The 69,952-nt window shown below is 42.8% G+C and overlaps 6 protein-coding genes and 1 long non-coding RNA gene across 11 annotated transcripts in view; 3 read left to right on the top strand and 4 right to left on the bottom strand.

The window, feature by feature from the left end:
* mcl1b (MCL1 apoptosis regulator, BCL2 family member b) overlaps nt 1-1,478 on the bottom strand; it is a 2,985-nt gene extending 1,507 nt beyond the window's left edge. The window contains exons 1-2 of the mRNA XM_076988470.1: nt 1,025-1,478; nt 473-723 (exon numbers count right to left, since the gene is read on the bottom strand). Coding sequence (XP_076844585.1) covers nt 473-723; nt 1,025-1,355 — 582 coding nt within the window. The 5' untranslated portion in view covers nt 1,356-1,478. The remainder of the gene's footprint in view (nt 1-472; nt 724-1,024) is intronic.
* Nucleotides 1,479-2,090: 612 nt separating this feature from the next.
* On the bottom strand, nt 2,091-7,795 carry ensab (endosulfine alpha b). Of its 2 annotated transcripts, none has more exons than XM_076988465.1 (3): nt 7,602-7,795; nt 4,625-4,747; nt 2,091-4,505 (listed from the first exon to the last, which is right to left on the bottom strand). In XM_076988465.1, the coding sequence occupies exons 1-3, from the start codon at nt 7,656-7,658 to the stop codon at nt 4,335-4,337; spliced, it is 351 nt and encodes a 116-aa protein (XP_076844580.1). In that variant the 5' UTR covers nt 7,659-7,795; the 3' UTR covers nt 2,091-4,334. The 2 variants fall into 2 exon arrangements, with proteins under 2 accessions (XP_076844580.1, XP_076844579.1); XM_076988464.1 differs by having other exon boundaries at nt 2,091-4,508; nt 7,602-7,794.
* Nucleotides 7,796-8,841: 1,046 nt separating this feature from the next.
* Nucleotides 8,842-14,591, top strand: hormad1 (HORMA domain containing 1). The gene is made up of 15 exons (XM_076988579.1): nt 8,842-10,163; nt 10,567-10,714; nt 10,812-10,875; nt 11,113-11,149; nt 11,265-11,285; nt 11,471-11,497; nt 11,687-11,754; nt 11,883-12,034; nt 12,226-12,383; nt 12,557-12,640; nt 12,737-12,785; nt 13,159-13,199; nt 13,846-13,926; nt 14,119-14,157; nt 14,480-14,591. The coding sequence occupies exons 1-15, from the start codon at nt 10,131-10,133 to the stop codon at nt 14,567-14,569; spliced, it is 1,092 nt and encodes a 363-aa protein (XP_076844694.1). The 5' UTR covers nt 8,842-10,130; the 3' UTR covers nt 14,570-14,591.
* Nucleotides 14,592-31,774: 17,183 nt separating this feature from the next.
* Nucleotides 31,775-37,038, top strand: onecutl (one cut domain, family member, like). The gene is made up of 2 exons (XM_076988580.1): nt 31,775-32,834; nt 36,480-37,038. Exons 1-2 carry the CDS (start codon nt 31,775-31,777, stop codon nt 36,788-36,790), a joined length of 1,371 nt encoding a protein of 456 aa, XP_076844695.1. The 3' UTR covers nt 36,791-37,038.
* A 3,175-nt stretch (nt 37,039-40,213) lies between these two features.
* On the bottom strand, nt 40,214-45,454 carry ctss2.1 (cathepsin S, ortholog2, tandem duplicate 1). Of its 2 annotated transcripts, none has more exons than XM_076988456.1 (8): nt 45,228-45,454; nt 44,413-44,535; nt 43,675-43,797; nt 43,367-43,516; nt 42,266-42,490; nt 41,925-42,090; nt 41,521-41,623; nt 40,214-40,473 (listed from the first exon to the last, which is right to left on the bottom strand). In XM_076988456.1, the coding sequence occupies exons 2-8, from the start codon at nt 44,527-44,529 to the stop codon at nt 40,374-40,376; spliced, it is 984 nt and encodes a 327-aa protein (XP_076844571.1). In that variant the 5' UTR covers nt 44,530-44,535; nt 45,228-45,454; the 3' UTR covers nt 40,214-40,373. The 2 variants fall into 2 exon arrangements, with proteins under 2 accessions (XP_076844571.1, XP_076844570.1); XM_076988455.1 differs by having other exon boundaries at nt 44,413-44,538; nt 45,228-45,448.
* LOC143489424 (uncharacterized) lies at nt 44,900-46,568 on the top strand. 2 transcript variants are annotated; one of them, XR_013124674.1, is made up of 3 exons: nt 44,900-45,347; nt 45,507-45,647; nt 46,002-46,568. It is a non-coding gene; the product is annotated as an uncharacterized LOC143489424 (long non-coding RNA). The 2 variants fall into 2 exon arrangements; XR_013124673.1 differs by having other exon boundaries at nt 44,907-45,347; nt 45,575-45,647.
* A 5,228-nt stretch (nt 46,569-51,796) lies between these two features.
* On the bottom strand, nt 51,797-55,588 carry LOC143489404 (cathepsin K-like). Of its 2 annotated transcripts, none has more exons than XM_076988407.1 (8): nt 55,430-55,588; nt 54,914-55,040; nt 53,956-54,078; nt 53,398-53,547; nt 53,056-53,274; nt 52,589-52,754; nt 52,365-52,473; nt 51,797-52,243 (listed from the first exon to the last, which is right to left on the bottom strand). In XM_076988407.1, exons 2-8 carry the CDS (start codon nt 55,037-55,039, stop codon nt 52,144-52,146), a joined length of 993 nt encoding a protein of 330 aa, XP_076844522.1. In that variant the 5' UTR covers nt 55,040; nt 55,430-55,588; the 3' UTR covers nt 51,797-52,143. The 2 variants fall into 2 exon arrangements, with proteins under 2 accessions (XP_076844522.1, XP_076844523.1); XM_076988408.1 differs by having other exon boundaries at nt 55,522-55,545.
* Between the last annotated feature and the right edge of the window lie 14,364 nt (nt 55,589-69,952).

The following is a 69,952-nucleotide window of genomic DNA, read 5'->3' as shown; positions in this document are numbered from 1 at the left end:
AAAGCAGGCGTGCCATATCCTCAAAAGTGTGTTTAACCCTTTAAAGTGTACACAGACATGCCACCGAGCTAAACTATCATATGGTTATATCTTATATATAGTTTGATTATATATATATATATATATATATATATATATATATATATATATATATATATATATATATATATATATATATATATATATATAGAGAGAGAGAGAGAGAGAGAGAGAGAGAGAGAGAGAGAAAGAAAGAGAGAGAGAAAGAGAGAGAAAATTACAGTTTCCAGACAAACAGGACATTTTGGACGTTTCGTTTCTGTCCAAAACCTCACGTTTTTCTGAAAACTTTATGTACATTACTACAATTTTTATATCTCTACTTATCTTACCCAAGTACACTACAGTTATTTACCTCGAATCTTCTTCAGATTTATATTACATATGTGATATATTATATATATATGTGATAATGCTAGAAATGTCCGCTCACCCATGCTTTATTTGTCAGTAGCCAATCCCTTTTGTCAGAAAGGAGATACGAGGAGATTTCTTCTGCCACCAGACGCACACGGTGATCTTGGCCCCTGTCGCTGTGATATTTGCACACCATGGCCCCAAAGGACAGCAAACTGGCAATGCGGCCCCAGTTGGTGACGCCGTCACTAAACATCTCCTTTGCTACTGTCGTAATTACGTGCATGTCATCGCCTCTTTCGTCCAAATTCAGTTTGCTAATCAAACCTAAGGAACAGTAAAATTTTCACGTCATTCACACACACAGCAAATATATTTAAATTATGTCCTAGGGGACACGAAATTATCATTAATATGGTTGGCCCACAGCAGACAAGGATATAATGGCTTCGATGGAAATACGCTGGCCCTGTTTGTACATCATGTTAAAACATAAATAACAAAGTATAACTAACAATTAACAATAATTAATTAATAATAATTAATAATTTAAATAAAGCCGCATCTTTCGTGCCGGAACACCTTAAGCACAAAACAATGACAAAATCATTATAGTTATCGAAATTACCTTTATAAGCAACTTCATGTTTCTCCGCCAGGCCGCCCACAACGCGCACCATCGTCACTACGACCTTACTCTGTCGGCTGTAGTCATGTGAGCGTCCCGTAAAGTGGACAAACAACCTGTAAATGTGTGTCTGCGTGTCCTTGTCCAGAGTGGAGCACTCGGGTCCGGGACCCGCGGCCAGCCCCTCGCAGTCGGACTCCGGTGAGCTCGGTACCGAGCCGCCCACGCACTTTTGATCAGACGTGATTCCTAACGACAGTTTGGGTTTCATTGCACAGCCTGGGCTAGTACTAACTAAACAGATCTCCGGTAGTTTAATCATGTCCCCCATTTTCCGTAATCTAAGTTCTAACCGTAAACACTGAAACACTAAGACAATATTGACGTTACATTTTCCCGGAGTAAAACATAACAAGATAGTCCCTGCAGTCCTTCAAATGCGAAGCGGAAGTGTTGCTCGGTACTTTTATTATATAACCTATCGAAGGGGCGGAAACACTCGGTCCGCCTTCTACAGGACTGCACGTAGGCGGCATAGCTCACCATTATCGGACTGAACCATTTGTACCGGAATGTTCCAGACAAATCTCGTTAAGATTGTTTGTCAACAAAAGCACTGACGTCAGTAACGAAACAAAGCAAGCGACACAAAAGACCAAATAACAGGCTGTGAGGCTGCAGACTACATTTTTAAATGTAAGTTACATTAGGTTTATTTCTCAGCGGTCCAATGTCCAATTTTCTTTTACCTTCAGACGTCCTGACACCATTGTCATGCATAGGGTAAAATTTATTTATATACCTTCTTTTTTTACATCAGCACACAAACTAATAATACCTCCATTTCAGGAGTATGCTTCATTTTTTTTTCCGTCTTTGTTCCGTCCTAACCCATGTAGGATTTACGTCAAACGTTGCAGCCTTTACAATCGCGCCCTCTGGTGTTCGGGCTCCATCACAGCCGTTCTCCCATACCAAACACACGCCCAAAATACAGTAAAACAGAAGCTCAAAACAAGTTAGAAATGCTATAGCAAGAAAAAGACAAATAAGACTTCTGTCCACATCATGTCAATGTAAAACTTTATTCGAGAGTCAGACAGAAATCTTCAGCTTCTTACACCAGCCAATCTTTCATGACCTTTCTAACATCATTGTAGTCCAGGTCTGTTCACCACTGCCCAGTAGTCTTTTCTGCTACTTGGACTGTCATTTCTCTGGGATCATGAGTAGTCTTCACAAGTCATAAATACAGACGGTGGTGGTGCATGCATAATTGTCTTCTTCATAAAAGCACTGAATCCATAAAGTTACACTGATCCATGAAGTTGATGACAATACAGGTATTCCATCCTTTCCAAGCAGTTCACATTAAAATTACAGTGGGGTTGGATTGCTTCAAACAGTATTAAAAGGTTTCAATAAACCACCTGAATGCAAACCATTGACTAAACTTGTTTAGGCTTCTTGTTTCTAAAGAAGTTTTTCAAAGAACCTTTTCTGGGTCAGTGAAAAATACAGACATTCACTGTAATGTATATATTTATGAAATGTATGTATACCTATGTTTTAAACTGGTTAACCTATGTGTTATCTGGGTTAATGACAAATGTATGTGGTTCCTACACAGTGTTAATGAAAATGACAGTTTGCAGAAGAAATATATTAGAAAATGCCGGGGAACAGCCGGGGAAAAAAAAGGAAATTACAGTCTTAATTGTAAAAGAGATGAAGTTCTGAAAGAAAAATACAAATTTTAAAAATGCAATCTATTTACAATTTGGGAGCAGCTAAAATGTGTTATGTTTACACAACACATTCAAAATAAAACATATCATTCAAAATTGAACAAATGACATTAATGAATGCATACCTTTCATCCTGCAAGTTTCCAGTACACATTAACTTCCTGCAAGTTTACAAGAAACAATTAAAACATTAATCGTCTTTCTTGTGGATGTGAGATGCAGAACACTTTAACAAAGACTCTCTCATTCTATAGACTGTGAATATGATAACCCAGTTCCTTTCTTGAAATTAATTTTCCTTAAAAATTTATTCTTTTGAAGGTAATTTGATAATTCTCATTCATGTCCATAGTTTATACTTGGGACAATGTTCAAAAGGGACTTGATGTTATAGCCTCTAGTTTTGATTTTATAACAAAATATTTTTGAAGGCTTTGTCTGATTGTGTGTGCAATGGCTCGGTTCCACCTAAAAACACAGCCTCCTTTACTTGAGTGACTTCCCACTGGGAACCTGGACATGTAAACAGGACAATAAGTTTTCTGCCAAGTTTTTAAAGATAAACACACTCATTCACTAAGATTATTCAAAAGGTACATGAAAAACACAAAATGGTTTTCTCAGTCTGCCTGTGCATATGCCCTTGGTTTCCACCCAACATTAGCACTGTCAGTATAACTGCTTGATGATCAAAGAGTGAATGGTTTTTAATCCCTGACATGTAGCTTAACACAGAAAAAATATATAGTTATTAATTTACAATGTCATTTATATGATTAAGTATAGCAGTGCTCAAACTTAATGAACCTGAGCTATTCTGCATAATCACTCAGTACAAGGCTGCATGGTTTTACTAAACCATGTGAAATAAATTGCCCTGAAGTTTCAGGAACATATAGTTTGTGCTTAGTCAGTTCCTTAGCATAAGCACTTTTGATTATCATGGCACATAAATATATATTTTGGCCTATTCTCATACCAATATTAGCAGACTCATCTTAGTAACTTCCAAACGCATATTATTTCATCAGATGACCAATGACAAAGGTGGCCAACATGCATCTACTGTCAAATGTATTTAACTAAAATGTCTAAATGTCTAAGCTTTATATAACCAATCTTGAATTCATAGGCAAAAATACCAAAGAAAAGAATCTCTATGAACCTGGTAATGACACTGGTGTATCAATGCAGACATCTCTTCCCATATCTGTAGCCTCCACAGAGTTAAACCAAGAGCCCGAGCTCATTCATCTAGAGAGTGTATAGATCATAAAGTGCATCAGAGTCCAGAGAGGCCTCTGACCTTGACAGCCCTTCTCTGAACTCCTTGCTTGCTTCCTAACCAGATGTATGGAGGGAGAGCAGGGTAGGGTGGGGGGGGGGGGGGGGGGCGGGATTGCTGAGAAGAGTGGATGAGACTAGAGCTGTTGAGATGAAACGTTTAAAATGAGCCTTACAGCTCCCAACATGAAGCAAATAGTATGCACCTAACCCTGGTGGAGCGTGGAGCTGAGGAGTGAGACGATGTGAGCTGGGTCACCCAGGACCCAAGGCAGGGATTACCCAACCAGTTTGCTTGTGACTAAGGAGGACTTTCTTTGGGGCAGGTCTTGCGGAGTTGGAATGTGATCTCCGGTGACGATGTTCTTGTCTGGACCAGACGCTGCTGGTAACTGCTTGTTCTTCATCTTTGCCTTGGCCATGTTGTAATCACCTGAATCAAAGTACTTCTGCTGAAAAGGGGGCAAACAGAATGCTGATGAATTCGGCTTTATACGTGAAACCTCATTTAAGGAACAAAGTCCCGCGAGGTACACGGGACAGGGTCCCGCTTCGTACAGGTACCTACCCCTTTCTGAAGCCTCTTCATTAGAAACTCTGATCCTCCTGGCTTTTGGCTCAAGTTAGGATACTTTGCTTTTAATTTGGCCTCCTCTGTCCTCACAGGATTCGAGTTAGGGTCCGGAGATTCCTGAAAAACAAATGTGGTTAATGGTGAATGATGAATGAATCAAGAACAAATAAAATCAAAGTCACACATGGGCATTCTCACCATCAACAGAACGAATGCATTGTGAACACCAAACCTGTATGAAACCCTACGGTGTACATGTTCTTTGAATCTCACCCCATATATTCTCCTCTTAGTAGGTTAACTGTTTTGTGAAGGGAGTTTTAAACTCCCATAAGAGAGTTAAAACAACAACAATAGTAATATGTGCCAAGATTAAAACAAGTCTAAAAAAACAGAATGATTTAAGTGACAGGTGGTGTATGCAGGAAAAATAATTTATTTCTTAATAACGTTTCTGTACTTGGTTTAGAGTAAATTAAGACTGACGCAAAAGTGATCTGTGATTTGAGTAAAAATAAGACATCCAACATTTAGACTGCCCTAGAATACCTCAAGAGCATCAAAGTAGAGTTTAACATTATACTATTTTTAGCTACTTTTCATGAAATACCGTAGAATTAACATGTTCACAGAGGTTCTAGCCATGTCCAAAAACCTATAAAATACAAACATTTATATTATAAAAGATTAAATATTCTGATTAGGGTTGGGATTGGTGGTTAAACATGTTTTGAAATGTTCAAAGTGAACACAGTATTAGTACATACCTTGAGGAACTTGACAGATCACTGTACCCGTGTACCACAGGGCCATGACTCTACATGTTATATTTCCACATGCAACAGCAATTCTGCATGCATGAATAGACATCTTAACTGAACAGATACCTCAAAAAGGTTGAGCCACGGTCATATTTACTTCTATAATGACTTCTGTAATGGCAACAATCCACTGCATTAATGGCACTTTTTCCAACTGACAACAATCAACCTAAGGCCAGTAAGGTAAACAGCTTTAATAAACCTGTGGTAGGCCAACAGCTGCATAATAAATGCATAGTTTGTTGGGCTTGACATCAGATGAAAGCTGCGAGGCAAAACAAAGGGCACAACACACTAAACAGGTTTCAAAGCATCCAAACGCAGGACAGTAAAAATGTGACTGATGTGCTACAGTGTAGCAGCTACACCCTGCCATGTTAGTGTCCTAGCAAGACCTTCGGCCCTACAACAACACCTTTATTAAACATGAAAACAATCAGATTAAAACATACAAATCCTGTAAAACCCCTTTTATGCAATTATATCTGTATACTCTTGATTAAACGCTGCAGTCGGACAGCAATAGCGGAGTCCTATTCTGGGAGGTTGAGGAGATAAAGTTCCGAGCAAGTCTTTTCTCATCAACTTAGTTTCACATTGTTAAAATGCTACAAATGCCTCAGTCAATGTGAATCTTAACCAACTTGCTGATGCTGACAGGTTCAAACATTCTTGCACGCCTGCTTGGTAACCATGAATGCAAAGCTGAAATTAGCACTACACAGTCTACCTGGACTGAAATCACAACAAAAATATTGATGCTCATACTGACATGTAACTTGCTTTATATAAAGTAATAAACCACATTGATGATAAAGTGTAGATGGAACTGCTTGTACCAAACACCTGTCTATGGTGAATATACTGGCCGTAATCAACAGTCAATTAAATTAATACTTCAAACCACCCTCACCCTTTTCAGTTTAAATTTAGCATTTCCCATCACTGTGTTGATTGTTACTCTGTTGAACTGTCAAGTTAAACTGCTTTATTTCAATTGTGCTTTATTTCACTAAATAATTACGTCCTGAACTTTAGTTAATTATTCATGTATTAACAATTCTCATCTGAAACCTCACAATTGTGTTAATAAATGTTTTAGTTTATGCACGTAACGCATTTCTGTAAGGTCGTCAGGTCTCAAAATAAATTGAAACTTGAGATGATGCAAGAGCCTGTTGATTAATAGAAGTACAAGCACACACCACACATATATGCTTACGGATATACCAACTTCTACATTTAAAACGTCTGGCTGAAAACACTATTCTGAACGTAAAATGTGGTATACCAACATTAGGCTGCATGGACCACTGCTGGCCGCGCGTGACGGTGGTCTCGCGCCGCATTCAGCACCACGGCTGGCCGCGCGAGACGGTGGTCTCGCGCCGCAAGACGTTTACGCAATTTAGTCAGAAAACCGCCGTTTCCACGTTCAGTTTCATAATTAAATATACGAAATTAAATATATATACAATTTCGAAAATACCAAGGTCCAGACCTCAGTGTCTTCGTGTATAGCTGCGGCCCTGTCTATTCAAACATCGGTTACGCAGCTTCCGAAAGTTATAAGCGCCTCAGAAGTAGCCCGTTAGCTAAAGCTAGCTAGCGCCAGCCAACTAGCTGGGTTTGGCTTCAGTCGTATGATCCCTTGATAAATTAACCAGTCTATTGGGTCAATAAAATAAAGCATGATCAAGAAATATTTTAACGGACAATTTAAAAAGCATCAGTTATATCTGCATTGGTATTGACGGAAATAATATTTCGTTGGAATAATATCTGGTTGGTGTTTTAAGAGAAGCGGAAACTCGCACTGCAGCATGACAACACACCGACTAAGGTGCTGAACTATGGTGCTGAACTACGGTTCTGAATTAAGGTGCTGAACTAAGATGCAGAATTAAGGTGCTGAACTACGGCACTGTTGACATCTGAACTCAACCCATGAACCTGGAGCAGACCCCACTGGAGGGCTTTACACACCACCTCATTAACCGAGATCCGATGTTTCACTCGGTGTATCCACCCAGCTGGCGCCCCAACATGCCCGCGGTGGTGGTGATGTGATGGGCTAACGTTACAAACACCACCACGCTCAGCCTTACTCGAGCCTGAAAAATGAAGACAAAACCGCACACGTCGCCCACCTGCGTCTCGCCGCACTCCCCCGACAACGTGTCGCTATCCTGGTTATCTGACGACATTGCAGTCGACTTATAATGAAATAAAATCCTGGGGTGTGAGAGAAAATCCTAGCTGGCCAGCTAGCGTCCTCAACCTGCCCTGCCCGGCCACGACACGCTGACTGCGGCCAGCCGTGTGCGAAGTGTGCGCAGCTACTTCATACTAACCGGTAATTGTAAATTTGGTGGTGGTCAAAACAAACAAACCAAGAATAAAAGCGTGGCTTATATGATATTCTGTATCACTACTGTTTATCTGTTTAAACAGACCGTAATAAACAAAAATAATATGTTCTTGTACCAAGTAGCAGATGTCAGTGAAAATGAGATTATCCATGGGAATAATCTGTGTATTAAATTCAGAACACGTGGGTAATTGGGTCAACATTCAACAATATTTGAGTGAGTACAGCGTTTCAAGCACACTGTAGAACACAGAAATGTTTCATCAGATGTCAAAATCGGGTTTTCCCCCATACATTTCAACAGATTGCGTCAGATTATAAGAACAGTGTGCTTTGAGGAAACTGTTCAAATTGTATTGTTTTGTTATTTGCTGGATTGTGTACCCTCATTCTATGGAGCTTCTCTTTGTAAAAAAAATAGAACATTTATATTTTAACAGCAGAGCCAGTCGAATTGTTAAACATCTGCCATGTTCAGAGAAAATGCCAAGATGATTGTTTTGTGTGTGAATGATCTCATATGGAGCAGCTGTCACTGGTCATTCTCCAGACATTGATGCAAGCCTGGCTGTCTGTTGCTGTTTATTTTCTGTTTGGAAGACACTATCCCCATGATGGCTCTCCATATGTTAAGCTTTATGGAGAAATGTGTGATGAAATTAAATTCAAAAGCAAGTCCAAAAAAATAGAAATGTGATTTTTTTTTTTAATTTGTGGGTTTTAGTGAGTAGCAGATGCAAAACATGAACTTTGCTATGAACACTAAATAAAAGATAAATTATGTTTAGAATTAAAAATAATGATTTTGATATAACAGTTGTGACAGAGCTTCCTGCAGCTCTGTTAATTATTAAAATTAATGGTAGTAGCAGCTTAGTAGTATTAATGTTTGTGTGTGTGTGTGTGTGTGTGTGTGTGTGTGTGTGTGTGTGTGTGTGTGTGTGTGTGAGTTTGACTTTGTGTCCCTGCTGTCAGAGAAAGTGATCATGCAAAAACAGCAGACATGTCCTCTGTTAGAAGGACAGGTGAATCCTTCAAGACTATGTGAGGAAAGAATTTCAGCTGATGGCCATTTCCACTAACCAAGACAATGTCTCTGTACAGTCTCATTAAGTCTTCAATGAACAGCTTTAGAACATGAGTGTATGAGTGCCTCAGAACAGCTCCTTTGTATGTGTGAACAAGTTGTATGTGTGAAAGCTTCTCCATCAGGCAGGTCTGAAGCGCCACATTTGGGCGCCATTAGCATGTTCGTTTTTTTCCATATTGGAATGTCTTTGAAACACCTTATCACCAACACTCAAAATAGTATACATAGACTTTCAATCTACAGAGGATACAGTGTTATTTTAGAGCAATCACTGAAGCCACACGCGAAAAAAACTACAACAAAAAAAACTGATTGGTGCTGGTGTCAGACAATATTGTCTATATTTGCAACATCTTTTCTCTTTAATCAGAAATTGTAAGGCTATTGGACACGACAAATGTAAATGGACTGAGTTTGTCTTTGCTTTACTTGTTCCTTTTACATCGCAGATTTAAATAAATCCGCTGACACTAAAATAAGTGATTTAAGTGAACTTGTGCACACAACTCAGGATCAACACTTAAGTCAGCTCCACTTGCTGCACTTTGCGAACTTGGCGGGAATATCGTAAATAGCGATAGTATAAGTACCTAAGTTATATTTTTTTCGTAATTTGTAAGGCGAATATGATTTTCACAACTTCATTTTCCCAACACCAGGTTTAAATTGTTTAGCTTGTGTTCACATTTTGTTGGATAACGTTGCCACAGCTAGCGACCTGCTAACGGATATTTTAGCTAGCTTGTTAGCTAACTGTATAACGGTCAGTATTAAACAGGGCTAGTTAGCCATAACTAGCTAGCTACGTAAAATCATATTGGCATCATCAAAAAATAAACCTTTTAAGATTTAATTTCTTTCTAGTCAGAAGACGAATCATCAACGTCGACGTCTTTTTTTCCTACAGTGCCGTGTTTTATTGAACCCACTCTTTACCTTGATAAACAAACGAAACATAACGTTAGCCTAGCTCGCTAAGCTAGCTTGCTGCGGCCTGAGGGAGACGTCGCTAGGCAACGTTACGTAGTTGGTGAATCTGTGGATGTCTGAGCATAGTTCACGTTAGGAGTTCAGTACCTAGTGTTACTAACCGGGATCTTTGTAAAGTACCGTTTCATTTTAGACATTTTACACAGGAGTGCTGAATATATACATATATATTTCGGAGTTTAAGTAGGCAGTGGGAGTCCAGTAGTAACCGTGAACATCCACATCAGAATGGCTTGTGAGCAGCGACTGCGGGCCAAACGGGTAAAACCAACATGTCACTGAGGACTTTTAAACGCAATTTAGCTAGTCAGACAGCCTTACATGTTTGTTATCGCATGTTTGTCATCAGTTACTGTTAATTTATTATGAGAAAACAACAGTTAATAGCCTAGTGTTTCACTTTTATAACTAGCTAGATAACTAACTGACCAAAGTTTGTCGAATCCTGTATGTGTATGTGTGTGTGTGTGTGTGCGTGTGTGTGTGTGTGTGTGTGTGTGTTTGTGTGTGTGTGGGTGTGTGTGTGTGTGTGTGTGTGTGTATGTGTGTGTTTGTGTGTGCTTGTGTGTTTGTTTGTGCTTGTGTGTGTTTGTGTGTGCTTGTGTGCATGTGTGTGCGTGTGTGTGTGTGTGTGTGTGTGTGCTTGTGTGCGGGTCTTTTTTAGGGTTCTACGCAGATGCTGCCTAATGCAGTTGCCACTGAGCAACAGTCACTGGTAGTTGTTAAGAAATTACTGGCGATTGCTGTCTCTAGCATCACTTACCTTCGAGGTCTTTTCCCAGAAAAAGCCTATGGGAGTAAATACGTTGAGGGTAACTGCCAATTAGCCTAATATTTCATAATTATCAATTAAAAGTAATAACATAATCAAATAATTTTCTTCATATATTTCTTGTGTTTCTTTAACAGAACAGAAAGTGATGATTCTCCGGGAAGAGCGAACTTGCCCTGGAGCTAGCCAAATTGTGCAGTGGTCAGTAGCTGGAAACTTGCCAGAGGAAAGTGTAGATATTTAACAAGTTAACACACATTGTTGCAATGTTCTAGCACTAAAACAAAGAAAATATTATGTGGTAGCTATGTCAACAGATTATACATCGATTTTAGACGCAGGATTGCAATGCAAAATTTTTTTTAAAGCATTGTAAAAAAGAAAAACATTCATTCATTAAGGAATTTTCTTCTGTGTTCCACTCAACAACACAAACAGGCTGCAAGGATGCTTTGATGCTCTACAAAAGAGATATGTAAGCCAGTAATTTATTTTAAAATAATGTATTGGACATAATATAACATACATACAAACATATATATAAAATTGCTATTCAACTCAGTTGGGTGCTAATTTTCTGTTTTTATCAGCTCCATGTGGTTTTATTATCCGTGAGTACATTTGTTTGAATAAGTTCTCAAATAATGGAATATTCATGATAATATTGTGTATGCTCTCTAAAGCATATTAAAAAATCCATTGTTAACTTATATTACATGTAGTTGTAGTGTTGTGTAATTACAGCTTGTAACTGTGTAATTATTCTACAGCAATGTAATTATAGCTGTTTTTCCAGATCTATTCTGATCCAGAATACCCAGAGGTAAATAAACTTCCTATTTTTAGAAAATATAATCAGGTATACGGTTATGTAATGTCTGTAAAATAAGTTAAGGATGAAGGCTGTTGATATTTATACCACTGGTAAATACAGATAAGTAACAATTCTCAAAGTGATAGTTTCCATCACCTGTAGATTGAGATGCTTTCTCTCCTGTGCTCCACCTTGTAGAAAATAACAGAGTGCTACCAGTTCAGAATTCAGTACACTGCGAAAGGGCCTCAGCTGGATTTTGAAAGGTGATATTTTAAATAATTTAGAAATGTAAGACAGTTCTTGTATGTGTATTTGCACAGTATGTGATTAACACTTGACCTTTGCTGCAGTAAATGTTATTTCTTGAAAGCATTGTGTCTGATATTGCCAGCAAAAACCAGAAGCGTGTGACTAAGATGGACTGCAATGATATAAAGAAGGCCAGTATTCTGCTGGTGCGTAAACTGTACACACTAATGCAGAACCTTGGCCCACTTCCTGACAGCGTCTGTCTCAACATGAAGCTCACCTACTACGATGAAGGTATTTATGGGTTTGGTTGCTGAATATTCTGAAAGTAGAGAGTGTTCAAATCTGTTCTTATTTCAATTCACTTTTGAATACATAGTTGCATATTCTCCCCAGATCTTAGCAAATTTGTTTTCAGGTGTATTTATGTTTAACTAAAGTCAGGGTGTGAAATATTACTGTTTACCTGCTGACTTGTGTGGCAGTGACTCCACAAGACTACCAGCCACCAGGCTTTAAGGAGGGTGACAGTAGCATGTTGGTATTTGAGAAAGAGCCTGTGAATCTCACCATGGGAGAAGTCATCACACCTTTCCACACACTTAAAGTGGATGTTACCACAGAGAGAGACAGACTTGAACAGGTGCTGTTTGGGGTTCACAAAGTTAAACATAAAATGGAATTGTTAAAAATTGTTGGAATGTGTTGTTTGCATTTCAAAAGGAATACAGTTTCATTACAGTGATGGTCCAATAGGCTGAGACTTTGCTTACAATGAAATAAAAATGAATTATATTTATGTGTATGTATTTGCAGGTAGATGGTGATGAGCCACTATGTACTAGGGATAGATGGCCTTTAAAAACTAATGGAAAAGATTTTCTCTCTGTGTCTGGTCCGGTGAGTTTTCATCCTGTAAGTTAGTAACTTTAGATTTTATAAAATGAACTTCATCCACACTGCTGAGTTTTATTCTTATATCTTGTATATAAACAGGAGTTTGTGACCAAAGATGTTGTTATTGATACTGGTATCGATAACCCAGGTGAGCTTTGAGATCCTACACACTGTTCAAGTATGATTATGTATTCAGGGTGTAATTTCATTATTTCTTCTTGGGTTTCTCCCAGAATATTAATTCTGCCTGTTTGATTTCAGATGGTGAAGTGCACTGAAATTAGTTAAAACCCTGACACCCTTAACAAAACAAAGTAGACAAAATGAGTGTAGAATAGTTAGAACATGGGAATCATAAAAGTCTTTCAAAGTCATTGATGGTTTAAATGTAGGTGGAAAGATAGTGGTCAAAACAGAAGTGTTTTAAATAAATGAAAACAAATAAAACCCTAACCAAAAAGTGAACTAAAGTTTCATACTTGTCATTTTATCTGGATGTCTGTGTTTTGACATTTGCGCAGACATGACCAGAGAGGAGCTGCTGGAGAATTCAGATCTCCAGGTAAATCAGGAGTGGCACATTTTATTATTTACTGTCATAAATGAGCCTTTTGATGTGATCTGTTGTTCCATTATGCTGTCTCCAACAGTTCCCATAACTCTCTCGTTGCTTGTTTTTCTCAGAGGGAGAATAAAAAAAATAAAATGTAGAGTTCTTATTGGAAGTGAGGCCTTGAAAAGGGCAGTAAATGCTTCCAATAACAGGGCAGGGCAAAATCAAGTGGGTGGTAAAAACCACAGACCACAGAGATAGAGGTTGAGGGTGCAAGTGAGAAGTTTTAATTAACATGGCAGACAATACAGAACTGAGATCAAAGCCATAGTCACAAAACAGGTGCAACAGTCAAGGAAAAACAAAGATAATAAAAAAATAACTGCTCTGGCAAGACCTGGTGACAGCAATAATTGCAAACAGATGTAATAGTAGGTATAGGTGTGACTGAGTTGAGGGGAAACATACATGCGAGGAATCCTGTGGTCTATAAATAACACATTTGCTAATAGTGAGAATGCCTAATGATGAAATTACCCTGAAAAAAGTAAATATGTATTACTTAAAATTAATACATAAAAATGCCTGTATGCTCTGACAGTTCATGTCTAGCAATAATCAATATTTTTTCAAAATAATCTCTCGTGTTATACAGGTGGATAATAGTGTAGAGAAGACAGCTGATCTTGAGGTGGCTCCCATGAAAACGAGGAGTGGACAAATCCTGAAATACTCAGTAATAAACGTGTTCCTCTTTTAAATTACAGCACACCATACTGATGTTCTTTGATGAGTGGAACCATTATAATGCTGTCTGATTGTTCATTTAGAACAGCAGTACTACCAACGCGATTGTGTACGCTATCTTGTTTGCTTTTCGAATGCAGACATTGCCGTGACTAAAGAGTTTGTTTCTTTTGGTGTGTAGGACCGAAATGCTCCTCCTCCACCCACAAGAAAGAAGCCGGTAGGTTGAAGTCCTGTGTCAGCACGCCGTAAGAAACAAAGATTTGTGAACTGTAGCGTAAACCAGGCCTGTAGATGTAGATTTTAATAAGGAAATGCAAACAGACCCATTGGAGCAACTCAGGATGAAAGTAATTTAGGTCATTTCTTATCTTGTAAATCCAAGGTGTAGTAAGTATATTAGACAGCCACGCCTCCCTGCATTACTCTTGTTTTAGTGCCGGTCCAATCAGACGCGGAGGTCGTAGCTATTGCACAGGCGTTGTGTTGCCCACTTCCCCTCCGTGGGTTCGTCTCACAGGAGACTCTGCTGTGTCCTGCAGATATCTCAGTTTGAATTTCCTCTCAGTCAAGACCCTCCGCCCGCTGCTCCAAAGAGACGCAAGTTCAGTGTGCCTAAAGAAAGCAGCTGAGTCTCCTCTGAGTGGGGGGGGGGGGGGGGGGGGGGCACTAGTGCAAGAGGGTGAGCTGGAGCACACGAGTGTGCACAACCAGGGGTGAAACTGGAGCTTCAAAATGCTTCTGCTCTGGAGTAGCTTTTATCTGAAGAGATTTTAGTGAATTAGTGTATTGGCTTAAATAAATGTAGTTTGTGTTATGATGTGCCACTAGAAATGTTTTTTATGTTTTTTTTTTTGCAGTTAATTTAATCTTTTTTTCAAACAGCAAATATATTGATAATATTTGTGCAATATTGTTTCTGTAAAGTAGCAATTATTAACTGCTTCACTCTCAAACATGCACTGTGTTTTGAAAAAATATATATTTTTGTTTTATTATCGAAATAGTTAAGCCTTTTGGAAATAAAGGAATTTGTTTTGTTTTTGTTCACATTGTGCCATTTTAGGCTCTTAATTCAAGTATTAGCTAAAGCTAATGTTAGGCCACTAGATGGCAGCAGTAACATTATGCCGTCAGTGGATTGTGAGTCGTCTGGAAATTTTTCGAAATACTGCATATTGCGCTCAGTATACTGGTCCCCATAGTAGCACGCAGTATAGTACCCAGTAAACCATACGAGTCATGTGAAAGTAGAAGGGGTCTATCACCGTGCTATGACCACATGCAGTACTCCATGAAGATATCTGCTCCAGTACTGGAGTTGGCTGAAGTAAATACCTCATCCGGGTGTCTTGTGTACTGGCCTACTTTATTGTGGTCAGATACTGCGTATGGCATACTGATTTGGGGTCCAGTACACGAGTATTGCACACAGTATTCAGTAGCCTGCTCTGAACAGCCTACACTATATATACTGTATACTTTGATGTGGTTCAGTTCAGTAACACTTCCACATAGCGTTCATGTTCAGATAATGGTGACATAGTAGACGCAAGGCGTTTTAAAAGGACAGTATTTCATTTTTGTGTGTGACATGTGCAGGCATAAAAATATGTATAGTATTTTATACCACATTTGTCATGTTAGAAAGTTGTTTTTAAAACAATAATTCTCCTTTTTCTGTATTTGATTGGACATGTCCAGACACGTTTCCCCTGTCTACCACAGATCAATACTATCACAAATTAGTCATGCGTGCAGACACAGACACACGGAGTGAGTGTGTGAAGCAAAGTTCATTAAATAATCTATAAACTCACATGCTGGAAACATTGTGTTCCCTTAGTGTGGTGCTAGTTTCAGTGGGCAACGGAAAGCTATTTAAATGACAAAGATTCAGCTTGGTGGAGATGGCATTTCCACTATTTGTAGCGTAATATGTAGAGTCAACGACTGGCCAAATGAAATACAGAACCTGTGAAAATAGGGTGACGTGATATTTTTAGGCAGTTATCTTTTTAATTTATTAAGGTTAGTAGCAGCACACTTCAGCTTTAAGATGTGTGGAAAGCACAACCGTTATCCCTGTAACTATTTATCATCATTTTAAGTAGCCTCCTGATAAATGTAGGATGTAAAATGAGTTCTTTTTAATCCTGAGAAGTCCAGAGATCCGTATCGACTCTAGAACTTTGACGTAGCATCCGCCTCAGAGCCATTAGATATAGCAGGGGCCCCTCAGCCTGTTTAGAGATCTGAGCCGCTGTCAGGCCATAAGGGGGGGGCAGAGTGTTATTACCCCTCAGGGCTTCTGCCCCAGGAGAGCACAGGAGCTTTGGACATTTAGCAGGGGACCCCGATCCCCTGACCTTGCCAGAAGGGCAGCAAATGTTTTGCCGCTTATTAGCGATTCTTCAGTGCTAGCAGCCCGGCTAACCTTCATCCCCCTCAGCATGCGTTTAACAGAGAGGAGACCACGGGCTCTTCTTCAGGGTCTGGAGGATACACCTCATCGTGGTATAGAGTAATGGAGAACACTAAACATGTGACTGGCTGATGAAAGTGGGGGTTATAAGACAAAATGATAACATTGTGGAATAGTGGAAAGATGGGAGATTTTGAAATCTACTTTTAGACAGTTACATTAGATTACCAGACACCTCTGTGTTTGTACATTTTTGGATTGTTTTGTTTCTTTTTTTCCTTTGAATATAAACTTAATAGTTTAATAAGTTAATAGGAGTCAGTATTAGTTTAATAATAATCAACAATTGAGGACATGTGCTTTCACTATCTGGTTTGATGTACTAAAATATCACATGATTTTGTGGTTTCTGTTTGAACACACTGGACACTGAGGTCATCATGGAGGTGTCAGGGACATGTCCTTGTGTGTAGTATACAAAATTATTTCTCTTGTCTCTGTATCTTTGCTCCTTAGTCCTTTAGGCCTATTTCAGATGCATCGCCAGCGTCTGTAATAGACTGTTGTGAGAGACTGATGCAACTATCATTAAAACAACACAGTTTTAAACAGACTGAGCAGTCAGAAAATCGTCAGATGAATGTGAACAGAGCCTCTGTGTTTCTGCAGGCTTTATTTGTTTGAGGACAGACAAAACCTGAAAACTATTGCGTTCTTATTTCTTTATATATTTAATGTTCATACACTACCCATTACAGATGCACAACCTAATGCTGAAATACTGGTGTGTGCAGGAAGATTCTCCCTCATTTGCAACAGTTAATAAGGAATCCAACTTAGTGGCAAAATGTCTTAGTCTCTGAATGTCTGTGATCGTTCCATCTGTCCCTCTTACTGAGTGCTTCATGTGTTTATACGTGACCTTGGACTGGATGTATGTGCCACTACTGAGAGAAGCATCCGTCCAGACATTGGAGAGGGAGATGGAGAGAGAGAGAGAGAGTGTGTGTGTGTGTGTGTCTGTCTGTCCGTGACCTTGAACTGCAGCCACAGGATTGGCACTAACTAATTTCAGCCCTGGACTTCATATTGACAGACTGAAATCGTTAATTTTGTAGATGATGAAGAGCTATTGACTGCTGTATGAATGCTGCGTCTGGCAGAGGCCGGAGTCCCAAAATCAGTATTAACTTCTACGAGTAAATGCAGGATGCGTGAAACAGCAGTGATTCGCTGTTTTAGGGAAGCTGTGAGAAACCCTAATGAGGTCCGATGTTTTCGAGAAAGAAGTGAGGATAGTGAAGAATGCTGAAAGAAGCAGTCGTGCGTTCTGAAGGACGTCCATGATGGTGATGTTTCCGCACAGCACTCTAATTCTATCACAGACTGACCAGTTCAATTCGTCATTGACTATTTTCCGGGTCAGATGTACATCTGTGAATATTCACACACGTCCTTCAGCCTTCTGTAATCTATTGATCTTTTCTTCTTATTTCTAAAAATGCAACTGCCTTTATGTGGCCGTTGACTGATTTGATTGTGAGGACTGAGCATATTTCTTCCTAAATGTTTATCATTTTGTAATTTCATTATGTAGTGATGTACTACTTTAGCCACCGTTTAGAGCCGAATCTTGATCCGTTAGATGTCTTCACGTGTGTGCTGTATTCATTTTACAGGACACCATTCAGTAGCAGCATGTTGAAACCTTTTAAGATTTTGTCAGTTCACGCAAAAATATATAAAAATTGTATGTATATATGTGTATATATATGTATATATATATATATATATATACAGTACATTTATCAATTGACAACTAAGTAAATGGCAAACAACGGTTTATTAATTTGATTTTTAATTCACATAAACAGAAAATATTGTTTTCATACATACATTCATACATATATTTCTCCCCGTGATTTGTCTCTTTTTCCTCAGATCAGAGGGCAGCCATACGAGCAGGTCTGGACTGTAAGGCCCATTACCATGAGCAGCTTACATTAAGAGTGCTAAAAGGCACAACTCGAATTAGGATGCAGTGTACACGTCTGCTTTGGAAAGTTTCATGGCGTGTGCAGCCAAGTTCAGGCTAGGTTCTCGCTTTGACAACACACGGAGAGCGCTGGAGGCGGAGAAAACTTTCCGCCTTGATTCCTCTCTCCCACATGCTGGGCCCCAGCGCGCCTGACTTCTGCCCCGGCAGCCGCTGCGCCTCTCCGGGCGGATGGGTTTTCATCTCGCCGGGATGCGAGGGCAGCCCCTCTGCTCCCCCTCACATTCCCTCCCCGCCGTGCGCTCACAAACGCTCCTCCCATTTACATTTCCACCACTGCTCCAAACGCAGCACCGCAGGCTAAGCGCCGGTTCCAGGCACTGCCCTGTTTCAGAGAGGCCGGAACAGAGGAGGATCTAAGCCCCAGAGGCGAAGGACTGCAGCCCTGGCGCTCTCAGCTGAGCCGGGTTCTCCTGCCTCTCATCCTTCCACATCCAAGTGCCACCCGGAATGAGCCGCGCTTTATTTAAGACCATGACGTAAGCTATTATAAAGTCTGATTCTTGGCAATCAGTACGTGTACTGAGCCCTCTGTTGTACGCGGACGGCACACTGTGCTGAATACAGTCAAATTTTACTTTTGGACTGTAAGACAAAAAACAGGAAAAAATGCACAGAAGATATGACTGCATCATGACATTATTATAAATTAATTACAGTTATCTGATATTGTCGGATATGAAATTATAATATATTTCGGTTTAAAAAAACAATCTGCTTTGTGAACTGTGAGCAGAGCACTTGGAAGACACCGTGTAGCCATATGAACTTACACTGCTTTGTTGTAGAACAAGGGGGTAAAAAGAAAGACGTAATCGACATCTCAATCATTTGGGTAATTTTTCCGAGCAGTGGCCATAAGCAGGATGGGGCTTTTGTCCTGCCCTTGCTTTCATTTCCAGCGCTGCAGGAACTGTGATGCCTGTGCCTCCGGGCGACAGCAGCACCTTAAGGAGCCCCACCTTTAAATCCTGCGCCTTGTGACTCCAAGCGTGACCCCTAGCTGGGGGGATCCCTCAGGCCAGATTTAAACGAGCTCCCTTAGGTCCTCCTCCCTGCCTCTCTCGCCCCGCGTCCGCTTGCCACATCACCTCGGCCTGCGCTCACGGATGCGCTTAGCTGCATGACGACCGCAAAGGTGGACAGAGAGTAAATGGTTTTGCTTTAGGTAAATGCCACCTGGCTGTTTGCATATGTGGGGTTAAGGGTGGGCGGTGTTTGGAATAAGTGTGACAGGGCGTCTCTGGGAAATGGAGATTCATCTGAAGTGAGTGTGCCGGACTCTGTTATAGGGCTGGCCTGTGAAATCAAATCGCCTATAAAGTATGAATGGAATAAATCTCCTTTTTTTTTTTTTGAAAACACAGCGATCCAGTTTGAAAAGGCAGCATAAAGAGACCTTTTTTCCTCCAGATTTTTCTTTACATGAAAAGATCCGTCTGACATTTAGCCGTTGTTTCTCTCTTTCTGCGTCCCTTTTCCTTCTCACTATCATTCTCACTATTATGGAGGCGGTGGGAGACGCAAGGCAAAAGAGGCATACAATATCAGCCTATTGATCCACGCCCATCACGGCGGAGGAAAAACCCGGGTTCAGGGGCTGCACAATTCCGACTGGACACTGCGATCGATAGGATACTCTATCAGCCGTTGCCATGGCAACTCGCCGAACAAGGACAGAGCCCCACCGTTTATTTACACCTGTCTCCCTCTTGCTGCCTTTTTTTTTTCTCTTTTTTTTTACACAGGTCTCAGAACAGTGGGACAAATGAATGAATATGATATGTAGACCACTTTATCTGATATACACTGACATTTCCTATTGCATTAACCTTGTTTGGGAAGGATAACTGGAGTTAAAGGTGAATTTCTTCACTTGTTCTCTTCCTGCATAAGAGACTCTTAGTGTTGCGAGCAGAGTTTTGGTTTCAGCAGACACCGCAGTTTGCCGTGTGCATTTCACCTCTTATTCATTGCAAAAGTCTGTTGTCGTGAACTCAAGAGTCATTCTGAGCTCATAAATAGCATATTGCTTATGGATGGGGTGAATCTTTTTTGAAAACATAGTGATGCTTGCTCATGCACACAGGTCTTTACTTTGAATTGACCCCAATTTGCAGGTCAAGTAAACATGAGTGGAACTGGGCCTGGTACCACTAGACGGGGTCGTGGGGGAGAGCTCGTGAGACTGTTCAGCAGACTGCCCCCTCTTATGGTGCTGAATGTACGTTCACGTGTTACAGACTAAAGGGGATGACAAACTGCTAAAAACACAAATGGCGCGGACGACAAAGTGGAACATACACGGGTGCATCTAAAGAACATTCAAAGTGTTGTTCTGCTGAGAGCTTTAAACAGCATTTGTGAGTATTAAAAACATTGATGTCTGAGACGCTCTGGCCAGCCTCTATTAATAGATACTGGATGATTCTAGTCACAACAGCAAGGAGAGGGAGGGAGGTGGAGAGAGGGAGGGAGATGGAGAGAGGGAGGGAGATGGAGAGGGAAGAAGGTGGAGAGAGGGAGGTGGAGAGAGAAGAAGGGGGGAAGACACAGGAAGACACCCACAACACCATCTTCAGTTCACTGAGCCTGTGAGCTGTGACTGAGCGGTATTGACAGATGCATGTCCCTCTCTGCAGTGTGCACACAACTGTGGTGTGTGTGTGTGTGTGTGTGTGTGTGTGTGTGTGAGCTGGAGGCTTGTGTCAGGACACGTTGACCTGCTACCACTGCGTTCAGGGCGAAGCTGGACCCTGTACGTTCTCTCCTGCACATACACACACCAAAATCAGTGTGCCCATCCCCCTCCGATCAATGGTAGTTTCATATGGCCTCTCAGGCCTGCGGTGACGTGTGTGTGTGTCTGTGCGCAAGTGTGTGCACGCGTGTATGTATGCGTGTGTGTGTGTGTGTGCGTGTGCATGTGTGTGCGTGTGTGTGTGTGTGTGTGTGTGTGTGTGTGTGTGTGTGTGTGTGTGTGTGCACGTGCATGTGTCCTATTGATTTATTGACTGCTTTGCTCAGCTTGGCCCAGAAGCTCTTCCACACTGGCCAGTCTGGGGCTGCAGCTCACTGGAGCTGCAGATTCTACCAGGCAGCTCAGCACACAGCAGAACCACACAGTCCACACACACAGTCCACACACACAGTCCACACACACAGTCCACACACACAGTCCACACACACAGTCCACACACACAGCCCATCAGAGTCACGTCCAGCACTGATGTACATTTAAACATCACCATGGACACATCCAGCATCCACAATCACACAGCCCGCCAGTCACATGGTTTACAGCCTTGACTCATTTGAGTTACCTTTCCTCACTGTTGTTGTGCAACAACTCATATATGTCAAGGCAGCCTTGTCAGTGTTCACTATTTGAGTACGCGCTGCTTGTTTTACATTATAATCTTTTTATAGTGGCAGGTGCATTCTCTGCAGTGATGTCAGATGGGACAGAGAGTAAAATGGCCCAAAAAAAGCCCCCCAGAAAACAGCAAGACAAAGTTCGGCCTTAAAACCACACGGCCAACCTGTTCTTTGAAGTGAAACGCTGTCAGATGAATTGTTAAAAGACCTCTGACTCGCCCTTGTGTGTCACCCTTGTGGCTATTAGCCATTCGTCCCACCCCCAAACACACACACACACACACACACACACACACACACACACACACACACACACACAGTCACCCTATCCTAAAAGCTAAAAGAAGGCAAATGTCCATCTGCCCCGCCCCCTACGCACCCCCACCACGTGCCTTTCACTGGTCAGTACTGTGGGGGCCCGAGGGCTTTGGCTTTGTGTGCGCGCGTGTGTGTGTGTATCATCGAGCGCGTGTGTGTGTTAGCAGGGCCCCCATTAGTCCGGCTCCCTGCAGCAGCTGGTCTGAAATAGGGGATTCAGTATCACTGACCTGTCCACAGTGTCCAGCTGGGAGGTCACTCCTCTGCCTCCTCCAGGCACGTGCTGGCCTGCCATCTGTGTGGAGTGGGGGGGGGGGGGGAGGGGGGGCGACACCTCCTTCCTTTCGCGTGTGTAGCGGAGTGACAGTTGCGGAGCGTTTGAGCGTGTGGCACCTCGTAAACCCACAAAGCTGTTGGGCTTTTTTTGACGTCGGTTTAATCACTGGTGCTTCATCGCGTTATTGCGACTCCGTGACACTTTACCAGGCCCCTAAACCCTGTAAAGGGATTAACAGGGTTCATTATTCTCTTAATAAAATAATTGCTACATTTAATAATTAGGTTTGCGTTCCAGGATCCAGCAGATATGCCTGTCCACTCTTGAGTGCGTGAACAGGGGAAGCGTGAAAGGCCCTCAGAAGGGTAACAGACGTGTGCATTTCATGCACTGCAAACCAGACCAAGCAGCCCGGCACAGATGGAGGAGAGGAGGATCTTCATTCAGCCACTCTTTCTTCTTCATCCCTCCATTCAGAGTGCTGCGAGGCCTGATCAAGGCCCAGATTAGTGTCACCGCTGCCCCTCCCCCACCCCACCCCCACCCCCACCATCTTGGTTCTCCTTCTGCCCCTGACTGTTTAAAGGGACGGGATCGTGCCCATCCTCCTCGCATGGGCAGTAGAGGTCGGAGGTCACTGACCGCAGCCTGATTGCGTGACAGAAGAAGTCGAATGGTCATCCATGTTTCATTGCGGTACAAAAGCAGTTTTACTACATATGAATGGACATTAAACAAAATTTCCCAAGGCAAAACATTTTAACTGCTCTGTAAAAAAACAACAACAACAACAAAAAAAAACCCCACGAATATCAATAGGAAGTGATGTCAAATAATGTTTGTATTGGCTTATTTCACTTTCCCACATTTGTGGTTACAGAGGTGATAAGATGTAAATGACAGACTGCATGGATGTGTGATTACAACATGATCTTCAGCTCTTCAGCTCTTCAGTTTGCTCTTGTGTTGCTGAATGAAAAGAGCCCAACAAAAACACTAAAAGGTCTCACATCACTGTCTAATGGGGTGCACTTCTGCAAATAATACATTATATTTTTAGTTTTGTTGTAGGTTCTGTGTGTGTGCATGCATACACATGTTCATGTGTATAATATTTGCAGTAGCCCTTGGTCTTTGACCCCTGACCTTAGACCTCTGTTGCTAGGTGACAGCAGCATCACTGATGAAGGTGTAGGTGATGGGGGTGGAGCCTTACGGGAGGTCAGGGGGGCAGCGGTCAGTCCAAACCCCCATGGACGCTACCATGCACGAGCTAACATGTCACAGAGGACAATAATGTGAAGAAAAGCCTGTGTCTTAACGCTGGTCCTTTGGAACGTGTCATAACATGCAGAGTGTTTTAGGTTCATATCATTGAACTTCCAGTGAACAGGCAAAGCTGAGCCAATATGGTCCCCGACACCCAGTATTCCTGCTTTCTCAGTTTCTTCCGGCTCTATAAAAATCAAAGGTTAGCATATTTTTATGCTTTTATAACTACAGCACACATTCTTAACACTGGTGAATCACACCTGCCTACCAGTGCTCTTAAAGTGAATGCTACATGTGTGGTATTTTAAGATGAGAATATTTCAAGAAATTTCAGACTGTAGAAAAGATGGGCGAACAGAGCAGTGTTTTCTGTGATATGTCAGTGCCGGCAAAACCAGAACCATATTTCTTCAGCTAGTGAAAGTGGGAGATGTGGCTAAGATCAGAACCTGGGCCATCCTCTCACAGAACTCACCGCGAGGCACAGGCGAGACTGGCCTGGGAACAGTAGCTCTGTGATCTCTGCTATAAGGGCCACTTTGTGTCTGTGTATTTTGTGGGTTTGTTTTTTTTTTTGTTGTTGTTTGTTTATTTGTTTTTGGGGGGTGTTTTTTTTCTTGACACTTTCTTCTGAGGGAATTCTCTTTATCCTTTGCCATCACTCTGTAGTCAACCTGCTTGATACAAGGCCATTTGTTGAGGGAGACCTTACCCTGAGGTAGAGAGAACACACACACACACTCTTTCAGCTTCCAGAGATATTTTTATCATGGGGGTATAAAGGAGCAGGACTGTTCAGTCTTTTAGGTAAAAAAAAGAAGTTATCTTGCATTGAGCCCTCAGCTTTTTTGAAATAGAGCTGACAGAATTTTCCCATTTCTTAAAGATTATTTCTTTTATTGAGAATATTCCCCTATTTTAAGGATTCTCACAAAATGTGATACATCCGTTCTTGAGGTGAAATAGTATATGGAAGGAAGCTCTTTGGCTGATGAACGGAGAAGTGATGAACACATTACTGCCTTATATAGGCCTGATGTAGAAAAATGGTTAGACTGCAAACATTTGTTTCAATTACTTGATGTTCCTCCTCAAGACCATGCGTGTGTGTGTGTGTGTGTGTGTGTGTGTGTGTGTGTGTGTGTGTGTGTGTGTGATGGGAGGGAGGGAGAGATGGTATCAATCGCAGGGCTAGACCATTGAACGTATTGATTAGTTACCTTTCTTATTAACATGCTGATTAAAAAGAGCAGAGGAGAAACAGAGAGACACACACACACACACACACTGCAGCGAGACAGAGAGGACGCGCCATGGCGAGAGCAGAAGCTGTGGATACAGGACATGGAGGACGAGGAGGACAGCAGGACGAGCAGGACATCAGGGTTTGGAGCACACCGCCCTTTGGAGTGGGAAGAGAGAGAGAGCTTTGCAGGAAATGGATTCAAATCCTGCCCTGAGTCGTGGACAGAACCGAGAACGGAGATGCAACTGCACTTCCTCTCCGGTCCAGCCAAGGATCCGCCATCATACTGCATTCATTCCCACGGAGCAGACACACACGCCCACACACACACACACACACACACACACACACACACAAGCGCACGCATGCATATATGCACACACATCTTGCATGAGAAAATAGTATGTATTCGTATGCAGACAGACCTATGAATTAACATTTGCTGTGTGATAATGCATGTCAGCCATCATTGTGTATTTGTAATGTTGTAGTGTGTGAGATTTTATCACCGTAATGATATGGTAGATATGGTGCTTTTTCACTACTCTTACAGAGCTCAGTGTTGTGTTGGGCAGGGCAGTGTGGGCATGCACGTGCAGACGGTGTCACTGTTGTCAGGGTAGGATAAGGTACTATCTGTGCGACTGTACAAGATATTAAATATCTCAGTCTATGCTTGCTGTTGTTTTTCGAATGTGAAAGGACATATATTGATGAAACACACATGGTTGATTTGAAAAACTGACCTTTGGAGATAGAAAAACTAGATAACAAAATATCTGTGTTACCATATACCAACTCCAGCCTCAGACTTTCATGGACGAGCAGTAACTTATTAATAAGCTGTAGAGTCTTGAACAATGTTCACAGGACCAACCATCTTAGCGTTTCTTCTCCTACAGGCCTCATTTGAACTTACTAACGAGAATTATGAAAGATACTGTTTTACTGGCTTCTAAACGATAGATTAACATTGAACAATTAATGTACCGATGTTTGTAAATATATACGATATACATCATGCAAAGTTCGATAGACCCGAAATAGCATCTCGTGAGGTATTAATTTGTGGCGTATACGCCTTCGTTGTTTCTTCTAATCAATAGACTACATGCTCGCAGATGTGTGAGGGTTAGAAGCTCATTTGCAATAGACTATACGTTTATTTTAAACTAGTTTAGTCTAGGATTGTAATATTAATAGAATCGGCCTTTAATTTTCCTTAATGTCGAAATTAAGATGCAGGTTAGAGTGGATATTCGTAACTGATAAGTTATCAGAAGCATTGACTTGCATTTAGGCCTTAAAATCCAATAATGCGGGCCTACGCAAAGGATAATGCTTGGACATGCCAGCATATCACATTATACATTCTTAACATTCACTGTTCATAATATGAAATAAAATTTAATAATGTATGTCTTGCAGAATATCCTAGCCTGTTTCGGTCACTGACACTAATACAAGACAGGCCAAATTTGGAAGATGACGACTAACTTTGATTTCTCATTATAGTGTAGAACAGTTGCAGTCTGTATAAATACAGATGTTTCATAGCAGTCAAGACAAATACGACGTTATCCGCGAGGAGGGCGCAAAATGGCTCAAAATAATAAAGACTAAAATATATCAGTTATGCAGGTTTAAGCGAAGGATAATCAGGGCACAAAGACTTCTGTGCAGAGAACTTGTTCTTTAACCTGATTTACATCAGTAGTCGTGATTATCTTTTAGCTATTTTTTTTATTAGTGACCCTTAACTAATGAGATATCTGGATCATGAACTTACAGAGGGAAAAACTGACTAAGTAAACAAACTTGCTCGACGTTTGATAAAACTGTAACTAGCATAACCAAACAGGCCACAAAAATAAAGAAAAAATGACGAAGAACACTCAACATGATGCTTTTTAAATACTGAAAATGACCGCGCAGCCACGTGAACTGCAGCCTCTCCTACAAAACTCTGACAAAATAATATCGGTTGAGGAAGATTAGGCCCAGTAGCCGAAATAGACATTAATACTGAATTATAGAATTATACTGAATACTGAATCCTCACAAAATTGTACACGTTTATTGCAAGGTTACATTACACATATTTAACATTTTAATTCTATTGTATAGCTAGTAAAATAATCCTCGTTGGTTTAATTTTCATAGTGTGCCCGACCTGACATATTTACAATAGCTTTTTAATAGTCCTGTTGTTTGAGCAGCTAGATCATGTTAATTGAATTATTGGCTTCAGACCTGGATCGATTTCTTTTACAATTTCAGGCTACGTAAAACCAATGTGCGCAAGGAAAGAAACATTTCGCATGTTTTTCTTTTACTAGAAAACTTATTTATTAACAACCCCGTTTGAATGTAATATGTTATAGTCCATTGCAATCTGATATAATATTTACCATTATGTAATCTTCTCGAACCACTGACCAAAAAGGGGGTATACGTCTCTCTTAAAAGCACCATGCCAAATCACAATGAAGCTTTTCGTGTTTTAACATTTTGAGGTCGAACTCAAAGCGGGAGTAAAACATTGCAACAAACAAAACAAACAATTCAAGTGGATTTTCTGTCGACATTTCAGCAGCACCGCATTTTAAATGGATTAGTCTATTTTGCATAGATTTCCTAACAACAAACTCTGGCACTGTTATTCCAGTTTCAAAATGTTAAGCCTAATAAATTTAATAAGAGCTATGCGATTTCGTGCATTCCATAAACTAGTTGTAATTATGAAACATAAGACCTAACTAATTTAGCATACGGCGAACAAAATGCAGCTTAATTTCCTCTTATGAAAACCTTGGGTTTAACAACCGTTAGTCTATATTGCATACAAATCATACAGTGGTATTTGTGCTTTTTCGGGAAATAAGGCAGTGCTTTCTAAACTGTCAACTGTAAAACGGGAAACAGAAAATACAAAATACATCTATATTATAAGTATACATATTTTAAGTATGTAAAATGCAGTAAAATGCTACTCCTAACGAGTCCACGGAAGCCGGTATCTCAGTTTTGCTGTCTTTGATGTGAAAGCTATCATTAAAGTCTGGTAAGTATAAGCTCAGCAAAAAATATTTTGTATTTCTGTATCTTAGAATGTTTCTGCATTAGAAACAAGTTATGCGAATGCATAAGTTTGAAGTCTAAGGTTTAAGAACAATAAACTGAACCTTTATTTGTTTGTTTGTTTAGTAAACAGGCCTACGAATCGAGAGAAACCTGCGCAACTTTGGCCTACTGGACTTAGCGTGTATTATCCCTGTAAATAAACTTTACAACATTTCTTTTACATTCTTTTTTAAAAGGATTTTGCCACTTTTGCTATTCCAGAAATTCCTGGAATATCAGACATATCTATAGATTTGTACGTCCGTGCAATTATTTATTATTACAGGTGAGTGCAGTTTTTTTATATCCCAGAAAGGGATTTAAGTTGTACACAAAGGTACATTTTAAACGAGAGGATGTGCACGAGAGATATTCGGATATTGAATGTAGCAGGCTGCCTCACAGAAATACATATGAACTTCTGTTGCCCAGAGCTTCAGATGAAGTTGGCGAGGGGTATCAACGAGGGGTATCAACGAGGGGTATCAACGCATACAACAAGCTACAGGTCGCAGTAATAAAGTAGAGACATAAATCTGGATGTCTCCTTGGGTTGTACGCTGCCTTTGGACCAAAGTTTATGAAAGTTTGAATGTAAAGAATGATTGTCCAACATGGGTGACCATGTCGTATCATTTGTAAATCCATTGCTTGTGTTTAAAGCGGTTTGGTTGTGAATAGTATTCGATCATTTATGTTCGTTCAGCGCGATTATTGAACATGTGAAAGTGTGTGAAATATTATCTAGACGTACATTTCTTGTCGTTGTGTTGTGTTTTTGTTGCACGATTAGATAAGTAGAAATCCTAAAAACAAGTCATGATTACATTTGATTCGGATTCAACTGTTGCTGCACATGTCCAGTGGCTGAATGAAATCTGATTCAGTAACCTCTGCTTTTTATTTACAGACAAAAATACTAATTATGATTATTATTATTGCTGTTGTTGTTGCTGTGATATAATTCTGATCTCATACTGACAGATGGATGCAAAATATATATTATTTGTCATGATATTAAATTGAATGTGTAAGCAACATCCTGAAGAATGGCAAAAAAAAATCAGAATAAAATATTTTTTAAATCTAAATTTTAAATGCTGTTTAGATGTGTTGAAATACTACATTTTGAATTGTTGTTTTCTGTTCACATTTGTTTATTATAAGGGTATAATCAATAGAGTTTTCTAACAAGAGCAAAGGTAATGTGTGCTGGTAAACGCACATTTTCTTAAGCTTTCTACACACATTTTAGATGAAATCGAATTTTTTTCAGAAATCATTGTAGTATTTGTAGTGCCGGATATTTCGAACAATCATAAGGGTTATCATCTTGTGTGAGACAGGGTGTCCTCATTTGAGTGTTTTGTCTGCTCTGCAGCTCTTTAGCCATAGTGGGTGAACTTTCACCTCGACCTCTCTGCAAGACTGCAAGACCTTTTTTTTTTGCAGTAAGCACTGACCATTTTACCTCCAGCTCGCGGCCCTGCACGCGCCCCTCCCGCTGTGCAGCCCTGCGCTCGCGCGGCGCGCGGATCGATAACGCAGCATCTGCTCCGGGAGCCCAGCGGTCCCACATCGCACTTGGGATTTTTCAAGCTCCAGAATTGCTCATCTCTGAAAATTAAACGGACAGTTAGATTATGATTAGTATTCCAAGTATCTACCACCTCCTCTCCATGTCAACTCCCAATTCACGTACACACACACACACACACACACACACACACACACACACACACACACACACACACACACACACACACACACACACACACACACACACACACAAGGCGAAGAGTGTTAACGCAGAAATGGCAGAGATGTAATTTTGTTGTTTTGTTTAATTGCGTTGTTTAGGACAGAGGGGCTCATTTAACTGAATGGCGTCGTTGATTTTGTTCAGCTCTTTGTAGACCGAATAACGATACCTGATGTTAGTGACAGTGCCCGTGATGCGACAGCTATGAATGACTTTATATCATTATGCATCGAAGACGTATAAATTATATGTTCGGGTATTAGAACTTTACTGACATTCGAGGTAATAAAGAGATTTAACATAAAGCCATCACATTAGACAATCTATATATGTTCCACAGAAAACAGCTGATGTCATATTTGTTATTGCAGGTTTGTTATTTACATTTCTTACGATATTTGTAATAAATTAAAGTAAATAATTGTAAATGTTTATAATGTGATCATTTACAAATGTGAATTTACTGTTGTTACATTTTAAAACAGAATTACAGTCACACAAAATAACCAATGCTTAGAAATGTCTGTAGTGTAGCTACTACCGTGAACATACTTTGAAGACGAAGATGATGATGGAGATGACGAAGAAGACAGAAAGGAGGCAAAGTAAACACGAGGAGGAGAAAGATGAGGAGAATACATATGCATTATTGAGTGATTTTAATGTAGGGATACTTTGAATTCATGGTGTGAATACTCTTAGTTAATCACATGCAAAGGTGAAAATGTTTAGTAGATTATTTTATTTCTATAGGGGAGTGGATCGTGTTAGTTTAAAAAGAACGAGGCCTCAACGCAATAGAGTTTGTTAGATTAAATTATTTAAGACGCATTTTACTGCCTCTCCAAAGATACAGTGGCTGTGGCTACAGTATCGAAAGGGTTAATTCGAGTTAGAAATTCATCCCACATCTGTCAGATTTTTAAGTGCGTGACGCTGTGAGAGAGGATGAGTGGAGGGGGGGGGGGGGAGAGGAAGGACCGGGCTGAGATCGATGCAGAAACAGAGGAAAAGGCGAAGGGATCCACGGAGATAATGACAGAAAGGACGCTGGGCTGTTAGTCGCAGACTGAATCTAACGTTTGGACCGCGAAAAACCGAGAAGAGTCCAAACCAACAAACATCTCCCCACGTTCATGCTGCATCCAGAACGAACCTGCGGGGAAACACAGGAGACGCCGCATTTACAAACACAGAAATATGCTGATGATACATAAAAGTGTCTCGTAACGGTCGTCGCTTGCTTTGCGACTTGGGATTATGGAATCCTAATCTCTGCATCTTGGAAAATAGGTACTTTCGTATTTTCAGGATATTATTTATTATTTTGGTTTGGCGGTGGTTGTACGACGGTAATCTGGTGGTTCAGACTCGACTGCGCTACGTTGAGGTGAGCACGTTAAACGCCTTTAAATGGGAAATTACGTTCAGTTAATATTTAGTAGTAAAGAAAATAATCCAGGCGGCAGATAAATTAATAAACGTGATCTGTTGAAAAGCCGTTTAGAATGATGAGCTCTGCCTAGCCATCACGAATTATACTAATTGTTGGGCATCCGAGTGAAACTTCTCTGTGCTTGCCAAAGATTTTTGAAATCTGGAGCTAATCAATATGCGACGTGGTTTCATGAATAAATGATCAATAACCAACCCAAGTGATCATAGCCTTCTGTGGCTCTTATACAGGTTTCTCACGGTCAAGGACAAGACGGGCGAGCACAAATAACAGGTGCGTTTATGGAGCGCATAAAATGATAAGAAAAAGCCTTTTATATCCGCGCTGGAAACTGGACCGAAACCAACACTGAAATACTAATTCGGTCTGGCTTTTCTTGCCAAGACTTTTAGCGACCCACTGACTCTGTTTCACATCATTTTACACATATTTAATTTTTTATTGAAGATTTTAAATATTTCACTGTAACATTTGCTGAAAGGAAAGGGGGACGGGGCGCTCCTTCACATATATTTGTTAATAAAATGGAAGGAAATATGGGAGAGATGTCAGTTCATAGCCAAGTGGAGCTTGCTCACAGTCAGGACAGTCGTGCGATGCTGCACTCCCGAGACCTGTCTGCTGCCTTCCCACGTCCTGCCCTGGGCAGCCCCCCCATGGGCTTGGAGCACGAGCACCGGGCCCCTGCGTACGACCACAGCATGCTGGGCTACGGCAGGGACACCCCGACTAGCTGTGGTAGCACCTACACCACTCTGACGCCCCTCCAGCCGTTTGACGACAAGTTTCACCACCACCACCACCACCACCACCCCTGTTTGCCGGTCAGCAACGTGATCGGCAGCTTTACGCTCATGCGTGAGGACAGGGGCCTTGGAGGGAACTTCTACAACCCCTATGGTAAGGACCTGAGCATGGGACAGAGTCTGTCCCCACCGCTGACCAGCTCGGGCCTGGAGACAGCCATGCACGGATACGGCTCTTTGGGGAGCCAAAATGGACACAGTGGCCAGATGCTTCCAGGCGGCCACGAGGTCCATATGGGCAGCAATGGGGGGAACATATTCTGCCGAACCGCGACAGACTTTGGAAGGGAAATGTCCCCTCCCTCGCTGGGGGGTGACCATGGGGTCAGTCACCAGCTAAACAAGATGGACACCCACCAGCACGCACCCACCTACCACCCCCACCTTTACACCCAGACCTACCAGCATCACCACCCCAGCCAGCAGGCCTCCAAGCTGGGGGAGCTCTCTGGCTCTTCCCCCTCCTCCTCCTCCTCCTCCTCCAGTTCAAGTCTGACCAGGGAGGGCATGCTGGCCGGCTCCCAAGGCGGCAGCGCCGGTGAGGAGATCAACACCAAAGACGTGGCCCAGCGGATCATCACCGAGCTGAAGAGGTATAGCATCCCGCAGGCCATCTTCGCCGAGAGGGTCCTGTGCAGGTCTCAGGGCACCCTGTCTGACCTGCTCAGAAACCCAAAGCCCTGGGGCAAGCTCAAGTCTGGCCGCGAGACCTTCAAGAGGATGTCTCGCTGGCTCCAAGAGCCCGAGTTTCAGAGGATGGCTTCACTGCGACTTGAAGGTAAAACACATGTGTTCTTATTTGTTTTTAAGCCTATGTCTCTCAGCCATACGGGGCAGACTACCACCCACACCTGGCAACAGTTCTGATAAAACACCACGCATTTGTGTTATGGGAAACTCAATGACTACAGTTTTGTTCATTCTTCATGCATTTTTTTTGCATCATCAGTCTCTGCAAATCCAGTTTCTTGCAAAAGTTAAAATTGTTTAAGCATAAACAAGTGAATCTCTGTTGACATTTACTCTGTTTTAAATGTCATTAGCTATGAGAGATAGCTAAACATCCCACCACGTGAAATCCCTGCAGAAAAATTTTTGAATCTTACATTTCAAATACACTAAAAAAAAAAAAAAAAAAAAAACCAAATAGAAAGAAAAAGAACCCTTCTGGTCTGGGGTCATTTTGATTGTGCTGAACTGAGTCTTCAATAGAAACTAAGCAACAAAAACCTTTGTTGGCTGGTACCTAATATTCTTTGGAGATTCGCTTGGAAAGTCAGTGCTTGTTGTAGTGTTGCAGTGTTGTGACATGAGCAGACTGAAACACCCCAGCTGATGCCAATGGCACACAAAGAGCTTCACAGAAAAATCGTAACCTGAGCATGGGTGAAGGTCGGCCTAGGGACTGAGTGGGTGAGTGGGTGGGGAGGGGGGGGGGGGGGGGTGGGGGACCAGCTCTCAAAATGTCGGCCGGCGCTCTACAGTAGCTAGCCGTGGAAGCCTGGCTTGCAGGCGAACAGGACTGCCGCCTCGCCAAAGCCAGTCCGAATCCCCAGTGATCAATCACCAAAGCTTCAAATGTGCTTCAGAATGAATTATTCTGCTTGCATTACCACCACAGATATTGATCGGAGGCCATTGTGCTCTCAGTCATAGGAGTGTTCCAAGCCCAAAATACACAAAATCAATCAATGCCTCCTTTGTCGGCATGGTACCAAATCTTGCTGTTTTTGTGCCAGTTTCTGAATGCTCTAATATGATGTAACGTGATGTAGATATCTTAGTGGCTTAATATACACTCTGGCCTGTAGAGTCATATGAGTATGTAAAGTGAGACACACCGCTTCAATACAAGCAGTACCTCGCTTAGATTTAAATATTCAGTTTGTTCGTTCAGATCTCTTCTTCAGACAGTGCTACATGTGCATATCCAGCAGCGATAGATTAATACACCAATCACGTCAACAATCGTTCATGTCATCTTCTGATGGAGCATACAGTCTTGCCTGTCCACACACAGCCATGCAAACATTCAGGCTCTTTAGCCCTGGCAAAGGCACAAGTCGGACACCTCTGTGTCTCCTGTGTAACCCACTTTCCATGAGGTTTGGCTTTTCTTGCCAAGCCTTTTGTTTAATTATCAGCTGGTATTGATTTCCTTGGGAAAGCGGAGAACAGGCCGCCAGCCCCTGCCAGCGAGCGCAGCCTGGAATTAGAATGCACGGAGCCCCACACGCCCCCCTCACACAGTTGGGTTCACGTAGCACATAGACCTTCACAACCATGATTCAGCCTAATGAAGCTCAATCTAACTGAGAAGCACTCGAGAGCTCACTCAGGGTGAGCGTTGGGTAACGCAGTCCTCTACGTATTTTCAGTATGAATGCTGAGACTTTCTTTTGTTTTGTTTTTAACAGGCACGCCTTATATACGGTGTGCTGGAAGTGACATTTCTTGTGCATGTGCTCTGTACTCCAACAGGTGCATCCAGATTACTCCAGATTACTCCAGATTACTAATTTTAAACCTTCAAATGCAACCTACAAATAAAATGGCCAGCATTCTTTAAACTACAATAATTGTTTGATTACAAAGCTTCTCAAATCTTTCAAACATTAAATGAGTTATGAGTATGTGCTACCAGCTGGTACGCGTAGATTACATGTTTTGATATTGGGTTAGTCTGGTCTTACAGACATATGATGCATGACCACGATGCACAAGGCATTTCATAGAGCTGCTGCAGTATTAGTATTGATTTAGCTGCAGTGGAGAAATTGTGATTTTTTAAAAATGTCCTCTGATTCTTCTGTGTTAATACAATAGCTCATTATTTCAGTTATGAGTTAAGGCATTTCATTATTCAGCTCTCGTTATTGTTAGTGCTTTGGTAAAAATGCGTCTTCTTTCGTACGCTCTCACTCTGCGCGGGGGTGAACAGGATGCACTCTGACTGTGTTGAGAAGCAGAGAGGAGAGACTCACAGAGCAGGATGGAGATTAGCTTCAGCTCTCTGGCCACGCAGAGATTTCACACACGGGCCTGTGTGATGGTCTTAAAGTCTAAATGAATAAGTGAGATAAAAGGGGGTTAAGTGGCGTTCTCAGCGTCTCTGCACCATCAGTGAGTCTGAGAGGCATTTACCCATAATGCTGAGAGGTGAAACAGGCTAACGTGTACACACGTGTGCCCGCAGTCCTAACGTATGCGTGTGCGTTGGACGTATCATCAGGGGCATGTTTTTTTACCTGCAGAGTCCTAAAATAAGAATGCGTATTGCTCAGTGAAAGCTCGGGTCTGGCAGAGCACTGAAAGGGTTAACCAGCCTCCGTAGGTCGAGAAGTCTGAGCAGCACAGATTTAATCAATAATTTCTATCAGCCCGTGGCCCAAGAAATCAGCAGGGGGCAGGTCAGGCGTGGGGGAGGGTGAGAGGGGGTAGTGGAGTGAGGGTTGGGGGAGTTGATGAGGAATGGGGGTGCTTTCGATCACGTTTTAGCAACATGAGACAAGAGGCATATATCATGATTAAGGTTGGATCATAGGAGCCCTGTGGGGGGATGTTGATGTCTGTGGAAGAAGAGAGAAGTGTTGAATGTATAGCACGCTAGATCTCCACCTTTTACACACAATTACAGCATGAGGAAGTGTTGAGTTAATGGTTGGCACTATGTGTGCAGGAGGTGGAGAAGGTGGGAATGTCTGTGCTCCTGAACTCATGAACGTGAGAACGTGAGAACGTGAGGTGCACTACTGCATACGTTAGCAACAGAGCTCTCGTTAGCAATTAGTCGAGTACGTATGAGTGCACACACACACACACACACACACACACACACGTGTGAGAGTGTGTGTGTGTGTGTGTGTGTGTGTGTGTGTGTGTGTGTGTGTGTGTGTGTATATTAATTTACAAACGCAATTATATGACAACGGATTAAATTGGCATAACCTTTAACTAATTGTTAGACAGCATTTTTATGTTTTGTTATTATTATGAACATAAAAATGTTAAATTGATGAAGAAATAAAGACAAAAAAAAAATCTTTTACATATTACACGCCTACAAAGTATTACAGCCAACAGATCTCACAGAGAGTATACACAGAATAAGACCATTCAGAATGACAACTAATGTGTTTCTGTTGCAGCAGGAGGCAGTTCGCAGTGTTTAGCTGCAGTATGTCTGCGCATGCTTGTGTGTGTTGGGGAAGCTGTGATCTACTGCACTGAATAATATTTTACCAGTTAAACAGATGTTTGTAGGATTAAGATATTCCCTTTAATAATGTAAATATTAGGCCACAATTCTTGTGTATTAATTGTTTGTTGAAGTAAAATGGCAGTGTGTTTGTGCCTGTGCCACACACAGTGTGTGAGAACGTTCTCCATCTGTGTGGTGACTGACTGCCTCTTCCTCCCTCAGCATGTAAACGTAAGGAGCAGGAGCAGTCCAAGCAGGAGAGGAACCAGGGGCCCAAACGCACCCGCCTGGTCTTCACCGACCTGCAGCGCCGCACACTCATGGCCATCTTCAGGGAGAACCAGCGGCCGGCCAAGGAGCTGCAGGTGACCATCGCGCAGCAGCTGGGTCTGGAGCTCTCCACCGTCAGCAACTTCTTCATGAACGCCCGTCGTAGGAACGTCAACCGCTGGAGCGAGGAGGGCCGCCCGTCCTCCACCGGCTCCTCGGGATCCAGCACCTCCTCCCCTGCCGTCTCCTGCACCACGGCATGATGGGAAACGGTGCAGCACGGCATGCTGGGAGAAGGTGCGGCGAGGGCTCTCTGCTGCCAGTGGAGTTTTTTAATCAGAGGTGATTTTACACAGGAAATCAAAGAACAACTTAAACCAAAGATAAATTGTTACAGATGAGAAAACATTTTAATGTAGTTCTCCGTGTTTGATATTTTCGTTTTAATTTGGGATGGTGGCCAATGAGTTTCTTAATGGAAAAAAATCATGTTGGACCATATTTCAGTGAAAGTGCGGAGATGACCATGCTGCAGTGGTTGATTAATTATGCCTATTTGATTTCACCACTTCTGTTTATATTAGGAATAAGAATGATTAATATTTCACAAATCAAGGCATAAATGACTCACACATTAGATGGACTTTAACCCAAACTGTTTGACCAGTTTTTAGTTCCCTTTCAAACACAGACAGTTATGACCAAAGAGAAATACCAGAAGAATGTTTAATGTTTTTCTCTTTTTTTGAGGAATGATTGAACAAAACAAAACAAAAAAAGGGCGTATGAGAAATAAGATTGTGTGGATTCTTTAAGGGTGCATTTCATCTCGGACAAATTAACATCCTGCCTGATCGAACAAAAGCAGCGGTTTTCCCTCAGATCTCCTGGCCAGTGTTTGGAGAGAGACAGAGTCCAGGAGCAAAAGCAGTGTCCTCTCTAACCAAACAATGCAGCCCAACCCTGTGGGGACGGAAACAGATCTGGAGAGGGAGGAGGGGGAGAGTGGATGCTTTTTAAAGACAACCCTCAAAAGAACTGATTGATTGATTGGTGCACCTCCTGGGAGCTGCTGAAGAGAAATGCAGGCGATGTCCAAAGAGAACGACTCCTCTCCAGACGTGAGGAGAATGAGCACTTCCCACCACTCATTTGCAAATGACCAGTAGAGAAAACTCTTGTAGACCTATTGCAAGCTGTTACTTGGTCATGTTGGGTGAAACCCTGCCCCTAGATCACGGTTTTGTACAAAATTCAAGCACACAAACCTTGTTGGATCGCAGGTTGTTGGTTGTTCAACCTCGAAGTTTCACATTTATCAGTCCCCCCCCCCTCAAAAAAAAAAAAAAAAAGACTTTGGATCTCTTTGTGACTTGAGCTTAAATCTGACATGAACTCTGATGTTTTTAGTATTATTTATGTATTTATTTAACTTCTGGTTATTTATTTGCTAAGTAGTGTAAGTATTTATTTCATTATATGTTGTTTGTCTCGGATGGGAGTCCCATCATGATGCCAAAGACGAAGTTTTGTCCTCCCTGAATGTAAAAGCTCTATATTTCATCCATCATTCATAACCAGGCTGGTGTTCTAGCCATCGACTTGAAGATATTCACATGCGGCTCATGCCTAAAGTTCCTCTGCCTCACTGGACAAATCTGACTACAGGTGTAGAATTCAGAGCAGTATTACATACAGTGGGTTGATCATTCGAGCTAGGAAGGTTTTTTACCTGTGTCAGAGGTGCCCAAAAGCAGCGTTGAAGCGCTGGATGATTCCGACTCTTTCCACCTTTGTGTGGTGCTGTCATGCTGGGCCCCGTGCGGTCCCCCCGTCCGCTGCGCTAACAGACTGTGTTTTACACACACGCAGCAGCTGTGGGGTGTTTGGGGTGAGGGCAAACGGCCGTGTAGCTCCGCCGCGTTCGTACGTGTCGCCCCGTCTTTAACCTTCGGCGGGCGTGAAGCACGGGGCCCTTCACAGCACGCACTTGAAAGAGGGACCATGAAAGAGGCCATCGACTTTTGCTGACATGAAAGAGGCCCTTTTTATCTGCGTCCTGTCGGAGGCTGGGGAGGGAGTCCACGGCTCTCTCAGCCGGACCCATGGGCTTAGGGCATTCAAAGGGGAGGCCAGATCAGAGAAGGGCTGCATTACCAAACCAAGGGAGACGAATGGGGAGGGAGTATCGGAGAGTGGGAATTAAACTTTAATAAGTAACAACTGTAAGCGTGCTGTGAGCAGGGGAAAGGGCGTCTATATCAGGACGTGGCGTAATATTCAGTGTTTATACGACGGGTTCCTCCTCGCTCCTGTTTGGAAGAGGGAGTGGACAGCTTTACTATAGTACAGTAGTTCTTTCAGATTATAATGTTGGGTAACGTTTTGCATTTTGCATCTCTATGCCGAAACAGCCTTAGAACTGTAAGGATGTTGTAAGAGTAAGTTAGTCTTTGGGGACCCCTAGTGGTTGAAGTTATTGTTGTCGTTGAGAGGAAAAGTTCCGAAGGCTGAGACTAGGCCAAGCACAACTCCACACTGACTGGTGAGGGGAGGTTCAAGGTGATGGCCTGTAAAGTTGAGCAGCTTTGTGTGAGACATGTACAGGCTGTATACATAGTACTATTGTTAATGTCTCTCGACCGTCTATTTTTACCCATATGTGCGTACACCACTGGATGGAAAAGGAGCCTCACCATTTACCTCACGAACAGTGGTTTTTACATCTTTTCTGGCTACTGCTGCCAGCGTGTAAATTCGGAGGACTGAGGACAAGTACCATTCCCACCATCTAAGCAACAAGTCTACTCTTTCACTGCTATGAAGAATTCATCTACCTCAATTGTGTGTGGTGTAGCGGATACGTAAATTTACCAAAGATCCCATGCGTTCAGGGAGAGTTTGTGTCTCATCTTTTCTAACCAAATGTGCTGGAATCAATCTGTAACCACTAATCACATTTTTACCTACAGACAGAGAAAACATACAGAAAGAATGAGTATTAGAATGTGTATGAATATACATGTGTATGAACAGGGAAACTTGAAAAGAGGAAGAATCCCCCACACACAGTGCTGACACCGAATGGGACAATCGAGGCAAGAGAAGGTGTGGCCATACTGAACTTCAGACTGCATATTCTTCCCACAAATGAACGTGTGACCAATCACAAAGCAAGAGTGAACATTTGGCTTTTACGAGCCAGGCTCAGCTTTATTCAATTCAACAACTGTACAATGCCCCCCCCCCCCCCCCCCCCCCAGTTATCACAGTACCATTACAATATAGAATACAACTAATTTTTACAAGTAACTGATTGAGAATCTTTAAATATAAACATTTGACCTTTCAGCTAGTAGAACAAAAAAGTCAAGACACTTTAGAAAATATGAAGAATTGGCCTGTGATTTACATGGTAAAAATGGTGTTTAGTATTGTTATCATCAAAACTCGTAAAAGTCACAGGTAGCAAAAAGCTTTAAGACCATCACCACACATACTGTCTGTGTCTCTTATTTGGACATGTCATTGTGTCATTCTCATGTTAACCTATGAATGTTGCTAACCAACCAAAGGGTCTGAATCACGACAGTCTACATGTCAATCATACCTGGATGTTGTGTACCAATTTTGAAAATCCTTTGATACCTCATGTGATATTGTCTGTTGTGATGTTGCACTGAATAAAAAGTCACTTGTAAATTTATTTGACTGGAATCATGTTTTCAGACCAGTTTCATTCTCTGTATTTTTGTAATGGAAACATCCATTAATAAAGATACAATCTAAAAGCAAGTTATTATAAAAATAAATCATGTTTATACATATATAATTTGATCTTACTCTCTACATGATGGGGTAGCAGGCATAAGAGGCGATGCCACACAGATTACCCTTATTGCGGGCTATGCGGATGTAGCCTTCATCTCCAAACTGCCTGCCCCAGCTGTTGTGAGAGTAAAGAAGCAGAAACATTACACTTTACAGCAGAACATCATGATTTCTTTCCCAAACATGGACTTCCCCAAGTTCTGGACTAAATTGTAGCATCCACTGAAAATCTCCACAGGAAATTCTTGATCTAGATATAGGATTGTTCTGCAAACTGCATTTACACAATCAAATGTTATTTTAAATAAATAAGTTTTATTTAATTAAGCCACATTCTAAAAGAAAGAAAGATGTCCAGCAACTTTAGTCCAAAGATATTAGTTGGTATCAATCAAATTCCAAAATTAAGATTAAGCCTAAACATCAAAATGAAGACTGGCAGTTAAAATATTAGCTGATGTCAGTGTCACGAGGTGGTTTGTATGGTAGTACAACACCACAAGGGTTTTAACAGAAACGGGCGAATCCGTGCACCAAACCATAAAATAAATGAAGAACTGAAACCGCTGCCAAAACGATGCAGGACACGAGATGAAAGAAAAACACAGTGAAAAAGAGAAATAACAGAAAAGACGTGGAAACCTTAACGCAAAAAAAAAAAAAAACCAAACAAACAAAAACAAGAAAACCTACTAAGCAAACTCGGGACGGCAGTGGAAGTAGCTGACGCTCTAAAGTGAGAGAACTGCAAACAAAAAACCTTCCCAAAATAACCAACGAAACTGGACAGTGGAACAAACAGTGAAGGAAATCTTGAGATGGGCCAGAGAGCAGCGCAGGACAGAAAACACTTGAACAGAGACTTTAGAGAGAGAGAGAGAGAGAGAGAGAGAGAGGGGTGACGAGACACCAACAAAACACACCACGGTACTGAGACAGAAGGCTGACTGCACACGCTCTAACTACAAACAACTCAGCGGTGAGACCTTCATCTGTCTTCCGTAAGCAGGGAGAAAGACAGGTGCAGGTCACCACCGCCGATTGCTGATTCGAGAGCTCCCCCCGGTGGCGATAGATGGCACAACCCTGCAGCAAGCCCTGACAGTCAGATGGGCTTGATGAACTTGTGAGTTTTGCTTAGTCATGAAGCTGAACCTCCTACCTGTTTTTCACCAGCCAGTAGTCCTGTCCGTTCAGTGTGCCATAGCCAACAACCAGAACTGCATGGTTTACGTTTTGGCTACATGTTGGGTCACTGTACACTCCTGAAGGACACGTGTAGTCAGGGTACACACACACACTCCAGCATCTAGACACTTCCACACTTCCTTACATGCATTTTATCTTTTACACATGTATTTCCCTGTGTTTGCAGAGCTCTGGTTCATATAAACTCATATAAACTGCAGATGACATGAAATAACACATATTCTGCATATACTGCCCTCAGCAGTAATATAACAATGTTCATTCTAATGTCGTTTGGACTTCAGTTTAATTTAAGGTTATTGATGCACATGTAGACAGAATTTGGAAATAATATTTAAAATGAGAAGTAACTCTTACCACTGCGATACATGACAAACAGCGGGCGAGTGGCATCGATGCCCACAGAGATGGGGCCGATGGTGGCCACCGCCTGCTTCAGCTGCTCCTCGTCCCCTCTGGGGGTGAAACTGTAACTGGAGCAGTTGGCAGCTCGTTTGGTCGGGTCGTACTTGCAGTCTCCTTGCTGGGAGGCAAACGACAACATGGCACCATGTTAGAACAAAACCAACATACCAGGTTCTTCACCATTTCTGAACAATCCGGCTCTGCGTTCACGGTGGTGTGACGGGAGCACGCAGCAGGTGACAGACAAGCTTTTCACCCTGGTGTGAAGTTAGGAGTGCAGTTACTCAACTCACCACTGCAGTGTACGGGTAGCCCGCATCAGAATCTATACCACCATTGTCAATGATGTACTGAAAGGCCTTGGTCATGAACCCTCCGTTGCAACCTTTGTTTCCATATTTGGATGAGCAGTCCACCAGGTTCTGGGGGCTGAGGGAGAGCAGCTGGCCCGTCTTCTTCTTCAGCTGACCCTCGAGGGCCCCAACGGCACTAAACGCCCAGCAAGAGCCACACGAGCCCTGAGAGGATGAAAATACACCGCGTTAGAGGCACAACTGGTTACACAGGAAATAAGAATGAGACAAAGCAATGAGCTGCAGTCCTGAAGTTCTGAAAAGAAAACAACATCTGTAGCCAAATTAAATTAACATTAAAACTTCATATCAACTCATGGATGTTGCACTCTTATTGTTAATGTAGGAGACACTGACTAATATTACACAACCTATTCTACCATTTAATAGTTTAACTATGCTGGTTAATTGTGGAGGAAGATAGTGAAGAAATCAGGAAAGAACAGCCAAAAACCAACACAAGAGACAGCAGAAAGAAGTGAAACTGGTTAGTGACTCAGCAAAGAGGAAGTTTCAGTTAAAATTCACTTTCATATACAGAAAATTCCATGGTTACGCATGGTTTATTATATAAATCTAGCAATCTAGTTGTTAGTTTTTGTGACTTCAGATCAATCTGCACATAAAATGAAAATATATTATGCAAAGTTTAACTCCTACATAAAGTAAAATCTGAAAGATTTAATTCAGAATTAATTCAGAAATATAGGCGCTAATGATACTAAAGCACCCCCACCGGGCCCAAACACGTAACATGTTTCATGGATGCACTACCATTACGTAGTTTGACTTGAACAATAAGTGATTTGGAATTTGTTTTCCATAATATAGTATTTATACCCTTGCACGAAGGTGTTTTGCTCTTTAATTCATGAGAAACAATAAATTACAGAAACAGAAATTTCCAAGTAGTCCATGAATTTAAAGCACCAAAGATTCAAGTGTAGAATGTGTGCAGCGTGGAAACCAGTAGAAACCAGTAGAATCAGTAGAAACCAGTAGAATCAGTAGAAACCAGTAGAAACCAGTAGAAACCAGTACCTGGTTCTTCACATCGGTCACATAGCCACTTGTTCTCCAGTCTACTGAATCTGGCACTGGGGCACCGGCAGAGGACACAAACGTGGAAGGTCTCTTCAGGTCAGAGGGAACCCGAGTCCCAGCAAAGTTCTTCAGAATCTCCTCTGTAGTCTGACGTTCAGTGGAAGCAAACGTGTATTTTTACAGTGAGAAAAATCCACAGCCTTTATTTCACCATCATACATCCATTACTTCATATCGCATTTTGCTTTTACGCACAGCTGGCTGTTTTTAAGCTGCCATGGAGTCCATAATTGAGAAGATCTTACCATGTCTCCCATGTGGTTCATACCAATGTCAAAGGTGTGCATGCCCAGAGAGGCCTCAAGGTTGTGGATGGTGATCTGTCGTAGGTTCCCCTCCCAGATCTGTCGACGGCCCAACTCCTCTATCTGCCAGCACACATTCACAAGTCACTCACACTTTCTGCACATGCAGAAATTATCATATGGCATAATTGCACAGGTTATTAACAGTGTACCTATGACTGACAGGCTAATGGTGTATGCCAACTTCCCTTAACATTGCAAAAGGAGGTGTTGGGGTGTTGGTTAAAGATGTTTGCTAAAAGAGATGTCCTTCCACTGGCCAGGTCTCTGTCAAAACGCCGTGATATAACGGCAACATGTCCTGGCTACGTTTCTGTTTTTTACCTATTGCTGTCTTGAGATGTTCAGGACACAGAGGGTTTCTGTGCCCCGCGCAAGTTCATTACTGCCATTTTTTTTGGTTCTGTGTTATAAGAGCCTTTTTTCCTTCAGGCACTGTGCCAATCAATAGCCCCACTGCCTTCATATCACACTGGGCAGGACGAGGAACTGTAAATTAAGCTGGGGAAGGAATGAGGGTGGATCAGCCCACAGTCCAGATTCGCACTGAGACAGAAGATGTTTGGGCACCGTGTAAGGTCCCACGCAGAAATGAAGCCTGCTGCTCTCTCTCGTGTCAATTTCCCTACGTTTTGTAACGTCAATGATCACCAGGACTAAAGCAGGTTTAGCCCTCACCTCACTGGAGTAAATCTTGTCGTGTTTCTTTTTCCATAACTCCCAGTGCATGTCCAGGTTTGGGTCGTAAAGTGCCACGACTGACCCGCACAGTACTGTGAAAATCAAAACCCTCATCTTCACCTGCTGAAAATCAAAGAAGACGTTCATCAGTACAGGGTACTGTCACCAGACCATCAGATAATCAGACCATCAGACAATCCAACCACAGGAGCAAAAAGACCAGCAGAAACCCCAGTTCATCTTCTTCTATTTACACAATAGACTCTTAGGTTACATGTGGGTTGGGTAATGCCAACAGGGAAGTTAACGTAACCAAACCAGTAATATCACTTGTGCAATTAGCCACATGACAATGTCATGTGTCTGACAAACTTCAAGGATGGCGGACTTCTTAAAATGCCAGAAGTTGTATAAAAAGGTAAATTATGGGGATTGATTGGCAAAGCATTTTGTACTCTTCTGTTGGAGTAAATGATAGGTTAAACGTATCGAAACCTGTCTGCTGTAGACAAAGATAACTGGCACTACACTTCAGATCTTCTGTACAGTAGTCTACATATATCCTCTCTGTTATCAGCCGTGACATTTACAACATCACACACATCAACTGCGCACTGTTGTAAAAAAATAGGCGCTTAAAATAGAAAAGGTTCTTTGAATAAACACAGCGGCTAAAATTGGCTTAACCCGATTAAAAAGTAAAACGTTGACTAGCTGTAGTATAGTGTGGTAAATAGTCACTAGATAACTCATGTAATGGGTAAACACGAGGTACGACGGCGTTTCTGAAACCCAACATTGACTCCGCTTACCTCGACAGGTTGGAGAAGCTTCAGAGATGTGAGCAGATGAAGGTCTGTGGAGGTCTGTGGAGGTCTGGACGTGCTCGACTTTAAGACGAGTTATCACGTGTCACATGAGACAACTCACTAGTTAGTTCCTGCTTTATACAGTGTGTAGTAGCCTAGTCCCTACAAACATACATTCAATATAGATATCAAATAATCATTTAAAATATCTGTAGGTTTGAATTTCTGTGAGCAAGACTATGGTCTCAATAGGCTCAAGGAAGTAAATATTAATTTCTACAGATGTGCGTCAGCAGTTCTTGGGCATAAACTAAAGCGATGATCAAGACTCTCCTTCACTTTCGGTTTAGTGTGAATAAGAACAGAAGTCCTACAGGAGACTCTTAAACTGCAGCACTGCAAGTTAGCAGAGCAGCAAAAACGGTGAATATCAGTTGGTGGAAGATATTTTACAAATGTATATAGGCCAAAATATATACGAAATATAACGCAAACTAGATTTTCACAGTCCCTCTGATGCTTACTAAAAACCGGTATGACAACCAGGTATTACTTAAAACTCATGAAGGGGTGAAAGGGGAAATTGAAATATTTGTATGTATGAAGAATATTACGATAGAATGAACGATTTATTACTTTCACGTAATATTTGTAACGTTTGAAAAGGGTTTGTGAAGAGTCAGTAAATGGGCCTTCATTCCACAGTTGCTTGTTATTAAGCCTTGTTACTATTGTATATTTTTGTCTATCTATAACCTATCCGACTATCTTCTACAGGTCAAAGGAGCTTTTACATCCCTGTGCAGGACACTCAGATCACACGGTGTGTGAGATGCAGGCTGCTGATCACCTGATAACTGACCCTGGATCACAGACCTAAACACATTTAGTTGTTATCACCGTATCAAACTTTACAAGGTCTTGACATGAGTAATTTACTGATTACTGAGCTAGTAAATATTTATGCTAAGTATACTTTTTTTTTGAATACTCAGATTTTGCAAACACAGTTCCTAATGGTGAGTCAGCATGGCTGGTACATTTGAAAGGGGCTCGTGATGATTCATAATGGGGAAATGCGCCTGTGTTCATGCTGCAGTGTAAAGTGCACTAAAGTCTTTTAAGTGTTTTTGTCTCATGCTAAACCGTAGGCGGAATCTCACTCTTCATGACCTCTGGTTCGGGGAAACATTTAGTGCTTGGTGCTACATTTCGCCAACTTTATTTGTCAACATATTGCTGTGTACATTGTAATTGTGATCTAGGTGATACTAAACTGAAAAGCACATTTTAACCATAATTAAAATGTGGGAATATCGATGTAATATGTTCCCTCTGTCTGAAGTCAGCGTTTTCTTTGTGGTTTTGAACAATCTGTTCTCTGTTAACTTCATAAATTGATTCATCCTCTCAAAACCCAGCCAAACAAGCAAAACACCAAAATCATCACAATGTTAAACAGCTTCTGTAAATATGACTTGTAGGAACGTGTCAGTACTGCACTTGATGCGGGTCTAATTTATTCAGCGTTAACTTTTCAGATATTTCCATATTCTACAGCATATGCTTAGTAACTTTTGTCTGAATTTTCGTAAAACAGGTCCAGTGTTGAGTACTTTTCTTGCAGACTACTAGTGTTACCAACACAGACATTCCCAGAACTGGTAGATTCGTTGCTTTATTTACTGAAGCAAACCTTAAAGTGTACTGATGGATTTAAGGAAGAATGCATTTTTGCTCTCCATGCAAAATAACTTTGCTCTTTTATAAAAAGCAGCATGTGGCCACCAATACAGAAGTTAAGACAGTGGTCTGCCCGATATGTAGGCTACATGTTCCCTTTACTGTACAGGTGACATTTAATAAATACACAAGAAACTCTCCACTGCTGTATTTTAATGTATGCAAAAACACACAACACCCAAAACAACCGTATCTGTTATGCTTTGTTTTTTCCTGGCCACTGATAAGGTTTAATTTCACTGTAGATTATTTGTATTATCACTACGAAACTAAAACAGGCCTACTGGAGTTTGAATAACATTTATGTAATTCCTACATACACAAATGCCCCATGTGATTACTGGGCTATAAATAATGTCCTGATAAAAACAAATTACTTTTATGAAAGCTGCGCGCATACAGTTTGTTCCTTGTGTTATTCAGTAAAGATGACGCCAACTGACGCAGGACCAGCAGGCGGCCACCAGAGGGCGCCAACAAGCCAAAACTTAGCCCGACTCCTCTAAGGTGGGTTCACCTTACCTAATCAGCTTTGTAAAGGTCTGCAGTACGTCTCGCTTGTTCTCTGAGGGACTGTTGTTCCTTATGTTTTTCCATAAGTTGTTTTTTTTCTGTGGGGTAGTTACCCTCATCATTTTGAGTCTTTGTCTGTCTGCTTTCTCCAATCAACCACTTTCACCTTCACGGTGGTTTAGAGATTCTTGTAGGGGCCTCTGGTTTAGCCCAGAACCTGGTCCTGGACCTGGCCAGTCAAGCCACCCCTCTTAGTCCCCCCGTGTCTTGTGGTTGTGGGATGGACCACATGTAGACCCACTGTGCCTTGTTGGGCGAGCCACCTGCCCCCTTTTCTTCTCCACCAAGACCTCCTCTTTCCATCCCCAATCACTGACAGACACCAGGTAGAAGATGACACACAATCGAGTATGAAGTATAACAGGATATCAAGAGTCTCATCAGCACGTTCACAGCACTGCATCACCCATCCTGCAGTATTTAATGTAAATGTAGCGATGTGAGCTCTCAAACTCCATTACTGCAGTTACACTGACAACTGAAAGGTACAAAACACAATTATCCATTACAATACAAATATACTTTGCAAAATCACACCTGCTGGCATCCGAGGATTACAGCGACCACATGACTTATTCAAACTAGCGGTCTCTTTTCTCGTAACTCAGATCATATTAATAGGAAGTATTATACAGTAACATTAAATCAACCAGAATACTTATTCACATGTAAATGAGTTCGGAGTGTGACAAACACATCATATTAAATGTGGGCCCTACCTTCTCACCAGAGGGTGTTTGCGCACATGGGACAGGTGAGACAGCAAAGCAAACATCGGGGAATTCTAGCTGGAAACTGCTTGGCAAACGCCCATGAAGAATAACTCTACATCTATGTGATAAATATGATTAATATAAATACAAGACCCGTTAGCCTCAGTTCAGGGCCGGCGCCAGAACATATACATTGAGGGGGCGTCAGAAAATTTCGGGGGGGCGAACGTAATTGTTGAGCGGGGGAGGGGGGGGGGCGAACGTAAGTTGTTGAGGGGGGGGGGGGGTGTGGCGAACGTAAGTTGTTGAGCGGGAGGGGGGGTGCGTGTAACGATTGTCGAGCGGCCAAGGGGGAACCATGTAGCGATTGTTGTAAAATAAATGGGTCTTATTTTTTACATTGAGGGGGCGGGACACCTCGCCTGAGGGGGCGACGCCCCCATTCGCCCCCCCGTGGCGCCGGCCTTGCCTCAGTTCATCATTATAATATTATTTCAATGTTTATGTGACTAGAGGTAGTACATATTGTTCTGCAAGTATCTCAGAACCGCATCGCGCTGAGCGAGTTGGGCCCAAACGCCCTTTAGCAGGAACTTCATGAGAACTGTATCTCTCCATTAGATAAACACTCCCTCACATTCCAGACCTGCCTGTGCCACGGGGAACATTTTACTGTTAGTAGGCCAAGAAAACCTGGACAGTTCTGTTAACCTGGCAAGAGCAGTGCTGTGCTGCCCAGTCATTCCTCTGTAGATACACAGTATTTCATTCTTATCTAATGCTGATAGTTCATTACATAAAAATGCTCCTCACAGTATAGTTCACCTGTAGGCCAAGGCCAACCAGGCCGTGACTTGGGGGCGAAATGGTTTAGGGGCAAATATATGGAATTCATAATTATGCATTATGCTGTCCTGCATGCTGCCCAACTCTAATAAAAGGTAAACGTTGAATTTCGACGTTTACATACAGTTAATGAGTATGACTTTAGGTACTGATTAGCTTGTCAGCAAAAATAGTAATTATTTACCGATTGTGCCCGTCTGTGAGTAACTAAGGGCGTACTCACACTAGGCTCTGTGATCCGGGCCCGGGCACGGTTGCCTGCCGAAGCACGGTTCGTTTGGCTAGTGTGAGCGCTCCAACCGTGCTCGGGCCCGCTTGAAGAGGTGGGCCAGGGCACGATTCATGTGGACTCGGGCACGTTTCGCTTCTAGTGTGAGCGCTATCCGTGCCCGGGCCCGCTTGGTGCCTCATGTGATTGGTTCATTTCGCTGGAACTCGAACATGACGTCAGTGATGCGATGCTCACGTTAAACAGTCATAAGCCGGGTTTCCATCCAAACCTTTCGAAAAAATAATGCGCAATTTCCAAGTTTCGGCAGAAAAAAAAAGCGAATTAAGCCTCGTTTCCATTCATTACAGTTATGCGAATAAACTTTAGATCACGTGAGAGGACGCTAAACAATAGTGGTTTTACGTCCATCTGGCAGTTACGCATTTTTACACGTTGAGGTTTTGAAACATTTTTTTTCTTTTTCTTTTCTATACATGGAGAAGTTAAATTCATTTTTTGCTCTCTCCAGAACTGTTTTTGTATGCATTTGCCATTTTTACATCGCGATCGTGTACAGAACCACATGACTTGAGGCCTAATACGTCATCGTTTATGCAAAAAACCCTTTTCCATCCAGTTTTTCCGAATTTTGGCGATGCGATAGTCTAACTTTTCCACTTCCTCCTAGCGTAAAAATCTTTTTGCGATATTTGGGGCTTTTTTCGAATTTTGGTCTTTTTCCATCCAGTTTTTTTCATGCGCATTTTCAAAATGCGCAAAAACTCGGTGGATGGAAAACCCTCTATAGCGGCAAAGCGATTAGAAGACAATCGTTGTGGTAAATTATCGATAAATCTGTGCTTGCACCGTGTTTCTGCACTCCCAAAACGACTCCAAAAATACAATAAAAAGAGAATCGTGAACTCCATAGTGTTGTGCGAGCGCGCTTTTTTTCCAAATAAAGTCACGTTGTGATGACGTAAGCGTGCTCGGGCCGGGTTGCTGAAGCGAGTGTGAGTGCAGGCCAGAGGGGGAGTGGGGAGGGGGGATAACCGGGCCCCAGCACGGAACCAGCAAACCGTGCCTAGTGTGAGTACGCCCTAACATTTACTGTACTGTGTAAATTCTTTTTGATAGGCGGCACAATCACGTGATACACACATCACGTCTGTGGCTCCTTAACTCACTGCAGCTACCACACACCATCTGTAGTACTTTAAACAGAATCCATTTATCATACACACAATCCAGCCGCACACATACCCACCAAGAACCAGCACAGCTCTTCACGGGTGACCCACACTCGTGTTGAGTAGCTTTACTAGTCTCCTGACTTCTCAACACTCCCCTTTTCACTAGGAGCTGTCTTAATGGCACATTGCCCTCAGTTGTTACCCTGTTTACCGTAAATGTGGTAATACCTGCCCCCACTACAAATACGCAATATGGAATAAATTAGAGTAGTTCTGCTGTTGCATTTTTAATACCTTTTTAATACCTCTCACAAGAAAAAAATAATACTATTACTGGGGATGCAGGTGTGTTCTACATCGTTGGGGGGGGGGGGGCGAACGAGAATTATTGACGGGGGGGGGGGGGGGGGGGGGGCTTGGCGAACGAAAATTGTTGACGTTGTTGAGGCCGTATACTCCAACGCTAGGACCCTGGAGCGGTTATTTTCTGCATGGTCCTAGCGCTAGATTCGGCAAAGTTCACATCGCGCCAGAACAACTGAACAACACACACTTATAATAATTTAATGCCTCCCCTCATAAAATGGAAAACTAAATTTAAGACATTTTAAGACTTTTTAAGGACCCGCGGGTACCCTGTATAATGAGCCTATATGCTCAAACATCTGGATGGATGTCTGTAAATGTTTAATAAAGACAAATCCCATGATTTTAATGGAATAAAATGCTTTTAAAGTACACAATACTTTATAAGTTTCTCCACCACAATGAACAGGAAGCCCTTAGCTATTTCCAGTTTAGGTACTTTTGCTGTGTTCACTTTATTTCCTCAAAATACTGATTATCAACACAGTGGACCAGTGTCACGGGTGGAACATGTGTGGCAAAATGGAATAAAGAAACAGGGATTTAATAACGTTTAACATAAAGCTCCAACATAAAGCTGTGACGGTTAAATAATAATAAACAAAAAACATGCGATGAGCTGGCACAAACACACATAAATAGACAAAAACAACTGCCAGGTGGAGAATTACTTTAATTATCAGCATTCTGCTCTGTGAAAAACCGTAATTATATTGCAGATCAAATAATATTAGAATGAATTAGGAAGTTTTATCTTTCAGTGTAAATAAATAAACTTTATAAAACAAAGAAGGCTTTTTGATATCACCACTGACATCTTAAACTTTTAAAAGATTAAGCTTTTACTTTGATTAATAAATTATTAATAAATGTATGTGGAGCACAGATTGTGCTGGTAATAAAGTAATAAAGATGCATATTTTTAGATTTGTTTTGTCAAAAAACAATTTTAATTTACATGATGATCTTACATATAAAATCCACAGCAGATGAATGTTTATGCACAGAGGAACCAGCCATGAGTAAAACAATGTCAAATTTTACATATTGCACATAGCATGTAAAATCACATTCATGTATGCAGTCCACATCAGATACAGGGTTTATAGTTTTATTAATTAAAATTAAACAAATCTTATTGTATCTGAATGTAATGTTATGTATTCATAACCAGAAACTTAGTGATTCTGTTGTTCCTGTTTTAGCGTTCATGTGGTTTTGGTCATTGTGTTTCTCATGTTCCCTTGACCTTAGTGAAACGTGATCATAAACTCTCACATGACTGGGAAACTGGCCAGGTTGGCAATGCCACACGCGTTGTTGCGGTTTCGGGCCATCAGGATGTAGCCCTTCTTACCCCACTCCTCACCCCAGCTTCACCAGGTGCACCAGGACAACGGGAGGCAAAGGAACACAGAACAGAGGAGGTGTGTTAACAGCAAACCACAACACGCACAAATCACATGGTGCGGTTCTGCCTATTTAAGTAACGGACCTGTTTTTGACGATCCAGTACTTTTTTCCCTTAGGTGTTATTCCGTAGCCCACTGCTAGCACTGCGTGGTTGATGTTCTCTTTGTCACAGTTTGGGTCATAGTAAACACCTGGTTAAAAGACCATTTGAGATCATGTCATTCTACACACCTCAACGTGCGGTCTCTTCAGCTTTAATTAGACTTGGTTACAGGAGGATTCGTAAGCAGCATCTTCACAACTCACCACTCTTGTAAAACTGGAAAGTTGACTGCATGGCATCGATGCCTACAGACACCGGGCCGACTTTAGCTACGGCGGACATCAACGCCCTCTCGCTGCCTTTCTGCACTTCCTTAAACCCCCGGCACTCTGCAGCTTTTCCAGATTTATTGTAAGCACACTGCTGGTCCTGCAGGGGGCAGTGTTGAGAATGATGTGCAAAAACACATGATGGAAAGGCCAAGAGAACATTAGAAAACATTATCTAACATATTACCTTCAACTAAAACTTAAGATTCATTTGATGGATATCAGGAAATTGAGCATACTGTAATAAATTCCAAGCTTTTTGTACTTTCAAAACATATTCATAAAAGGTAATTGTGAAGTGGAGGGTAAAGGTTACAGAACCTTTCACGTGATTGTGGCACGCAAACTATGTGACATTAAAGTTGGCATCACAACATCTCACACACAATGGAGAGTCTTACCGTCCCCACGTATGGGTATGACACCTCAGAGTCGATGCCTCTGTTCACATGGACGTAGTTGAAAGCGTTTGTCATGTAGCCGCCACCACAGCCCTCATTCTCAGTCACACAGTCCACCAGGTTCTGGGGACTGAGCTCTACCAGCTGGCCTGTGGTCTTCACCAGCTGACCCTCCAGAGCACCGACAGAGCTGAAAGCCCAGCAGGAACCGCACGAGCCCTTAAACACAGGAAAGCACATTTCACTCTCAAAAGCACCAGTTCCTGTCAAACCACTGCCTGTGTGGAATTTGCTGCTAAGATTCTTACTGAACATTAAAGAGGAATGTGTGTAAACTCCCACCTGGTTCTTCACAGGGGAAACATAGCCAAGTTTGCGGTAATCGATGGATTTAGGTAGCTTCTCCAATGTGCCAGGAACGTAGGTGTCCATAGGGTTATTTTCAATAGGCATCTGTAGTCCCATCATTTTCTCAGCTATCTCCTCCACCGTCTACCAGGAAGAGATGGACGAATAAGGACCATCCAGAGGACAGACACTCAGATCTTTACTGTAATCCTAACGTACTCACACGTATCCTTACGTAATAGTAAACCTGTCACTACAGCCAGTGTATTTAAATATGTAAAGTATTCATTTACATATTTATTTACATGGCCTTTTGGGTGGTCACTACAATTATCATTCTGTCAACTATATTTAAATATTTTTCTGCTTTTAACATGAAATGATAGTATGAACAAACAAATAAAATAAATGAATAAAATCCAAATCCAAAATACAATAAAATAAAATCCAACTTTAAGTGGAGTTTCCGTTAGCTGGCATCAAGTCAATTTTACTTAAGTTTGGACTTTTTGAGACAAACCACTCAAGACAAAATATACAAACAATACGTACCATATCCCCAAACTGGTTCATGCCTAACTCATAGGTGTGAATACCGAGCTCATACTCCTGATTATGGCTCTCAATAATACGCATGTTCTTTTCCCAGATAGTGCGACGAACGGCCTCCTCGCCCTGTCGTGTGCACACATACAGGGAAGTAAACAGGTGTTAGAGGAGGTTTCAAAGATTTTGATATTTCATAAATGTTAACTTTATTAAATCCAGTATACTTATAAACCAAACGTTCTATGGATTTCATGTACTTATTATATAATACAGTGGCTTTGTTTGCCTTCATATTATCTGTGACTTTTGTTTTGTTTAAAACATATAAATGTTTTTTACATTATTCAATGTTTGGACACAGTCATCATTCTGATTACCAGTAATACAATATTATTAAGGTTGGCTAATTTAATAATAAGATAAAAGACGATGTCCTCATGTATCAGATATAACTATTAATAACTATTATTCTTTTTTTGAATAATACAATGGCAAGTACAACTAGTTGAACTCAATAATTAATTAAGTAATGATTTCCAATTACAAAAGTTAAGAGATGCAATAGCTGAGGAATGAGCTCTTCATTTTCTTATTTTGGATTAATATCTGTCTTCAAAATGTTTCAAGACGGTGCACATTGCTACTTGAATATTATTTAACTCTCTTTTGCGGAATGCTAATAATCACAATAGAGTGAAGATGCACATTAATACTAGTTAAAAAGACTTTTAGTGCATAATCACATGAAATCAGCATCAACAACAATCACTGACTTTAGTACCAGTTTGACATTAGGACTGAACTATTATTTGGATAAAACAGTCAAATTCTTTAACACACTGATATATTAGCTAAATGTATTTGGCTAAATACTGCAAAAGGTTAATAATGGTCCCATTACTAACATACACGTTTATGTTATGTACACGTTTGTAATGTCAAGTGTGTATGTCAGAGTTACCAGGCCATTGTATTCCCTCCTGTGGGTGGTTTTCCAGCTGTCCCATTCCGAGTCCAGAGTGGCAGTACCCAGGGCGGTGGTGAGAGGGCCCAGGACCAGTGTGAGTACTCCCACACACACCAACATCCTGCACAGTCACGAGATGAGTGAATCACACAAAACACCCCGAGAATCCGCAACTATCTACACCTGCACAACACGTACAAACACAGTTATCAGATGTGTGAACATAAGCACTACGTTTCAACACAAGTAAACAAACAATTCTCATGCATGTCTTTAGTTTTAAAAGATGAAAAAGAAACGATCGTGCTGGATCAATAGAAAGTGAAAGTGAGCCACGTCGAGTTAAAGGATTCAAGCGTTAATAATAATAAAGCTGATGTATCTAAACCCTAAAACAGAAATGTAAAGCAAGCAATACGCTCGTCGTTACTTCAAACGTAGCACACAACCTTTGAGCTTCAACACGACACAAAACGGTACAAACAGTAAAATCGTTAGAGCCAAGTCCACCTTAAACTGAGGTTGTATAAATCCTAAAACACGTTCACTGGAAATACTCGACTTCGACTTGCAGGATGCTTGGAAGACGACCGCTTATGTACCAGCGCTTTGAGGAAGTTGTCCGCTTTTCAGAGTTAAAAACTGCAGTCTGCTGAGTTCACATGTGGAATGATTTAACTTCCCCAGCCCAAGAGATGATGTCAGGTATCAAGTTACAGGAACATCCATTTACTGTCGGGAACCTCCGACATAACTCTACCGACCTGCCAGTACGTGTAGGAATTACATGTATGATGTGAATGTAAGAATGACAAAACAAAAAACAAAATAAAACAAAAAAAACAACAACAAAACAAATTAATATATAATACAGGTGGTTTTAATTACATTTATAAAACTGAAATTTGGTTTACTTTGCAGTTCTGCAGGTCTAATTTTGACCTAATTCAATTCTGTTATAGCCTACGAAAACTATTAGGCCCATGTCGGGACGTCTAAAAGCTACTTAGCATCAGGTGGTATGTCTATTAAAATTGTTATGACAGTTGGGGTTAAATGCCTTGCACAAAGGCACTTCTGTCATGGCCTGGGGCCTGGGAATCAAACCCACAAACCTCAGGTCACATGACCAGCTCCCTAACCACCAGACACGTGCCACGTGCATGTTTAAAATAGCTGTTCAGACACTGATTTTGGAATATGTGACTTTCGAGATTTTAGTGACATTTTACTGTCATGATGTGGTTTATGTTTGCACCCCCCCCCCCCCCCCCCCCCCACCACCCCTTTGGACAGTCACACTGTGTGGGTTGAAGAAACTTCTCCTTGCAAAAGTGCTGTTCTTGAGCAGAAATATCACTCCCTGGTTCGTCTTCTGTGTCAATGCTACAGTAAGACCTCAGTTTCCAAATCCATTTCCCCACAAAATTGCATTACTCTACTACATCTTTAATTCATTTTAAATTTCGTTTCAGGTCAGTAAAGATTGTATGTTCTGCTGTAGTTCTTGCTTCCCTCTGTTAGTCAGATGCTTGAGGTGTCAGGCCTGCGTCTTACTCAGTCTGGGAGGTATATATGGGCACACATGCCACATGATGTTAACTAAACAGGAATGGACATGACTCCAGTCACTCCTGTGAAGGGAATAAACATTTGACATGTTTGAGGGGAAATACCCTTTGGGTTACAGATACAATGTGCATCTTAGTCACAAACATGCCAGCGCCACGAGAATATCCTGGGACAAAAGTAGCCGTCTGTGTAACGTATTGAACAGGCAGAGAGGGATCCAAATGCGGAAGAACACCGCTTTTATTGAAATGAAACGCTGGTACAAACACAGGCAGGTGTATCACGAGCACTATGACTAGTAACAACTGCGTTGTCTTGGCGTGGTCAGGACGGTCCAGGGTCATACCGGGGGAGCCGAAGTCAGGAGGTACAGAGGGACTAGGCAGGAGACAAGGTCGGGGACGTAAGCGAGGGTCGGAACACAGGAAAGCAGACAGGTAATAGAAAGGCTGGGTACGCGGCATGAGTCGGCAATACTTCGCGACTAGGAAGTGGAATGTGGGCGTTTAAGTAGAGATACAGGGGGTGTGGTGATGAGCGTCAGGTGAGGCTGGTTAGGTGGAGATCAGGTGGCATTCCTTACAGTACCCCCCCTCAAAGGAGCGGCACCCGACGCTCTACGACGAGCCGGGGGTCTACCGCGGCGCCTGGGAGCGGGAAAGTTGGGGTGCGTTGCGTGGAAATCCGCGATCATGGTAGGGCAGAGGACATCCCTCGCCGGAATCCAGGCCCGCTCCTCGGGACCATATCCTTCCCAGTCCACGAGGTACTGGAGTCCGTTCCTTCGGCGCCGAGACTCCAGAAGCTCTCGGACGATGTATGCCGGTCGACCGTCGATTTCCAGGGGATCCGGAGGGCTAGTGGGCACAGGGGGAGTGGTGAACGGACTATAGTGAACTGGCTTAAGGAGAGAGACATGGAAGACAGGATTGACACGATAATGAGCAGGCATAAGGAGCTTATACGAGACAGCGTTGACTCTGCTGAGTATCTTGAATGGCCCGATGTACCGTGGTGTAGGTACCATGCTAAACCAGCAGGTGGCAGTACCACTGGAAACACATGGAACAAGCTTGCTTTGACGGAAGTAAGGGTGTGTCTACAGTTCAGGTGTTTAAATACCCTGAACAGCCATTCATCTCTCTCTCTCTGGTTTGACTGACACCGAGGTTAGACCTATTAAAGAGAGGCTCCGTAATATCTCCTCTCTCTCTGGTTTGACCGACACATAGGTTAGACCTATTAAAGAGAGGCTCCGCCATTTCTCTCTCTCTGGTTTGACCGACACATAGGTTAGACCTATTAAAGAGAGGCTCCGCCACTCCTCTCTCTCCGGTTTTTCTTTGAGAACACGCGAACTTTGCAACGACTAACGGCAAACAGCTGAAAGTCGTATTACTTAATTAACGAGCCCGAGTTATGGTGCAATCTAACCAGCAACCGATCAACGTTACCGCGACAACAGATTCACCGAACGACTTCAATCAAGCTTGCTAACGCGGCCACACGGACTGAAACAAAGGCGATCAACTCCCTGTTGTTAAACCGTGAACGAGACTCGCGTTCCTGGACGATTCCCCAGCACACCTGGACGACGTCGTTTAATCAACGAGGAGCCTGCGGTGGAAATTCCCTCCTAATTCCAGGAGAATTCAGGGAGGACGACACTACCCCAAATCCTCAACACGTGAGACTCTTAACGCTGGGCATAGTTTATAAAAGGGTTAAGTTAAGCAAAGTTATTTGAACTGTAGAGTTAACCAAGCTTTCTGTTAATACATTCTGAATGTGTTTAACTTTATTTTCATAATCTTCATCAAGATTTGTACATACAAAGTTCTCTTTGCTGTGCATGCCACCATCTTTTATTTATCTGATTAATGGACAACTTGTAGTCTTCCCCATTCTCAGACACATCACATTAATTTTTAGTTATTAAGCCAGCTCCATTACTCTTTGTTCTGACCACGTTGGAATAAACCAGCTGAGCTAATTAACACGCGCTGCTCTACTGTTTAAAGTCGGCGCCATTTTAGTTGCTTTGTTCTCTATAGGAGAACTGAAACTACAACTCCCGCCTCCTCACACGCGCACAAGCACGTGCACACATTACTCTCCTCCCCTTTTTACACACACACACACACACACACACACACACACTAGATACCCAGTCTTCACTGTAAATGTACTGATCCTTGTTGATGCCGTTTGTTTTAGAATAGTTAGTTTTAAATAAATGTATCATTTATTTTCACCAAATTGTCTGTGTTGATGTCATTCAAAAGTGGTTGTTGCCAAAACCTCCAAAGAATTCATTGTTAAATCCTTCAGATACCAAACCATTCATTACCTTTAGTTGATAACTAAACTTGTGGTTCTGGTATAATTAGAATATGAGACTGATTCTAAAATTAATGAGACTGATTAATAATTAAGGTAAAACAAATTATATCTACTTTAAAGGATTAGTAGGTGAAACCCCTACATAATTGGTGCCCCTGCGTGAGGGAGATTTCTGGCTCAACCATATTTGTTTGATATCAACCATATTTTTCATATCACAGGCTTTCAAGCCATTAGAATAGGACCATCTCCAAATTCGCCAGAAGAGGGCGCCAGAGCGCTTCCCAAGTCTTCCTATAGAGGAAAGCTAATATTTGGTAACTACAGTTTGGTGATACCTTGTTCTAATTTGTTTACCATTTGGTTACTATTCACATTCATTGAGCAATCAACTGAAGATCAGTATATTTATTTCACTCATTTAATTTCTGATTACTTCAATAGTAATTCAGTTGCTTTAACTTGTGTGGCATCCCACTGATTTCCCCTGTACTGCAGAAGTATCAGGATAATTATTTAGCACAGTTATCAGACTTCACTGTTGCAGTCTTTTATCCAGTGTGCTAGTGTTTAGTTGCCGGTACCATAATCATCTTTTGCACAATTCTTTTTACCCCAGTTTCAATTTGGCTTGCCTATCTAGGTATTACCCTTTTACCTGCCCACACTCGCCAGACACAGGATAGCGGCACATTAACTAAGCCAGATTGTACTGAAGCTGACTTGATTTTGTCCTTTTTTTTGAGCTAGTCTATAAGTACATTTAGACTAACCATGGCTTTTCTAAAGCAGAATACTTGTCCATCTCTGGTTGTTCAGCTCCTTCAGATGCTTGAACAAGGTAGAAAGGAAGTTGACAAACCTCTAAAGGACTCCTTTGAGGAGACCCCTACCGTTCCAGATGTAGTTTTTAAAATGTTCCTTCTATGTCAGCAGCAGGCTCGCTTAGAAGTAGAGGCACTACGCAAGGAAAATAGACTCCTCAAACAGGACACTGCTAAGCTCAGTCCTGAGGTTGAGAGCCTTCGCCACAACCTCCAACTGACCACTCATGCGCTGAATGACGTGCTCACCGTAAGTGAACGTCACACGGGCTTAACAGAAACTGCCCGCCTCCAAAGGGAGAGTGAGCTTGCTCGTGCGAGTGCGCAAGATTTCCTTGCAACTAGATCTGGCACCTCTAGACCTTCTTTATTAGTTACAGTAGAAAGCCCATATAGTCAGCACTCCACAGGTGATGATGCACCTGTCATACATCCTAAGGCCCCGGCTCCAGTCCCCATGAGTCTTAGATTAGATGCAACTAGTTCTTCCTCAGAGTATCCATATGATACTACTGACGGTTCAGCTTCTGAAGCTCAAAGTGAAGCCTCTGTGGAGAATCACCCTCCTAGAGCAGATGCCCTGTCTGCATCCTCTTGCTACGAGTCAGCAGAGCCCTCTTACTCGTCCCTAGCTTCTGCCCCCTTACTCTTGAGTAACAAAAAGAGTAAAACTAATCCTGCTATGTTTTTTTGACCCTCCTTATTCTCTGCATGATGTCCAGACCAGGGACATCCCGTCAGGTACAGCAGCTAGGAAGCCTTACTTAAAAGCTGAGCATCATTCCACTGACCCACGCACAGGCTGGCACAGTGACGTACATGTTCCAGCTTCTTCCTCAAGGAGAAATGCAGGTATTTCTCAACTTGAGATGCGCAAAGGCTCACTGTTGCCCCCTATGGACAGAGACCAGGAAGGTAGAAAGCATGCTGGTGACCATTATCCTCCGCATGATGTCCAGACCAGGGACATCTCATTAGGTACCACAGTTAAGAAGCCTTGCATGAATGCTGAGCATCATTCCACTGACCCACGCACAGGCTGGCACAGTGACGTACATGCTCCAGCTATTTCCTCAAGAGGAAATGCAGAAATTTCCCAACTTGAGATGCACAAAGGCTCACTGTTGCCCCCTATAGACACAGAGCAGGATGGCAGGAGGCATGCTGATGTACACCACTGGCAGAACGTACAGACAAGGGACGTCTCACCAGGTAGAGCAGATAACAGGCCTTACTTAAACGCTGAGCATCATTCCACTGACCCACGCACAGGCTGGCACAGTGACGTACATGCTACAGCTTTTTCCTCAAGGAGAAATACAGATATTTCTCAACTTGAGATGCATAAAGGCTCAATACTGCCACCTAGGCACAGAGAGACAGGAGGCAGTAGGCATCCTATTGACCAAGAGTTACACCACTTGGATAGTGAAGGTCCACCTTCCTATTCTAATAGACGTGTCCTTGAACATTTCCCTCGGTTAAAGTTACTAGATTCACTAGCCAAGGACATGGAGCCATTCGACCCAGCAAGGTCAAACTACCATGTTGAAGACTACCTCCAAGAAATTGAGTGTAGCCTCTCGGACTTGCCCTATGCAACAGAACGAGAGAAAGTGAAGCTAATTTGGAAAACCACCTCTAGATCAGTTCACACGTTCATAGAGTCACAGCCGTTTTCCATTAGGGACAGTTACACTCAGCTTTGTAAAGCCCTCGCTGAGGAGTATTCCCCTTATTTTGACGAAGCGTCAGCATTCATGTCAGCCATTAAAATTAAGCACAAGCGTTCAGAGCATCCCAGGGATTACTTTAATCGCTTGAAACAAACATTTTTCCAGGGAAGAAATGGACCAGGTCTCACAGAAGACCGAACCTTCAAATCCCTATTTTTGCACAATCTCCAACCTTGTGTGAGAACCCATGTCACACTTTTAGCACGCCAAGGTGACCTGTCGATGCGTGAGATCAGAAAGACCACGCAGACAGTTTGGGAGACTGTTGTGCAGCCCAGTCTGCCTGAAGGAGACTCCAAAGAGCTCCAAGATCCTCCCTATGATTTCCCTGTAAATTCAGACACTGTTCTTTCTGCAGGCCCCTCTCACTACTCTCGTCACAGGGACAGAGCCAAGAGGTGGAAAGAGAGGCAGAACCAGTGGAAGGGGGGACAGCCATAGATAAGGGTCAGTTAGTGGACCTCCAGCCTGAGCCAGGAGGAGGTAGAACTGACTTTATACGAAGTTACATGTAAACCTTCAGCCTGTAAACATGTAGCTATGTTTCCAGATCTCTAACCCTTTAAAGGGAGATGTTCCTGACACCATCTCCGCTCACAGTTCTGCATTCTCAATGCAGTAGGTTCTTTACTAAGGGGGGTGTACCCGGCGTTACCTCCTAACTTCTACATTTTACCCCTCACACAGATCTTATTCTCTCCTCTACCAGTATAGCAAGTGTGAGATACTTAAATACTTGTCTATCACAGGATAGGATGAGGCATTACACCTCAGTTAAACCCCCATTTACATTTTACTAGATCTCACAAGAAGCCACACTCTAACTGGACATTAACCCAAATGTTTTAGTCCAGCAAGATCTTTCCTTTAAAGCATTGTTAAGTTTGTTCCAGCCAACAGACTAACACCAACATGTGCTAACTCCACACCTTTCTCCATTTCCTCTTTTCCATCAAAGGCATTTAATCCTGCATGTGACCTTGTTTTCTTATTGTAAAGCCAAGAGAAATCTAAGCCATGCATTAGTATCCTTTCATTGTTTTTCTTGATTTGGTTAACCTTAGTTACTGTTCAAGAACTGCCCAGTAGTGAACTTGTTGCCCAGATGTGTCTCTACAGCGTCTCCCAGCCATCTCATGGATTATGCTATGAGCGGGATGGACAACTTGACTCATGGAATTGATCACCTTCCAGTGGATGCTACAGGGAACATGGACTGCATGGATAACCTTTTGTGCTCTTCAGGACTGTGACATCAGCCCCAGTCTGAAGACCAAGGGGGGAATGTAGGTACCATGCTAAACCAGCAGGTGGCAGTACCACTGGAAACACATGGAACAAGCTTGCTTTGACGGAAGTAAGGGTGTGTCTACAGTTCAGGTGTTTAAATACCCTGAACAGCCATTCATCTCTCTCTCTCTGGTTTGACTGACACCGAGGTTAGACCTATTAAAGAGAGGCTCCGTAATATCTCCTCTCTCTCTGGTTTGACCGACACATAGGTTAGACCTATTAAAGAGAGGCTCCGCCATTTCTCTCTCTCTGGTTTGACCGACACATAGGTTAGACCTATTAAAGAGAGGCTCCGCCACTCCTCTCTCTCCGGTTTTTCTTTGAGAACACGCGAACTTTGCAACGACTAACGGCAAACAGCTGAAAGTCGTATTACTTAATTAACGAGCCCGAGTTATGGTGCAATCTAACCAGCAACCGATCAACGTTACCGCGACAACAGATTCACCGAACGACTTCAATCAAGCTTGCTAACGCGGCCACACGGACTGAAACAAAGGCGATCAACTCCCTGTTGTTAAACCGTGAACGAGACTCGCGTTCCTGGACGATTCCCCAGCACACCTGGACGACGTCGTTTAATCAACGAGGAGCCTGCGGTGGAAATTCCCTCCTAATTCCAGGAGAATTCAGGGAGGACGACACTACCCCAAATCCTCAACACGTGAGACTCTTAACGCTGGGCATAGTTTATAAAAGGGCAAAGTTATTTGAACTGTAGAGTTAACCAAGCTTTCTGTTAATACATTCTGAATGTGTTTAACTTTATTTTCATAATCTTCATCAAGATTTGTACATACAAAGTTCTCTTTGCTGTGCATGCCACCATCTTTTATTTATCTGATTAATGGACAACTTGTAGTCTTCCCCATTCTCAGACACATCACATTAATTTTTAGTTATTAAGCCAGCTCCATTACTCTTTGTTCTGACCACGTTGGAATAAACCAGCTGAGCTAATTAACACAGTCGCGCTGCTCTACTGTTTAAAGTCGGCGCCATTTTAGTTGCTTTGTTCTCTATAGGAGAACTGAAACTACAACTCCCGCCTCCTCACACGCGCACAAGCGCGTGCACACATTACTCTCCTCCCCTTTTTACACACACACACACACACACACACACACACACACTAGATACCCAGTCTTCACTGTAAATGTACTGATCCTTGTTGATGCCGTTTGTTTTAGAATAGTTAGTTTTAAATAAATGTATCATTTATTTTCACCAAATTGTCTGTGTTGATGTCATTCAAAAGTGGTTGTTGCCAAAACCTCCAAAGAATTCATTGTTAAATCCTTCAGATACCAAACCATTCATTACCTTTAGTTGATAACTAAACTTGTGGTTCTGGTATAATTAGAATATGAGACTGATTCTAAAATTAATGAGACTGATTAATAATTAAGGTAAAACAAATTATATCTACTTTAAAGGATTAGTAGGTGAAACCCCTACAGTGGGCTAAGCTTTTTACTACGCTGTTTCAAATGCAGGTTTTGTGTCGAAAGCCATACCCTCTGTCCCGGATGATAGATTAGGGCTGGAAGACGACGGCGATCCGCGTTGAGCCGGCGTGTGTGTAGGGCGCGGCGTAAATGGACATGTGCCATCTCCCAGGTGCGGGCACTGCGCTTGAGCCACTCATCCAGGGCCGGGACGTCAGCAGGTGTCTTGTCCCACGGGAAGAATGCAGGTTGATAACCATAGACACATTGGAAGGGTGTGAGTTTAGTTGCGGAGTGTATGATGGAGTTGCGGGCATATTCTGCCCACGGGAGGTATTTGTGCCAGTCATGTTGGGAGGCACAATACTGACGGAGAAACCTCCCTAATTCTTGGTTGTATCGTTCTACCTCTCCGTTGGATTGGGGGTGGTAACCCGAAGTCAGACTAACAGTTATGCCTAGAAGCTTGCAGAACTGCCTCCAGACCCGAGATGTGAATTGTGCTCCTCGGTCTGAGACGATATCTTCAGGTAAGCCGTATATGCGAAAGACATAATTAAACAGATCCAGCGCGGATTCCATAGCAGTAGGTAGTTTGGGGCGAGGAATCAAGCGGCACATTTTAGAGAATCGGTCTACTATAACCATAACAACTGTGTTACCTCCAGAAGTGGGTAGATCTGTGACAAAATCCACAGCGAGGTGAGTCCAGGGCCGGAGAGGAACAGGTAGAGGAAGGAGTTTTCCTGCTGGGAGAGTACGGGGAGTGCGGGATTGGGCGCAGACCGAGCACGCTAATACGTAATCCCTGATGTCATCTTCCCAGGACGGCCACCAATAACGTTGTGAGATGAGGTGTCGTGTACGTGTAATACCTGGGTGACCCGTGCCTGCCGTGTCGTGAGCGAGTTGGAGGACACGCCCCCTAAGGGGTACGGGGACGTACTGTTTACCCTCGGGGCATTCCACGGGACCTGGATCGGTACGCAGGGCTTCATCCAACTCCTCCTGAATCTCCCACCTGATGACAGCAAGGAAACAGGAATCCTGCAGTGTCAGGGCTGACTCGGCTGCCACTCCCTCTACCACCAGGAGGGGCACCCGAGCCAGTCCTAGACTTGCTGCACGTAATCAGCAATGATTCGTTTCAGCTGTTCTAAGGCTTCTTAAGAAAGCTTTGGGAAACGGATCATTGCTGATTCGTTGTGGTTTCCATGCGCTTTCAGCCGGTATCCTCGGTCTCTGTTGTTTACTCTCACGAGTTACAAGGTGTCTCATCACCTCTCTCTCTATCTTTGTTTGTCTCCTGCTCTCCTTCGAGATTTCTCTCCTGCGTCGCTCCCTGACCTTCCTCAAGTTTTCACAAGCCTATTTCTCTTCCTGTCATTTGTTTGTCTTTGTTTTTGTGAAGGGTTCTGTTTTGTTTGCGGCGTTTTCTGCCTGCTGGCCAGCTTCCTTCACTGGCATTTTCAGTTTCGTTTTCGCGTCGCTTTCATCCGCGCTATTTCTGTTACGTTTGTTTTATTTATTTATTTTTCCCGTCTCCTTACGGGTGAGCTCTTGTTTTGTCACGCGTTGAGTTTTTCCGCGTTCGTTTTGTTTCATTGTTTTTACCGTGCTATCACGGTTTATATTGTTTCCCCTTTCACGCGTCGAGTTTTCCGCGTTTGTTTTGTTTGTTTGGTTCAGCGTGATTACTTTCTTGTGTTTTGTTTTTACATACGCTGGTGTGGTGTTAGACGGCACTTGGGTCCTCCTATTCTCACTCACTATACGCGGTGGGTACTTTCCTGTACTCCCGCGTTACATGCAGAATATACTCGGGTTCCTTAACAACAGTGTCCTTTTCATACAGTCGGAAAAGGGCATCCGCTTTGACGTTCTTTGATCCGGGTCGGTATGTTACAGAGAAGCGAAACCGAGAGAAGAATAACGCCCATCTGGCTTGCCGCGGGTTCAGTCGCTTGGCAGATTTCAGATATTCTAAATTCTTGTGGTCTGTATAGACTAAGAAGGGGTGTGTCGCTCCCTCCAACCAATGACGCCACTGTTCGAGGGCGAGTTTAATGGCTAGGAGCTCTCGGTCACCGACGTCGTAATTCATCTCGGCGGCTGACAGTTTCTTTGAGTAATAGGCACAGGGATATAACTTCGGCGGGTTTCCCTGACGCTGCGAGAGAACAGCGCCTACTCCCACCTCCGAGGCGTCGACCTCCACGATGAACTGGAGAAGGGGGTCAGGGAGATGCAGTACAGGAGCCGATGTGAAAGCCCGTTTAAGGAGCGAAAACGCTCGGTCTTCCTCGGCAGTCCAGATAAACTCCCGTGACTTTCCCCCTTTAAGGAGATTGGTAAGAGGAGCTGCCAACTCACCAAAGCCGCGGATGAAACGGCGACAGAAGTTGGCGAAACCCAGGAATCGCAGCAGTTCTTTAGTAGAACGGGGGGTTGGCCAGTCCGTGACTGCCTTGACTTTATCTGTATCCATGGAGACCTGACCAGGAGAGAGCGTACATCCGAGGAAGGTCACGGTGGAACGATGAAACTCACATTTCTCAGCCTTTACATACAGGTGGTGTTCCCGCAGGCGCTGCAACACCGCTGAGACGTGTCGGACATGTTCAGAGACAGACGGGGAATAAATTAGGATATCGTCAATATAGACAAACACGAAATCATCAATCATATCACTGAAGATGTCATCCATAAATGCCTGGAACACGGAGGGACTATTCGTCAGTCCATATGGCATTACGAGGTACTCATAGTGCCCCCTGGCGGTGATAAAGGCGGTTTTCCACTCATCGCCCTCTCGGATTCGAATCAAGTTGTACGCACTCCGTAGATCCAACTTCGTAAAGAGGTTCGCCCCCATCAGACGTTCTTGTGAGGCGGTGATAAAGGGAAGAGGGTAAGCGTACTTCGATGTGACTGCGTTAAGGGCACGGTAATCAATACAAGGACGTAATCCCCCTCCTTTCTTTTCGATGAAGAAGAAGCCAGCTGCGACAGGAGAAGTGGATGGTCGGATAAATCCCTTCTGTAAGGCTTCGGTGACGTAGGACTCCATCGCCTGATCCTCGGGACGTGAGAGAGGGTAAGGTTTCGTCCTACGAGGTAAAGGGGCTCCTGGGAGGAGGTCGATTGCGCAATCACATGGACGATGGGGAGGCAGACGACAGGCACTGTCCTTGTCGAACACGTCAGCGAATCCACGATACTGTACGGGGATGACATCAGACAGGGGTGTATCTGGACTTTCTACTGAGGAGGACCGGAGTGGTAAGTGAATACAATTTTCGAGACAGCGGGTTTTCCACCGTACTAGCTCTCGTCTCTTCCAGGAGATTTCCGGGTCGTGAGCCGATAGCCAGGGAAAGCCTAGTATGAGAGGATCCCGGGGCGTGGATATCAAGAAAAACTCCCGCATCTCGCTGTGGAACAGGCCCACTCGTAGCTCTACGGGGCAGGTACGAAGTGAAATTACACCCTCACCCAAAGGTTGTCCGTTTAGCGAGTTAATTTTCAGGGGAGGATCCATAGGTACGGTGGGAAGGTGGAGGTGATAGGCTAGGTCCCGGTCTATGAAATCGTCAGCCGCTCCTGAGTCCACTAAAGCCGACAGGTTCGTGTCTATGCCCCCCCAAGATACTAGTACTGGTAGGTTGACTTGGTTTTTCCTCTGGGTAACCAGTAAGGGTTGGTAGGTGAGTGGGGACCTGCCTAGCCGCATGGACTCATCAGATTCATGGGGGTTCTGTTCACATACACGGGGAGATGGTGCACAGGACATGGGAATGGGAGTGTCCTCTATTTCGGAACGGTAGGGCCCCAACAATTTGTCTACTCGTATCGCTGCCTGAACGAACTCAGCTAAAGAGAATGCTTCTCCCCGACAGGCGAGTTCGACCTGCACGTCGGTCCTCAGACCCCGACGAAACACGGTCCTCAAGGCTGAGTCGCTCCAACCGCTCCCTGCTGACAGTGTGCGGAACTCCCTAGCATAATCTGCTGTGCTCTGTTGTCCTTGCTGGATGTCGCAGAGTCGGTCTCCGATGTCGCGACCGTCAGCAGGGTGATCGAAGACTGCTCGGAGCAGCGCTGTGAACTGGTTCTCTGACTGGAGGGCTGGGTCTTTGGTGTCCCACAAAGCGGTGCCCCAAGCACCTGCTGTACCAGTGAGAAACGAGAGAATGAAGTGGACCCTTGGCAACTCTGCTTGGAATCGAGCGTGGTGGTACGTGAAGTATATTGAACACTGCATGAGGAAGTTACGGCATCGGTCGGGAGACCCGTCGTAACGTTCGGGTACGGCTACGGGGACGCTCACGGGTGTGGGGGTTGTCGTTGTGACGAGACGAACGGCTTCCTGGAGTGCTGCCACTTGGAGTCCTTGATCTCAAACTATTCCCACGAGTTGTTGGACCGTCTCGGTGAGTGTCTTTAGTGTATCTTCTGCTGGATCCATGGTTAGGCAAAGTATTTCTGTAACGTATTGAACAGGCAGAGAGGGATCCAAATGCGGAAGAACACCGCTTTTATTGAAATGAAACGCTGGTACAAACACAGGCAGGTGTATCACGAGCACTATGACTAGTAACAACTGCGTTGTCTTGGCGTGGTCAGGACGGTCCAGGGTCATACCGGGGGAGCCGAAGTCAGGAGGTACAGAGGGACTAGGCAGGAGACAAGGTCGGGGACGTAAGCGAGGGTCGGAACACAGGAAAGCAGACAGGTAATAGAAAGGCTGGGTACGCGGCATGAGTCGGCAATACTTCGCGACTAGGAAGTGGAATGTGGGCGTTTAAGTAGAGATACAGGGGGTGTGGTGATGAGCGTCAGGTGAGGCTGGTTAGGTGGAGATCAGGTGGCATTCCTTACAGTCTGGTGAAATGACACTGAAACAGGATTTCATGCAAGGATTCAAAATTGTTACCTTAATGACCCCACTGCACACCTGAAACGAATTACATTCAGTGTTTTTTCTAGCATATACTCATCTTGGATGGTTTTCAAAACAAAAAAGTAAGATCTTACACTGCAAATAAGTGTAGATGTTTGTAAGGATAAACTTATTAAAAAAACGACAATGTCTAGTCTAACAGAGAAGACAACATCTAACATGTTTTGCTAAATTACAAGCCTGTGATCACTTTGACAGAATTTGAACCAATACATATCATACAAATAGATCAACCTGTGAATGAACAAGCTTATCAGAGCTGTGTGTGTTGTGAGTGTGGGCAGAAGGACTTGCTCTAAAACACACTGCCATTTTGTTACCACTTTAGATAATGAGAACAGGCAAAGCTCAATGGATCATTTGTAGCTAAGACATCACACAGACAAGCAGGGCTAATTTAGGTCAGAGGTCATGACAGTAAAGCCTGGTCTTTGTAGCTCAACTCAGTAATTGGGCACTGTCAGCTCCAGGGATTCTTGATTCCTATAAACGTCTGAGGTCACACTTTAGTGCAGCTGTACAGTACATACCATTCACTAACTGAATTTTCAAAGCACTTTCTGTACTTATGTAGTTATGCAATAATAAATTCCTAGTTCTCATATCATGGGAAGTTAAGAATACTTATCCATATAAAGGAATATTTTAAAACACAGGTAAGGCCCAGGCACTGCTACTCCAACCTATCAACTGCCTCTCCTCGCTGGTATTGCTCCAGCAGAGGTCAGACGAGAAGCAGCTATGCTGGCCATTGCCCGGAAGGCACAGGTGTTTGAATCACAGCTTCTTCATAAGGTTGTTACAGTCACCACAGCACATGCGCCTCAAGTCCCGATGCCCCTTTGCTACACACG

This window comes from Brachyhypopomus gauderio, unplaced genomic scaffold, assembly GCF_052324685.1.
Source record: "Brachyhypopomus gauderio isolate BG-103 unplaced genomic scaffold, BGAUD_0.2 sc62, whole genome shotgun sequence".
NCBI lineage: Eukaryota > Metazoa > Chordata > Actinopteri > Gymnotiformes > Hypopomidae > Brachyhypopomus > Brachyhypopomus gauderio.
The sequence above is the reverse complement of the archived record's forward strand: the minus strand, read 5'-3'. Positions and strand labels throughout refer to the sequence as shown.

Coding starts and splice junctions, on each gene's coding strand:
- ensab (XM_076988464.1), bottom strand. CDS start 7,658: ATGTCGTCAGATAACCAGGATAGCGACACGTTGTCGGGGGAGTGCGGC. Junction 4,748..7,601: donor GGGAGTGCGGCGAGACGCAG/GTGGGCGACGTG, acceptor TTTGTTTTTCAG/GAATCTCCGGACCCTAACTC. Junction 4,509..4,624: donor TGAAGAGGCTTCAGAAAGGG/GTAGGTACCTGT, acceptor CCCCCTTTTCAG/CAGAAGTACTTTGATTCAGG.
- hormad1 (XM_076988579.1), top strand. CDS start 10,131: ATGGCTTGTGAGCAGCGACTGCGGGCCAAACGG. Junction 12,786..13,158: donor TACTGGTATCGATAACCCAG/GTGAGCTTTGAG, acceptor ACATTTGCGCAG/ACATGACCAGAGAGGAGCTG. Junction 14,158..14,479: donor CACCCACAAGAAAGAAGCCG/GTAGGTTGAAGT, acceptor TGTGTCCTGCAG/ATATCTCAGTTTGAATTTCC.
- onecutl (XM_076988580.1), top strand. CDS start 31,775: ATGGAAGGAAATATGGGAGAGATGTCAGTTCATAGCCAAGTGGAGCTT. Junction 32,835..36,479: donor GGCTTCACTGCGACTTGAAG/GTAAAACACATG, acceptor TTCCTCCCTCAG/CATGTAAACGTAAGGAGCAG.
- ctss2.1 (XM_076988456.1), bottom strand. CDS start 44,529: ATGAGGGTTTTGATTTTCACAGTACTGTGCGGGTCAGTCGTGGCACTT. Junction 42,491..43,366: donor TGACCGATGTGAAGAACCAG/GTACTGGTTTCT, acceptor TCATCCTCTCAG/GGCTCGTGTGGCTCTTGCTG. Junction 41,624..41,924: donor GTTTGTCATGTATCGCAGTG/GTAAGAGTTACT, acceptor CGTGTCCTTCAG/GAGTGTACAGTGACCCAACA.
- LOC143489404 (XM_076988407.1), bottom strand. CDS start 55,039: ATGTTGGTGTGTGTGGGAGTACTCACACTGGTCCTGGGCCCTCTCACC. Junction 53,548..53,955: donor TGAACCAGTTTGGGGATATG/GTACGTATTGTT, acceptor TCTTCCTGGTAG/ACGGTGGAGGAGATAGCTGA. Junction 52,474..52,588: donor TTTCCAGTTTTACAAGAGTG/GTGAGTTGTGAA, acceptor TCTTTTAACCAG/GTGTTTACTATGACCCAAAC.